Below are 60,948 nucleotides of genomic sequence, written 5' to 3'. Positions count from 1 at the left end.
GTTTACAAAACTTCAAATTTTTCTAAAAACTAAGGAATTTCTTATTCAAGGAATAGATTACCTTAGTCGTATTTGGCACAACTTTTGGGAATTTGGGATCCTCAATGCTCTTCAACTTCGTACTTGTTTGGCTTTATAAATATTTTGATATGAGCGTCACTGATGAGTCTTATGTATTCGAAACGCGCGTCTGGCGTACTAAATTATAATCCTGGTACCTTTGAAATTAAAATTACATAAGGCAATTTCGTATGTAATAATTTATAACTTAGTAGCCCTCATACCGTTAAAAATATTTGGTTTCCACCTTTTTATTTGTTTTTGTTCATATTTGTAGTGTGCGCCTTGACTGTTAATGTTTGACTAGCTATTGTCTGTTTCTTTTATATAATGAGACCCAGTTGAGTGTCGTCTAAGTAGTATCTTCTTTCTCTTTCCGCAACTTCTTCTCAAGGCTACATCTTCATGATTGCATCTAGTGAGAAGGTTTTAGTTATGGCCAAAAGATAAAACCCCATTATGTGAAGTTTGATTTTGGTTACGGATGGCATAATGCATTGATCTGCATTCAGCATGCAAAGTTGTCCAAAGATAGTTGACCTTTATGTCTGATTGTGTGCCCCACAGTGCTTTGGAAAAAATGTATCATCAAAAATGCAAAAAAAAAAAATCAGAATAAGCTTAAAAATCGCAACAGTTTGAAATTAACAATTATATTGACAATGTTGAAAGACACGATATGTTAAAAACATGTTTGTATTATGAAACACAGTTGAAATGTATGTATACATATTTACCTTTTCAGATTGTAGTGTTGCATATGCATCTACTCAATTGGTTAAAGAAAATAGCGACATAGTATTAATCTGCCCATTTCGAGTTGAATTCAAGTCTATTATTTGGCTTGGACCAAAGGAAGAAAAGTTAACATCGTACAGTATTGGAAAAATAATAAACCCCAAAATATCATCATATAGTCGCATACGCTTGGTAGGAAACCATTCAAACGGTGAATTCAATCTGAAAATACTTAATGTTTCATCAAATGATATTGGAACTTACCAATGCCAAAGTGTCCAAAATGGAACTGCTGTGCAAAGAACTTTCTTACTGAAAATATCAGGTAACTATTTTATTATATCAAATATTTCCTGCATCCTATATTGCTGTAAACATTTTGAATTGGTTACCGTTTTTTTTTAAGGAAAACCTTTAGGAATTTGGGTCATCTGTGCTCTTCAACTTCGTACTTGATTTGGCCTTTTAAACTATTTTGGATTCGAGTGTCTCTGATGAGTATGTTGTTGACGAAACGCGCGTCTGGCGTAAATACAAAATGTAATCCTGGTATCTATGATGAGTTTAATTGGTAATAATATAAATGAATTGATAATGCAACGATTCAACGTCTTAAGAAGTGGAAAAGAAACAGAAAATAACATGATTTCAACGCGATTACATATAATGTTCTTTATGTGTTTGTGTAAAAGTTCGTATACAAAAAGTTATAATTTACTGCACATAATGAGTAGAAGGGGGGAAATGAATGAAATGACGAATAGGGTTTTGTGTGTGTGTATAGCCGATCTGGGTCTTAAGTTATAAAAGGGTTGCGACTACAAAGGAATGGTTAAAGTATTTTGAATTTACTATCTGGAATATAGTTTGTTTATTGGCAAAAGCAATACGCTGTCAATGTTCTTCAATTGTTTACATGTTCGTCCTTTTGTTTTTGGTGAATAGTTGTTTTATTTGGTGTTGTATCATTACCTTTTTTTTTTTTTACAGTAGAAATCTTTTACATGTAAAAAAGAAGATGTGGTATGATTGCCAATGAGACAACTATCCACAAAAGACCAAAATGACACAAACATTAACAACTATAGGTCACCGTACGGCCTTCAACAATGAGCAAAGCCCATACCGCATAGTCAGCTATAAAAGGCCCCGATAAGACAATGTAAAACAATTCAAACGAGAAAACTAACGGCCTTATTTATGTTAAAAAATGAACGAAAAACAAATATGTAACACATAAACAAACGACAACCACTGAATTACAGGCTCCTGTACTCGTTATATCATAGGTACAAACAATTGTTCATACATAGTAATATTTCCGCCGTACAATATTTTACCTCAATACCAATGTTAATGTTACGATAAGTTTATACGGTGGATTTACTTACAAAAGGTACAGAGTTTATCGGTTTAAATTTCTTAAGTTTACAACAGTTAAAGCAGCACAACACATGCTGAGAGTTTGTATCTTCGTCAAATGATTCTTTATCACAAATACCTGTTACTCAGAGAAATCAACCTTTAATGTCTAATACAATGACTTAGATTGTCTGCAAGACTCCTCTCATAAGCTTGTAACAGCAACAGCTTGTAGCTTTAAACTGAAATATAATCTGAGCCCTGCTTTACAAATGTCAATAACCTCTACTAGAACGTGCACAAATCTAGTTACGAATTTCTGTTCACATTCAATTAACATGATTATAAATGCTACCGCAAGACAAGGTAAATCTTAAACCGAATATATGACGGACAAATTTGTCCAAATCTTATTGAAACTTTAACCGATTACTGTGAAAATAATTTTCTGGTCGAAAATATGTACCATTTTTACGTTTTCTGTTTCATTTTAAAGAGTATCCGGTTATGATTCAGCCGTCGACTGCTAACTGTAGTGCATCAAATAGTCGACGAGTTACTTTAGTGTGTCAAGTTGATGTCGAAGACACAACTGACTGGCAAAGTGTATGGATTCACACTAGAAACGGCAATTTTATAAAGAATCTTAACGGATTAATAAATGGAAGTAAATCAACACTGCACATTACAGGTTGTGAATACAGAGTACAAGGATACTACACGTGCAAATGGAGGAGAGAATCAAAAGAGTATTCCGCATCGGCCTTCATAACTGTTAATGGTGAGTGATGTTTGTAAACGAGAGTTGAATATTAGCTGAGGAATATTTTCAAAAAATGAAAAACGAAAAAATTTAAAAAACAATAAAAGACAAACAACAGTAAATCGAACACAGCATAGAAACATGACGTCGAAAGGTAATCAGATCCTTCTCCATATGTGGCAACATGAATGCAACAATAACAAAATAAATCTCCCAATTATGTTTTCTCATTCATAAAGTGCCTATGCAGAGATTGATTGATTAATTTTCTGTGTTTAACGCCACTTTTTAGCACCGCTTTTAGGTTATTTCGTTTGTATATGTGGATACAGCCGGAATGTCCGGGGAAAACCTCCGACCTTCGATAGAAAAACTGACAATACTAGTTGATTACGATTAAAGTCAAGTGCACCCGCACGAGCGGGGATCGAACTCACAATCTAAGTGTTGACTGGCTAGTGATTACAGTAGTAACTACTTAAACCCCTTGGTCACCGAGGCCCATACCTCTGCAGAGAGCGACAACTTTTATACTTTCCTGATATGGTAATGTTGCACGGAATATCAATATTGATGACTGGAAATATTTTGCTGTTTACTTAAATCAATGAAAATTTCTGATGATAAAATAAAAAAATATATGATTTTCAATAAGCAAATTAACCAAAGTTATATCTGACTAAATTATCTTCCTTTTTTTTTTTTTTACATTTGTCTGTTTAAAACATTGTATACACTTCGTTTCTTAACAAAAGAATTTCACATTCGATATAATTCCAGGTCCTCCAAGTATAACAGAAACAGAATATTGGAAGGAAGATCAGGACATGTGTATGAAAGTAAACTTCTACTCAGTGCCGAAAGCCAGTAACATTTATTGGTTCAAACACGATAACAAATTAGAAATTTCAAGACGATTCAAAATGTTGTTATCTCCATCAGTGGTTACATTCAACAACTCGGACAAAATCTTCAGGGAAAATGGTTTCACATCGAAGCTATGTATTTTTGACGTAAATCCCATAGATTTTAATTCATATAGATGCCAAGTTGTAAACATGTATGGAAGTGTAGAATTTACATTTTTAGACCATTGGATAGGCAGTATATTTTATCAATATACTAATGAAAGTCCATCAACAAAAATAAACACGATTATACAGGCCAACAATGAGATGGATGACGCCATTACACATGTTGGTATGTTATTATTGGTAAATAATGTATTCAAATAACATTTTTTTCCACATATCTATTTAGGGTAAAGGATTTGTGTTTCCTTATATTAGTCAAAAGAAAGAAAAAAGGAATACATATCTATAAAATATATTAACAAAAAAAACCCTCTTCTGAATCACCACATTACCAAAATGTTATTTTCATGTTTTTCCAATCGGTCGATACATGTGCTATCGGACAAATAGATCCTGTGTAACACATCACATAATAGTCGGAACTACGTAACTGATATAATGTATATCATACCTTTCTAAACAAAATCAGTTGTTAAAATTGCATAAATGAATAAAAAGACATACACTTCAAACTCACCATTCATTTAAACCGGTACAGATTTGTCAATGATTGTTTTCAAGTCATTCAAATTGTAAAACTGAGTTTCTGTTTTTTTACTTTGAAAGGTTTTCCACTAAAATTTGCGCTAATTGGTATCGTTTTGGCAATAGTTTTAATCATATTTGCGATAGCAGCGTTGTGGTTCCACCAACAAAGACACATTCTGAAAGGTGAGTACAATTTAAACAATTATATGAGCAGAGATATATTCAGGCCATAAATGAATGGAATTCACATACATATAACTCATCTCCTATCATTTACATACTATCTGCCCAATCGTTACTTAAAGAAATTGATACTGAAGTCATTTTGTGCACGTTTAATGGTCACTTTTACGTATTAATTAAGCAACATGATGCAGATTTGACACACAAGTCGTGTGATCCGAAAATTTATCGTGTGTGTCCTTAATTATTATTTGATATAGGCTGTTTCATTAATCATACACTGAATGCAAAAGGCATAATAGTTTTTACTTTTTTATATTTTTAAATGGATTCGCATCATGGTGTGGTTTTTGAAAAGGAGAAACATCCCCTGTCGACGCACTCAGTTTTGATCGATTTGGAGTTCATGAAAATCCCTCCGTTTTTTAAACTGATGTATACTGCTGATAAAAAAAAAATGCATGGATTTAAGAGAGATTATTAATCACGATATCCTTAAACAAATACCGTAGCTGCAAATTGAATCTAAAAGTGTAGTTCTGAGTTTGCATAATCTTTTTTGTCGCAGTTTTCACAGTTAAAAATATTGCAGAGATTCATTACATTTGTTAGAAAACTTGGTGTATACTATACCATTCGTAAAATCAAGGTATAATGAAATTAGGAATCAGGTTTTATGTGGCAATGCTATAGCTTTTGACGAATTGTTACATCAATCACTCATTTTACGGTTTTACTGTCAACATAATGCATGTGTACCATTATTGAGCAATATTTGACAGTTCAACTTGGTTTATAAGAACAAAACGCTTTCTTGAATCTATTGAATTTATGTTTTACATTAAGTATTAATGTATATAAAGGCCACAGTAGTATACCGCTGTTCAAAACTCATAAATCCATGGACAAATAACAAAATCGGGGTAACAAACTAAAACCGAGGGAAAAGCATTAAATATAAGAGGAGAACAACGACATAACACTAAAATGTAACACACATAGACAAAATCCAACGAGAATAACAAATATAATATATATATATAACATCAAAACCAAATACATGAATTTGGGATAGACAAGTACCGTGACACGTCTTATCGCAATGTGAATTTACACTCACAAATAAGAGAAAACAAACGACACAACGTTATAATGTAATACACACAGAAACGAACTATAATATAACAATGGCCATATTCCTGACTTGGTACATGGTATTTTTAAAGGAAAAAATGATGGGTTGAACCTGGTTTTGTGGCATGCCAAACCTCGCACTTTTATGGCCATGTGAAATATAACATCAAAATGACAACACAGGACTACAATATAAATAAATTGGAGAACACAATTGACAAAGAATCACACGAACAACAGCCAACAAAAGGCAACAAGTTCAAAATTTTGATACGCCAGAAGTGTATTTTGTCCACACAAGACCTACGTGTGACGCCCAGATACAAAAGTTTGAAAGCCGAAACGAGTACAAAGTTGAACAGCATCGAGGACCAAAAGATCAAAAAGGTTGTGCCAACAACGGCAAGGGTTTTCTGTTAGTTACCAGAAAATCCCTATAATTTAAAATAATTTATACTTTTGCAAACAGTAAATTTTATAAAATGAATATTCAAAAGATGTACATGATAAAACTGAAGTATTAACTAATTACAGGAAACAACTGAAATACATTTACATAACCAGACATTTGAAACACAAAAGTAGACACATCCGAATAAGTTTAAACCTCTACGCCAAGTGACGTCCTATTTGAAACTGAAAAATGACGAAAAAATGACGTCATTTGAATTTGTAAAACAGATAATCAAAAAATGAAAAATGACGTCACATAAGAATGAATAAAATAGAATTAGGATTGATTTAAGATTATATGTTTGAACTAAATACTGATATTGCATTTAATAACAAAGCACATTTTAATACTTATTAATATCAAACTAAAGTAGCAATTAACTATATTATATATATACCAAACTATTTATGACCAACTTTTTACCAACTTATGCTTGGAAAAATCAGAAAACGAGAACACACATAATTATAGATATATTAATTAACACTTATCATTGCATCGTAGTGTTTGCAGAATTTGAAGGACAAGAAAAATTTGAGTGAGCAATCTTGTTATTGAAAAGCATGATATTTTGTTGCTAAAATCTTTATAAATTGCAGAGCTCTTGCATTGCTAAAAAATAAAATCAAACGATTGTATGAAACAACGTATCAATAAAGTACCGAACTACAAGGTGAATTCAAAATGGCGGGAAGTTGATCAAACCTGATAAAACCTGATACTATCAACCAATGGAACGATTGGGAAATAATTGTCCTATTCCTATCTCAATATATTTCAAATCCTTGCAAAATGGAAGTAAATAATAAACCGCATCTAATATTAATTCTTATCTGGCATGTTAATCCTTGTCGTATTTCATTTGATTCTATATCTCATTAACACATCTTCATGGAAAAAGAAGCACATGCTTTACACAATAACGATATTCTCTTATTTCTATATTCTTCTTAACCTTTGACTTATCCTTTATAATCCCCTATATTTTTCTAACTGTTTTAAAACACAATTGATTTCTTTTTTACCTTCTTGTTGTAGCATGCAAATCCTCTATTTCGGATGATATTTTCATACAATTCAGTATTCTCTTTTAGAAATACATTAGATATACTTAATCAGATAACCGTTTTCCCGTCGGAATATAAATATTTCGTCTCGAATCTATAAAACATGTATACAATGGTACTATATTTCCATATATAAAGATGATCTGCTTAAATGTAGGCATTGGAAAAATTAGAGACGAACATCACAAAAATATTGAAACTCAAATAGACAATGTTTCTATCCTCGATGTTTTTAAGTTTTTTTGTACTAGACGCAGAGTATTTAATCTATGAAACATTAAATGAGTATTTTAATATCTTGAATTTGCCGAAAGACTGATTGTGTAATATAGAGATTCACTGTTTTATATCGTTTAACAACAGAGCAATCGATCTCCAATTGAACATGTGAACATATATAACGGCCATTACCATGATTACCATGTTAATATGAACCGTCACTTAATATTCATGAATTTTCAAAATGATAAACAAGTTCATTTGAAGTAGCAATTAGAACTTTTATTAGATTTCAGCACACAAAATATAAAAATGGTTCAACGTGATGAGTAGTAACTTTTCGTTTTAATATAAGAACTGTGTTCTTTTTGTGTCATTATTTAGAATATGTGGTGGTAAATCATTTCTTTGTGTTGTTGAAAATTACGATTTCAATTTGCAATTTATGAAAACCAATTAAATACAATCAAACTGTTTATTAGATAATCCAACACAATTCTTGTTTAATTTCGATTTCTAGATCCAACGTTCACTTCGTTAATGAGCACACAAAACCTGCGCTGAAGAATGATGACATAGCAATTGTTTGTACGAATAAAGTCAGTAATACTCAAATTGAATGCAACAAGAAGGACGATGTTGATACAGTAGTGGAACTGGCAATTGCGTATGGATTTGGAATAACCAGTGAAGCACACGTCTGACAAGATATAGACGAGTCGAAGTTCCTAATTTATACATAAACACAATAGACATACTTTTTTTACATTTATTATTTCACAAATTCAATCGGATATCTGTTAAAATTATTTTGTTTAGAGTTTTTTTTTCTTTAATTTTGCATTGATTTCCATTATAATTTTTTGTTTATTATATCATACATTCTTTTTGTTTTTGTAAAGCAATCTAAAAAAAAAATAAACTGACAAAATGACATGTAGACCTTGTAAGCATACCTTTTCATGTACTTTTTTAACATATCATAAGTGAGACATTCACATGACGACACAAGTATGCAGTGTGTAAAAGACTCAATCACCATGAAAAAAAGGTCAAAGACAGAAAATTTACGCTGTCTCCATCGGCGCTTACACATTTAATAATCTATATCTCGTATACCATGACTGTGACGCATTTGAGACGAAAACCGAGCCATTCGGTCCATGACCTGGATGTGGTTGTAGGCTTCAACATTTAAACACATATACTACCCCAGTAAACAATCCAACGTCGACATTACGTTGTGACAACGTAATACTATCGTTGTGACAACGTAGTAAAATTACGTTGGTACAACGTAATTTTGTGAACTCCAAGGCACGTGCTGACAACCATCCACACAACGTTGGCACAACGTAATTTGTGACGTAATGTATTACCATCATAAAACGTTGTAACAACGTCACAGCACAACTATAAATGTCCCTTGTCCTCATTTAATTGATAGAATCAATGCAATTCCATTGAAGAAGTATGTAAACAGGGTCTTTATTTTTTCTTTTGACCCGTTTTAAGCTGTACATTTTTCTATGTGGGAAAGATGGACAATTGTTTATATGTACTCTATTTCCAAACTGCCAGCTGTATATGAAATTGTCAAAAAGTTGGTTTTTATTAATCTTTGGCAGGTTTCAGTATGAAATGTATAAATGTCTAGTTTTCCCAAAAATAGTTGTTTAAGGTTTATAAAGTCTTAAGTTTTTAACTTTTGCAATACTGAAGTACAAGAATTACACATTTCCATTTAACAAATTTGCAACTTTTCTTTCTTTTAACACATAATACTTTTCAAAAAAAGAAATTTTGTATGATGGCCAATAAGACAACCCTCTATCCTAAAATCAAATATTGATGATGTTAGCAATTATAGGTACATGTACAGCCTTCAACATGACATCTTGGTAAGTGCTTCAAATTCTGAATGTTTAGTGTTTCAGTGGCCTAGAACTCAGATTTCACTATGATGGCGGAAATTCTAGAATGAAGGTTTCACTTTGACGACGGAAAACCATTTTTAATGAATTATTCAGAACTACAACAAACTACCATATTTACCTTAATATTTACTGAAAATGCATTCAGCTGGATTCACTACACGATTACAAGCTAGGAAAATCGGCCCAAAATCTGACTGTCTAATTTATAAATATATATATTCTACACAATTCATACACACTTCTAAAAATATCCCAAATGAAGAAAATACCTGAAATTCAATTCAACTAACTATTGCTTTTTTCCTTTGACCAACTAGAGAGAGTATAAAAAAAAGATGTGGTATGATTGCCAATGAGACAACTGTCCACAAGAGACCAAAACCTATCCAACAGTTTAGACTTCTTTTTTCTTACAATGTACATGTAGCTACATGAACCAATAAAAAAAATAATAGTTTGTTTCTGAATTTTTAATTTTTATTCCAAATTTTAGTCTTGTGTTGGTTGTATACATTGTACATGTCATTTCAAATGTTGGTTTTCTGCCCTCTAATCAGCTGGGCAATTTGCACAATTGTTTCTGCATACACGTAGTTGGTATTGGTAATGTTTTCTACTCTAGCTCAGTCAATATAGTACACTGGATATGTAGGATGGCTTGTTTCGAAGCTAAGACATTTTCACATATATGTGGTTAAATTTTCGGAATACGAAGTGCGATTTTTTTTCACACAACAATTTCTTTGAAAATTTAAAACTTTGAATACATTAAAAAACTCCATAGTTTTTACATATTTATACTATGATCCTCTACTTTCCAGATCAACACAAATGGTAAAGCTCAGTCACTTGTTAAAAATGAAACATACATGTTCAATATCACTACAGAGACAATTTTTGTTTACACACAACTTTTGTGTTCCTCATTTGATGGCGCATTAGTTCCTCATTTGAAGGTGCATTAGGAATATTGACCCAGCTGGTCTTGTGTTGGTTTCAGATCTCTGAAAAAAAAATCATAAATTATAAAATACAAAAAAATAAATTGATCCCAACTTATGAATAACAGCAGTTCTTAAAAATTATCCTGTGTTTACACATAATCAATATTTTTTCTATTGCTGGTCCTATAATAAACTGCAGATTCATAATTATGTTATGTTGTTACTGAGATGTTTGTATCTTTGCCAATTATACACATTTTGATGATGTATGTTAGAAATTTAACACAATTTCAACAGTATATAATTATTCATAACTTATGATTAACCTTCGTTCTTATTTAAAAAATAAATTTGTTGTTAAATTGAACATGTGTTAATGAAATTATGTCTGTTCCAGAAAAAACTATGTCCGCCCCTAAGGGACAGCCCTAAGCCCTTTTAAAAAAAAAAATCCCAGCACCGACAGAATTAAAAATTAATAAGAACAACACTTCCTTTGCATTTTGGTATTTCATACACAACCACCCCCAAATAAAATTTAAGAAAAGAGCTTTCCCTGGGGGAGAGGGGACATAATATTTTCTGGAGCAACCAGTGGTTATTCTACAAATAATAATGAGTCCAAATAATTAATAAAGGGATGGTTTCACAATATTGTCATTTTTCAATTAATTTAGATATGCAAAGGATTCTACCTTAATAAATTTAGCATGTACATCGATACAACAAGACCTCATAGCATATGCCAATGAACGCAATCTATAAAATCAACAAATTATAATTTCATAAATAAAATTAATATAAGAAGAATGTGTCCATGAGCCACAAATGATCTTATCAAACTTAATTTAAAGGACATATCTAGAGAACAGTAAAGCAGATGCTCTCCAAATTCAAACTCTGCGTTTTATGATAATAAGCGTTGTGTATTGGTTGCATAACATGTGGTTTAGGCAAACGTTAGATAACAAAATCCAATTTTGAGTTCAATGTACATGTATGTAAGTACAGTACAAGAGTTAAACTATATCACTCAGTTAAGGAGGACAGAAAAAGAGCTGATCAACTGATGTTACCTTTTTAAAATCTTGGTCCAAATTCTTGAGCTGGTGCATGCTTAACTGTTACATGGTTACTGCAATGATTTCCTCAACCTCAGACACATTTGATCTGTGGATTTATATACAAGACTCTGGAAAAAAAATTAAAAATACGTTCAATTATCTTTTATATTCTTCTGTCTGTTTCATATAAAAAAGAAGATGTGGTATGATTGCCAATGAGATAACTCTTTACAAGAGACCAAAATGACACAGAAATTAACATTTATAGGTAACCGTACTGCCTTCAACAATGAGCAAAGCCCATACCGCATAGCCAGCTATGAAAGGCCCGAAATGACAATGTGAAACAATTCAAACGAGAAAATTCACCGCCTTATTTATATAAAAAAAAATGTTAGTCCAACAAATCTTTAAGAGAACAAAGTGACAAATTTAAATGCATTCCAAAATTCATATGTTTTATGATTGATTACAACATGGTTTCTGGTCACATATTTAGTGATTGTACATGTAGCTCGTCATTGATAAACATGCAGATTTCATATTATAAATTGTACAGCAAAAAAGATGTCCCTATGTACTGTTTTAACACCTGTAAACTGGGTTTTACCCTGAAAACAAGAAAATTTTACCCAACTTTCAAGGCTAGATCCTAGTCTAAATCATTATGACACTTTCAAGACTTGGAAGGCTGTTTTTTTATTTTTTTCTGGGACGCCTTCCTACAACGACCTAATCCTATTACGACAACCGTGATGGCTATCTTAATTTTTTTCTGTGACGCCTATATTTTACAACATCTTTATTGGCACAATTGTCTATTTCCATGTCAGACCCAGTGATACAATGATTGATCGTTTGTTGCTCAACATCCAGTGGTAAATATTTCATGCATGTTAGCGACGACCCCCAGTGATATATGCAGCATCATCATTAATAGGCCGGGTTGGTAATATGCCAAGTTTGAAATGTGCGCAGGGGCGGATGCAGAATTTTCGAAAGGGGGGGGGGGTGCTAACCCAGGGCACCCAGGGCAAAGGGGGTATGCAAAACATATGTCCCGATACAAATGCATTGATCGGCAAAAATAAAGGGGGGTGCGCACCCCCGGAACCCCCCCCCCCTGGATCCGCCACTGGTGCGGAGTTTGTAATGGACCCAAATATCTAAAGTGCTGAGATGTTTAGCTTCACATTTTCTGATATTGATAACATGGATAAGACTTTTATGCTTCAATGATTATCAAAAAATAACAGAGCAGACACTTGTAGCCTTAATATATAGGGATAGTAGCTCTTGTCACAGATAGAAAACAAGTACTTGTGGCTGTGCACCCCTCCCCCTTTTTTTTACTTTCTACAGTTTTTACTTATTTTTAATTGCATATATCTTCAGAAACAACACAAGGTAATCAAGAAATTTGATAAATGGATTCAAATAACACACATCATGGCTAAAATATCTTGTATCAGTGCAATATATTGACAGTATAAGAAAAAGTATCATATTTCAACACGATCACGTATAACCGACTTGAAAGAGGCGCCCAACACGGTAACAGCTGTTTTATTTTCATCAATCAAACTTGTTTTTATCATGGAGAACCTATTTGGTGTAATGTGCAATCATTATTTTACCTTTTTCTTTGTTCTGGAATCTGGATCAACAAGCTAAATTTCCACTGCCAATTCCTCACTGTTTTCAAAAATCAAGCGGCAAAAGTGCGCATGCTCAGACTTTTCATAGGATGCAGCGGTAAAACCCGAGTACTGCTGAACGTTACACTAATCAAGTCGTGAAAAACGATTATGAAATCCAAGTGATAAATGATGACAAAATTTTAATGATATAATAAACAATAAATATTCATATAAAATAAATATATTAGAACATTAAAATTGGATTTGTAATATTTTCTTTGACATCTTGATGCAAATTATGTCTGCGGGAAAAAAGGGGGATTTTTTTTTTAAATCGAAAAAATCGTAAATATATTCTAGTGAAGGTGAATGATTGATATATCCAGGAATACTCATTATGACATACCCCAAAAATTCGTCCCATAAAACCAGATTTTTACAATGTATTCACTACGTTCTTATAATGTCGATACGACGTAACATTTTGTTACGTCGGATTATGACAGTTATAAGCACGTTGTCACAACATAATAAAATGTAACGTCCTGACAAGGTACTAAATTTACGTGAATCCGACGTAATTTCATAACGTCGTCTGTACGTCTGCATCCAACGTTGGATTTTTACGTTCCCACAACGTTGGTACGACGTAAACTCACGACATGACGTTCAGACGACCATTAACCGACGTCGGGAGTACGTCGTGTGTTTACTGGGACTACTTTGTGATATGGTCTCTGCAAGTGTTTGCGAATTAAATCGAGGATTCAGAACCTTCTCCATGTAAATATTCTATATCGACCTACATATCTTATTGGCAATTTCTGCTAAATAAGTTATATAATGTGAAGGATGGAATGATTAACTGGTTCCTTTTTGACATTCTGTTTTTATAATCCCCTTCCCCCTTTTCCCATGTACTGTACTTCACATTTCTATACAGCAAAATAAAATTGCATTTATATTACACAAGTTTTGAATTAAATAAAATTGAGAATGGAAATGGAGTGTCAAAGGGACAACAACCCGACATTAGAACAGACAAGAGCCGAAGGCTATCAATAGGCCTTCAATGCAGCGAGAAATTCCCGCACCCGGAGGAGTATGTCAGCTGGGCCTTCAGAAATATGTTTTTAGTTCAGTGATAATAGACGTCAAACTTATCTCCGAATTATACCCAAGAAACAAAAATTGAAAATCATACAAGACTAACAAAGGCCAGAGGCTCCTGACTTAGGACAAGCGTAAAAATGCGGCGGGGTTAAACATGTTTTTTGAGATCTCAATCCTCCCCTATACCTCTAGCCAATGTAGAAAGACAAATGCACAACAATACGCATAGTAACTTAGTTTGAGAGAAGTCCGAGTCAGATATCAGAGTAGATATCAAAGGAAACTAAACAAGAATAAATATGTTTAATTCCAATGCAAAGACCCTATAAGTGAATCAATGTTAAAGCCAAAATATGCAATATTCAATGACCTGACTACAGTATCGTTACAATACCCTTCTTAATAAGTCTGTTTAAAGGTTTTGTTAGCTTTTGAGGTGAATACTGACACTTTTGTGCTTTGTAAAGAATATTACCATTAAAAATTAGATGTGAAATACCTGAGTGGATAAGATGTCTTCATTTTGAGTTAAATTAACGAATGGTGTCCTTGTACCGATGATAAAATTTAGTAAATGTTTTGATTAGTTTGTGATAACGGAAACCCTGGTGTAATATTTCTTCAGTAATACATGAATTTCTATCGCTAAAATATAGTACGTTGTTACATACACGAGCGAATCGTACGAGTTTTGATATGTAAACACCATAAGATGGTGACAAGGGAACGTCACCATCTAAAAATGGATTATTAACGGTAGGAAATGAAAAATCATCTCTTTTATCATACATTTTTTTTAAGCTTCCCCTTAATGATATAGATATCAAGATCGAGGAAAAGACTGTGGTCATTGTTAGTATCAGCTTTATTATAAGTTAGTTCAACAAGATAAAGTCGTCATTATTGAGAGCCAATATATCATCCAAATAACTAAAAGTATTGTTAAACGTTTGTATCAAATGTTGTTTCGATGGGTCTTTGCTGATTTTAGTAAATCATAACAATCATACAAAAACAGGTCCTCAATAAGTGGTGCATAGTTAGTCCCTATTGGAATTCCGATAACTTGACGATATATGGAATGTCCAAAGCGAAAAAAAATGTTATCTTTTTAAAAATTTAAGGGCAGATATAGTATCAAAGCATTGTCCAATTGACATGATATTTCTTTTGTTTTTTGCTACAAAATGACCTACAAGAGTTTGAACATAAATATTCGCATTCTGACTTTTTAAATGCCAATTTATTTAGATTTTTTCTCAAAAATGATATGAGGCAAAGTGTTATATAGGGTAGAAAAATCAAAACTGTGAACAGATTCAAAATCACCAAAATATTGATCAGTTTAATATAATAGTATTTAACATTCAATATCACTCTGGCTTCCACAAGTTGTCTACATTAAAGAACAATCTTACATCTCGTTTTTCATTTTAGACACTTTTTTTTTGAGAAAATGTGAAATATATTATATGCTTTTTGGGTCTTAAACAGGATATGTTTTGCTTAGATTTTAAATGCCCTGAGCCAAAGAGGATACTCGTCCTAAGCCGGGAATGTCGAATTATTTACTCTGTATAAAACCTGATTAACAAATGAATTATAGAATACTCTGCCTTTATGTTTTTCCTAATACAAGATATATGTTAAAAAATCACCATGCAGAATATAGATCTTCTACATACGCACAGGATTTTGTATTTTTGTGTAAAAATAATTCTACTGAGTATTCAACAATTTTAAATTATAATTCAAGACAGTAATTAAGTATTTGATGTTTAAATCGATTGATTTTGAATGATTATCTTATTGACGGATACACGTTATTTTTCCCCTCTATAAGCCTCGGATGTTCTTTAAGTATTCTGTATAGATTGAGACTACGTCAGATAGTAAGGTTCATTATAATGACGTTGTTGAGGTTCCAATCGGAGTTAAAAACGTCATGCATACCCCAGCAATTTCCTGAATATATACAGACATCTCTGTATTATTATCCAATCACTAAACTCGACAAATAGGTAATCTTTAATATCCTTCAGCAAATTGTTAACAATTCAAAGACTGGATAAGTTATAATGATATACACCTGAACAGATATGGTTAGTTGAATGCTGCTTCTAACAAGTTCCCCTTCTACTTCATTCTTTTTCTTTTTGCTGGTTTACACTCAACTGTTTATCGTTTGCCCAACCTCTCGTAACAATGTAGTTTTTTTTATTACAGCAAATATAAATGTATCGATCGATTTCATTGGCCAATAACTTAAAGACAACAATCATAGTATTGATTTAATTTTATTAATGAACTCATAGGACTACAAAATAGATACCATAACTACTCACTGTTACAATAAAACAAAAACAGCATCTTAACATTGAAATATCCGGTATGTTTATAAAATCCATTGTTTCAGTTTGGTTTATTTCCTGAATTGCTTTAATCACGGATAATTTAAGGTTTGTCTAACAAGTGCCTTTCTTGATTTATGACAGTTTAAAATTTTGAAAAAATACATTTCAACGAGATTCTGATCCGGTGAGTATACCTGACGATAACTATCGAAGTAAACCAAATATGTAAACAAATCAATGTAAGACATTTCTTTAAGAATGGCATGAAGCAAAACCCTTATCGTATAGTTTGTAGACCGAAAATTACTATAACCACCAGGGCCTATAAATCTTCTGCAATATTGTGTATTTTATTCAATTCTCAACCTGGGCATACTATTCATTTACCATGCCTTTATCCTGCTCTCCCTGCCCTCACTGGTGGAATTTGAAATGTTCATGATTGTCAATGACAAAACTATCCAAAGACAAAAAAATGTGAACAAAAGCACGGTTTTCAATTGTTGGCAAAGGCCTGAGCATTATTTGCCACTGTGTGATGAAGTACGAAAAAATAACAGCAACTGCCATATATGGTGCTCTGTTCACTCGGACCAAAGCAATACTCACAAATAGTACAGTCATGCATCAAACAAGGACCAAACAAATACATTGCCAGTGACACTAGCTATAATGTCGTGATAAAGCATTTTCAACATATTTACAACAAAAAAAATATATAAGCGCTTGGTATTTGGTACATATACGTACTTAGTGTTATACATGTATGTCCTTAGCATTTTACACAAAGTCTAATGTTTATTTTTTTGAGTTGATTTTGTATTTTTCTCAGGTTTAGTAATATCATTAGTTTAGTTTAAACATATTTGTTTATAGTGGATTGGGAAACAAGTTCTTACAACTGAAATTATTCCTTTCCACTTTGCGGGTTTAAATTGACATTAAAGTTTAGCATTTCTCTTACCCGATGAAATTCAACACAAAAACACGAAGTGAAATGTACTAAACCGACATACATAACGCACACACAACTTGTTTTAAAGTCAACTTAGCTGGACACATTTTTCCAACAGTCTAAAGATGATCATCTTAGTTCTATAAATTTGGAAAAGGAGATGTTACATCGAGAACTAGACCATAAGTGTTTTACACAGTTTTTACTGTATACATAATTTGTTTTTTATTTTAATTGTTTCTCTCAAATTTTCCGACAACTGTTATTCATTTGGACGGTGTTTAGATTGACATAGTGTATAGAAAAATATCTTAAGTCGAATGGAGAATTTTAGAGGTTTAACTAGCTAATAAAATCAGGTATGATGCCGCTCAAAGTCAGGAATATGACTTGATCCTACCCTGAATATGCACGGCATCTAGTTAACTTTTTTCACCGTTACGCCGTGAAAAGAAAATTAAGAACTTTTATCGAATAAAAAACGAAAGACTTGAATAGTATTTATACAGTTTACACATCATTACTAGAACTGCCAGGAAACAACAGCAACAGAATGCATCGATTCTTATTGTTTTGCATCAAAAAGAGAATACAGGTTTTGAAGTGTTTGTTTCAATTATAATTTTTCAACACAACGACATCGACGTAGCGTTTGTTCATGGCCATGGTTTACGATACATGTGGATTTACTTGGGAGGAATATTTTAACATCCATTATTATGTATATCTCTGAGTCTGCGTATAGATTTATCGATAAATTTACAACTATGTTGTTTACAAAGCAACACATTCGCGTCATATCATAATTTCTAATATTATCTGTAAAAAGATAGCAAGATAAGCTGTACGACACTCCCTAGAAATGTGACATCAACATATCTCTGATTTATAAACAAATTACACGTTAAGTTTCTTTTAAATTCATTATAAGGAAAAATGTATTACACAGTATAATACTGCAGTGCTTGCTGTGCCATTCTCTGAGAAATAGTGTCATTAAGAAGTGTGTAAACAATGACCCATATACCACTTGTGGCGTGAATTATATACAAGGTATTACTAACAGTTAAATTTCCAGTCAAGATAATTACTGATTGCATTTTGTGGTACACTTAAAAAGATAAAAGATTACATTGATTCTAAGGTAAATTTTTTGTTAATGTTTTGACAGAACTTATGCATTTAAAATGTTATTGAGATATTTATAAGAAAAGAAGAGATTATATTAAACTAAATTGAAATAGTGCATTGTAAGTAAACACATGTACCTAAAGTTAAAGAATTTTGAAATAGTTAAATATGTCAGTGACAATAGTACATGTTGATAGACATTTGATTATGAAATATTGGTTTAAAATATAATATATGATAACAACTAACAAAAAGGGGGAACGACATAAAACCATAAAAATCAAATGTTAGAACAAAAGAACAAAATATTTTTTTGAATCAAGTTTAAAAACTGCACCCTGTGATTTCTTTTGTTTTGAAAAGATTTTTGTTAATGCGTGAAATAGTAATCGATTGTTTCTTCTCTAATATTTAACCTTCAAAAACGCAGTAGAATATTTTCCAACGTGTTTATACAGATCAACAATTTCTTTTTTGGGTTGATTTTTACAAATCTATATCATATCAGGATAAAGGACAAGTGATAGGAAAAGTGAATTTTCGATTTGCCAGCTGTTTGTGTTGTTTGTCATTTTCTTAATTCATGTAAAGTTGACATCTTCATGGAACTTTAATTGTCTGTTTAGCAATATAATCAAGGGAAGTTTAATTATCTTGTGACTTTTTTTTTCTAAATAGATATCAAATGTGATTTTTTTTTTGTACCAATTTCTTTTTTTTTTTACTTTTTACCAATTTACCCAAATTTCACAGGAAATAATGTTACTACTGACTTTTCAGATAATAGTCCAATATATTTGATAAAATGACAAAAATATGTTCAGGATATTTATCAGATGTTCTTCGGATGAGTTAAAATATAAATATATTGATACATTCTTTAGAAATGCCCTTTTTTTCTGAATTTTGATACTCAAGCTAGTATTAAACATGTCAAAAAGCGCCTCCCGTTTTTGAAAGTATAAATAGATTCACATCTTTTGTTCTTAGGTTTTTTTTAATCGTTCGGTGGCTATCTCGTGAAAAATGCATGAAGTCTTTAAGTTTCTTACATAATAGGTACTGGCTTTATGCTTCTGTTATTTCAAACACAGTTTTTAAGATATAAACATGTATTCATTAATCTGAGCATAGAACAAACACTTTGCTTCGTGATCTTTCAATGCAAAAGGAAGAAAATTTCATATGATTTGTCAATTTTGTGTATCTGTGGGAATGTGAATTGTATGACATTAGTAACGAATTTTTCTGTAAACTAAGTGTATACATATGAAGTGGTCCATTATGCAATACAACCCATTCAGTTGATTTGTCAATTGCCCAGATAAATGTTTTGGTGTTTCATGTAAACAAACATGTTTAATGCAGAAATCTTTAGATTGCAAATTAATACATATTCGTTTAAAGCCGTGCACCCGACCTATTAAATGTCAAAATGTAGGTCAGGAAAAAGGTAAAAATAAACCAAAACAAAATATTGAAAATCATAGAAAGTTAATAAAGAACATTCATTTAATTATAAAATCTTATAATTAGGTTAACCTGTTATAAAGATATGTTTTTCCCTCGAATCTTTTATACAAACTCACATCAAATCTTAAGAACAGTCAACCTATTTGTTTCAATTTTTTAGATGTGTTATCTACCCTTCTTTATATTCTATTTATAGTACATTATCATAGTATATTTGTACGTCAGAGTAGTACATTAGTCGGGTAGCCATTTTCGTTTCATATTCTGAGACAGAGAACGAAAGTAAAAGTAAGTATTTTGACAATGATATTTGATCGATGTTGAATACACTCGAATCTAGACAGTAGGCTGTAAGCAAACATGCTTACTCATTAGAGACATATAAGGCACTTGATTGAATATTAAAAATAAACTAATTTTAGTAAAACAAATAAAATTTAGTATAAAAACAATCTATTTTCAAATGTGGTTTATTGACTTCTTTTGACTTTGTTTTCACTGGATATTTATTTATCTTCTGACATTTTCCAGACATTTAAGTCTGTGTTTAGAAATATGAAAACCATAAATGCAGAACTGTAGATTTTGGAAGTTAACAATAATTTGTTATAGAAATAAGACCTGCGGTTTAATATTTTAGTTGACATTAGTCCAATCTCAAGTTTTCAATATGCTCAGTTTTATGAAGCAAAAAGTAAAAGAACAAAAATACCGAACTCCGAGAAGTCTTCAAAAATGAAAGTCCTTATTCAAATGGCAAAAATCAAAGACGCAAACACATATAACGAATTAAAAGTAACTGTTAATTTAAATTTTAAACTTGTTGCCTTTTATTAGCTATTATTCGTGTGTTTCTTTGTCAATTACGTTCTCCTATTTATTTATATTGTAGTCCTGTAATGTTGTGTTGTCACTTTAATGTTATATTTCACATGGTCATAAAAGAGGGAGGTTTGGCATGCCACAAAACCAGGTTCAACCAACCATTTTTTCCTTTAAAAATGTCCTGTACGAAGTCAGGAATATGGCCATTGCTTTATTATAGTTCGTTTCTGTGTGTGTTACATTTTAACGTTGTGTTTCCGTTGTGCTGTTTGTTTTCTCTTATTTTTGAGTGTGATTTCACATTACTATAAGACGTCACGGAACTTATCTATCCCAAATTCATGTATTTGGTTTTGATGTTATATTTATTATTCTCATAGGATTGTGTCTAATGCTTAGTTCGTTTCTGTGTGTGTTACATTTCAATGTTGTGTCGTTTTCTCCTCTTATATTTAATGCGTGTCCCTCAGTTTTAGTTTGTTACCCCGATTTTGTTTTTTGTCCATAGTATATATGAGTTTTGAACAGCGGTATACTACTGTTGCCTTAATTTATATTCCTGATTTGGTACAGGATTTTTCGTATAAAATGTATATCAAGTTATTATGCATTGTGTTCAATCATTATTTGTGCGGAAAAACTTACAAAAGAGATAACCTGATAGCTGCCTGTTGTTACCCGAAGTCCAGTGTCAAACATTAATGTATGTTTGCAAATTTGTGTTATTGTGCTATGGTAAATGTTTTGCATTCTTGTCTTTCATTTTGCTAATGTAATCTGTCTATATTCCTTTATGTATTTCTAAATATTAAATTATTTCCTGCATAGTTAAACAAAATTGTACGACAAATTCGATGATTTTATTTTCCCAATGTCGAACTTTCCATTGTTATGTAGCAATGTTCCAGCAGCGCCTGCATTCATTAGGGGTATATATCTCACAGTTGATAGATATTCTAGACTTATTCCTGGGTTCGTACTAACGTGAGCTACAAAACGGCTGCCGCATATGGAGCAGGATATTTTCCCTTTCCAAGCATCTGAAAACCCCCTAATATTTTGCTGGGTTCGTGTTGCTCAGTCTCTAGTTTTCTATGTTGTTTTTCCTGTACTATTGTTAATCAGTTGGTCTTTTTTTCTTTTCGAGCCATGGCGTTGACAGTTTTTTTAGACTTATGAGTTAAAATGTCCCTCTGGTATCTTTCGCTTCTCTTTTAGATAAATGACCGTCAATGTAGTAGTTAGATCTGTAAAGTTATCCAAACTTTAAATTGATGTTACCACATGAGAGATAGTTAAAGTTAGATAGAAAAAAGCAGTATATTGGCCCTTGTGAGGGTAAACTACGTAACCCATTAACAGCTGCCTAATTGGTTTCGTTGTATTCAAAGAGCGTGATCCTTTTTATCTTATCTGATTAGTCACTTGTCTTATGTTTTACCCTGTCCATTTTGATATCATTAGCGATCAAGTAATCAATATTGTGTTTTATTTATTCTTTTCAACATGTGTGGTAGTTTTTTTATTTAACAAAATCTTGACATTGCGTTTGAATCATGAATTATTACATTAAGATTGATTAGAAAAAATAAATAATGATTTATTTTTTAAGAATGGTGAAAGTAGTAGAAAAATCACTTTCGGAACATGGCGACATCATGCCACTAGATGTAGACTCTTTAAGAAGGTAATATAAACTAAAAGTATAACGTAATAAAATAAACTGTGCTACACATACAGTAATATTATTCTAAAAGATGTATATTACAATACATAGATATAAGAAGATGTGGTATGAGCGCCTATTAAATAACTCTATTCGTAAAAGTAAACCATTATAGGTCAAAGTACGAAATTCAAAACGAATCCTTAGCTAACACGAAACAACAAGCTACAAAGGACCAGTAAAATGACTATCATAAGTGTAAAACCATTTAAACAGGAGAACCATTGGTCTAATCTGCATAAAAAAAATTGGTGACGAGAAACACCTATAAACCACATCAATTAAAGACGATCACTGAACATCAGGTTCTTGACATAAGACAGGTGCAAACAAAAGCAGCAGGTTAGAACGTTGTATCTGGCACCAACCTTCACCTTAACCTGAGTCATTGGTGTAACAATACGACATAAAAGAACACACTATAAAGGAGTTATGGAAAAAGGGTTGGCTTTCTTTTTTTTTTTTTTTTTATCGAAGCGTCACTGATGATTATCTCTAATTACTATTATCTTGTGGTTGCGTTCTATTGTATTGTTTATTTGAGTGTTTCTCTGTACTGTATGTTCTTCCATTTATTTGTATTATAGTTCTGTCATGTAATCTTGTCATTTCAATGTTATATTTAACATTGCCATAGAAGCGGGAGGTTTGGGCTAGCCACAAAACCAGGTTCAACCTACCATTTTTTTCATAAAATTTCTTGTACCAAGTCGGCCCAGTAAGACCCCTTTTTGGCCCCAGAATATAGCAGTTTTAAAAAATCGTTAAAATGTAAACTTTTAGTTCTTAATTGGACAGTAAAATGCATCTGCTACATAAATATGGGCTGTTTTTGACACTAAAATGCACGTATATCGGCTTCTAGCACCATTACGTCATGCAAAATTATTGAAATCTTCACAATTTTTACCATTTTAGTTAAATTTTAGACGGTTTTCTTGTAAAACGAAAGTGGCCGCATTCGTGTTCATCCTTAATATTAAAATGTAAGTGGTATTTTATGATAATACGTAACATATATAAAGGTTGAGGATGAACACGGATGCGGCCACTTTCATTTTTGACAAAAACCATCTGAAAAGTGACATTTTTCGGCATATTTGGTAGATTTTTCATATTTGAGCTTGAATCGGAGCGTTTTTAATGATTAAATCAGTTAAAATCGTTCACATAAACTAATTGATTCAAATGAAATAGACACTAAAGTGTTTAAAAAGTGGTCAAAATCTTTCGTTAGATGAACCTGAAATTTGAGGCCGAAATCCGTCCTTACCGGACCTATTCCTTTAATTTATGGTGTCTATTACATGTTTTCTAATTCGTATTTCTAATACGTTTTCCTTTTTATTTGTATTGTAGTCCTGTAATATTATGTTGTCATTTCTATGTTATATTTAACATTGCCATTAAAGTGCGAGGTTTGGCATGCCACAAAACCAGGTTCAATCCACCATTTTTTCCTTTAAAAATGTCCTGTACCAAGTCAGGAATATGGCCATTGTTATATTATAGTTCGTTTCTTTGTGTGTTACAATTTAACGTTGCGTCGTTTGTTTTCTCTTATTTTTGAGTGTAAATTGACATTGCGATAAGACGTGTCACGGTATTTGTCTATCCCAAATTCATGTATTTGGTTTTGATGTTATATTTGTTATTCTCGTGGGATTTTGTCTGATGCTTGGTCCGTTTCTGTGTGTGTTAGTTACATTGTAGTGTTGTGTCGTTGTTCTCCTCTTATATTTATGCGTTTCCCTCAGTTTTAGTTTGTTACCCCGATTTTGTTTTTTGTCCATGGATTAATGAGTTTGAACAGCGGTATACTACTGTTGCCTTTATTCATGAAGTATAAAACAAACAAACAATATTATAGTTTTTCAATGTAATCATTACTGTTTAAAACACTATTGTATATTTTCTTTTTTATGCATCTGTAAGAATTTGAATCGTTTATACCATTAATCAAAATGATTGAATTTCATCTGAAAAAAAATGTGAAAAGAAATATTATCTACAGAACTTTTGTTTGTGTTAACAATATCCGTCATATTCATTTTAGAATTGCATGAATTGTAACAATAATAACTAAAGTTTTGATTAACCTAGTTTCAAATCATCTCTATGCATTCATAAATTTTGGTTTAATTCTCGAAAATATGCCATAATGTTGTAAAAACATAAAAAAAAACGTGTATGAAGCTATGAAACAACACATGTTCGTAAACTTTAATGGCCATTTAGAAAAAAATAAATAAATTCAAGTTATACTTGCCAAACATTTTTTAAACTATTAATTTCTTTAAAATAAATAAAAAACTCGCTTTTTCAGTAAAGAAAATAGCAACATTATAATATATCCAGATACATCAAGCGATAATGAAATATCTCAGTCGAGCGAATTCATGGATTTGAAATGTAAGTATTTTTTTTTTTAAATAGAGGATATTTTTTTTTATGTTAAAACTTATGATTATCTGCTATTTGACACAACTCACCTAAAAACTACACACTAGTAGCCATGCGACTCGGTATTCAGTAAAAAAAAAATGAGTAAAAAAGAGAATAAAAACAAAACAAAAATTACATGAAAGGTTAGGTCAAAAATGTCAAAGGGAACTTTTGTCTAAAGCCATTCAATCGTGCATTTAGTACAGCTTCATTGATAAGACCATGAAATTAAGACAAACCGTAAATAGTGGATGCACAGAAACGCAAATGATACTAAACTGACGCATATTTTACCAGCAGCCATGCATACTCATTGGTAGCAAAGAATATGAATCCGATTTTCATGCGCAAGGTACATGAATGTGCTTCCAGGATAAAAGAGGGACGAAAGATACCAAAAGGGACAGTCAAACTCATAAATCTAAAACAAACTGACAACGCCATGGCTAAAAATAAAAAAGACAAACAGAAAAACAGTAGTACACACGACACAACATAGAAAACTAAAGAATAAACAACACGAACCCCACCAAAAACTAGGGGTGATCTCAGGTGCTCCGGAAGGGTAAGCAGATCCTGCTCCACATGTGGCACCCGTCGTGTTGCTTAAGTGATTACAAATCCGGTAAATAGTCTAATTCGGTAGGTCATATTCATGAAAGGGAAGGGGATTGTAGTTACGACGTAAGGAACATATCCGATATCACTTGTGAAACGGTTATTCCATAACGGTCAACCAACTCGTGATGGCGTCCGTAGAATTTACGAAGGGATGATTTCAACTTCACCATTTGGAACTCTTGGTTTAATAGCTTCCTTGTGAGCAGCAAACCTCTATCAAGAAAATCATGATAGGAAATGCAAGCACGGGAATATCGTATCAATTGGGAGATATATACCCCGTATGCAGGTGCTGCTGGAATGTTGCTACTTAGAAATGGAAAGTTCACAATTGGAAAGCTGAAATCATCTCTTTTGTCGTAAAGTTTTGTTTTCAACCGACCCTCATTGTCAATTTCTAGATGTAAGTCAAGATATGAAGCCGACTTAACTGTATCTGTAGTATCTTTATCTCTAGTTCGATTGGATAGATGAGTTCCACATAGTCACCAAATTTTGAATTGTTTAGTGAAAGAACATCATCTATATAGCGGAAAGTAGAGTTAAATGATATTGCTAACTTCTTATCTTTCTTCCTAAGAAGTTCCTGCATGAAGTCAGCCTCATAATAATAAAGAAACAAGTCGGCGAGTAGAGGGGCACAATAACTTCATCAGGTACACTAAGAGCTTTTTTGTAAACAAAATTCATGGTCCCAAATTGAAAAGAATTGAGATATCAAAAATTCTGTACTTCAGATGTAAAGAAATTTGCAGATAAAACAAATGAACAACGGAATATCACCGAAAATCCAGTTAAAATCAAAATTGATGTAATTCGACAAGAAAGAAAAATTGAAGTACGCAAAGAAATTGAGAAAAGTAATGACAGTATAACAGATCAATTCAAACCGAACAACGACAAGATAATACCGGACAAGAAGCAGAATATAGGTAAACTAATTGAGTAAATAGCGAGTGCAAGGTACCAGTCATAGCCCGATTGAATTTATTTGTCTGTGGTATTTTCCTCAAGGTTTTAGTCTACCCTATTTTTAAGTTTACATGTATACACCATAAAAACTGAAATGTTAAGAAATAGATCGGAAAAAAAAAATACAAACAGATTTACTCGAAATCAAAATTGAAAAAGGAATGTAACAAGTTTGAAAACTTCTCTTTTTAATTTTTTTAAAGAAAATCATGAACACTTGAGTATTAAGCAAAAAATGAATAAACACAGGTATGATGGACAAATTTGTGATTTATTCTTCGACAATTGCTATTAAAATATCAATAAGATAAAGTATCAATAGATATAGTTCTTTTCTTAATCTTTGTAATTTTTCAAAATAACACATGTTAACTTTAAATTGTGCAAATCTTACAAGATATATTTGTTATGATAATAATGTTTATTTACTAAGTATTGATAATTGAATTAAACATTGCCTCTTGTGGGAAATCGTCTTCGATTATTAAGTTTTACTTCCGATGTGAAAAAATGTATTCTCTCTTTTTGCAAGTTGAGACGCTTTCTTAGATTGAGACTATTATAAGGTATTTCATACACTAAAGTATGCAAGCTTGTGTATCGTTTTCAATTATCGGGGATGCTTTGCATTTTTTTAAGAACTTGCAATTTTTTAGGTGCTTTGTATTTTTGTTAAAGAGTTTGCACATTTCCTTTTTGGGTTAATTGTATTGTTTTCGAACTAAATGTATATAAGAGTACGAAATACATGTATATAAGAGTATAAATGGAATTTAAAACTTATGATTACGTTAATACATATTTGAACATGAACATCATAATCATCATTCGAATATGGTTTATGGTGTATTTCCTTTATACCGACTAATCATGAGTCACCCATTCCGTCAGTGTGAGTATAGCCCTTTAAAGTATATGCAAGGATCAATTTAGAATTTGTAAAATCTCACATTTGTCGTCAACGAGTTATGTTACACATAAATGCATCAAATAGACTAATGTTACACTTAGACGAAGTAATTGAAGTATGATTTAACCTAGCTATTTTTATTTCAGAATATTACCATTTAGGTCACATAAATAAGTTCTAGTTTAGATTTAATATTTTTTGGATACTTGGTTCATGAATCATTCTCGTGATAACGCACAGTATAGAATCGACAAATTTGATGTTTCCAGTCAATATTTTGTATTTAAAAAAAAATAATATGCAGATGTTTGATATAGGTTTGCGATCAATTTGAAGGATACGACTAAAAGAATGCTTTGATGGGGCATAGTTAACTTTTCAAATATTTTGAAAATGATAACAAGGGATATGTACATATTGAATACAGGTTGGTGTTCAATAATTTCGATACGAATAAACGAGATGTACTAATTGTGAAAGAGGTAAATAGGAAATAGGAAATATTTTTGATAGTTCTAAGAAAATGTACCAAAGACGTATATACTATTTTGAAAGTTTTGTAAATGAAGTGTCTGTTAGGAAAGTAGTTATATTCATTATCTGAGTAAAATTGTAAGATAAGAAGCTGTGATATGCATATATATTAAAGTTGTGTAAATAATTCGATGTGTAGGCAATGTGTCCTCTTATTTTAACTATCCTTTAATTTTATCTACTTTTTCTGAACTCTAAGTGTATTGCTTTTAAAACATGTTATACCATTACGAGTGAGTATGTGTATATACACATAACTTCATGAACTTTAAACTTTCTTTTTTAATATGTCCTGTACCTAGTTAGGAATATGGCAGTTGTTATCTGATAGTCTGTTTCTATGTAAGTTTGTTTTTGTAGCAGTCCAGTTTACTTTCATTCCGCTATTTAACTTTTTATGGTTGATTTTTTTTTCTTGGTTTTGGTTTGTGACCTATATTTGTTTTTCGTTTACTCGATTTATGACTATTGAACAGCGGTATACTTCTGTTGCCTTTATTTACAAAGTTATACAAATTATTTGTCTTAACATAACATATTTTTTATATCTTTCTTTGTTATTACGTGCTACTGAATCATTTATATAAGAAAACATTCCAAAGATAACTACGCGTGTAGGTAAAATACAAGGTATCAATTGAGGTAAAACCTAAAAAAATAAATATTGTAAAAAATATATAATATGGTGATGGCCAACCATTTGTTTATTACGGTATTCTTCAACATACAAATATTCAAATGTCAGAATAAAGTATGCAAATGTGTGAGCTTCAACAAGAGTTTTATTACTACAACATGTCAAAGAACAGATAAAGCAGATTGCACTGATATTTTTTTAGAAATCACACTTACTCTACATTTCGTCTGTATGCACAAGGCTAATCAACACGTGGTGATAGTGGCATGCACACCAGTAGTTGAATGTTTGGTGATGAGAATATTAGTTCAAATATTATAATGATTATAGTGCGATAGTACAATGGTACAATGCATTTGTTATTCACATGACTTCTATCTCTCATATAAACGCAAATTTGTTTAAAGTTATTTCCTAGAAATTGAGTTTTAATCAACCTATTGTTATCAAATGATAATTAAATTGTACGTTTAATGAACACTGTTGTAATTTTACCAGACAATAAAGCGACAGCACTTTTATGCTGCAGATATGTACATGATCAACGACTTTACAACTATATAAAATGACTAAAAGAAGCAATCAATGCTTATAAGTACATTTTGATGCTCTTGACTTTAACTAAATACCAGTTAAATAAAGATATTTTTTGTTCAGTATGCAGTTTCCTTGTTCTTACGTTGTCACGCAGAGCAATTGGTGTTATATATGTTACATTTTAACTAGAAACAACGCATTATTTTGAAGTGCCTTTTGATAAATAATGTATAAAATATTTTCAATTATTGAAATTATGAAAAAATGTTATTATCAATTTTAGATGTTCAGCAAACTTCTAAAATCGGAGGTATTCCAACAAAGAAACGTCGACGTCGGAAAAAGAAACAAAAAAATGTCGTTCCACACTCAGATAGAAAAGAAGGTAATTAATTAACTAAAACATTTTAAAACTGTAAGAATTATTACCATGGAAATCTGACTTGTCATACCTCCGTAAAATAGCTTAAGCGTAATACAGTTTATTAAAAGAAATATCTAATACATTAAGCTGAGTGTTTTTATCTTTACGAATCACAAAACTTCAGTTGTATTTGAAAATACATTTGTAAGAACAAAACATTAATGATAAAAAGCGACAATGATTTATTTCCAGATGTTTGACCATTCTTTTTGCGTTAACTTAATTTTGTTGTATTTTATCGGTTTCTGTATCTAATAAGTAAGTTACAGTACGCCTCGTTTTTTTTGCATGTAATGCAGTTTATATCAATCAGCTTGAATTGAGGCATTTCTTATTTTCGAGAAATTCATCACATATATAATAAAAATCAACAGTTAAGGTCTGTAACTGGATATTAGTTTAATCCTCAATCCGATCAGTTCCATTACAGTTCTGTAAAATACAATTTATATAATGAATTATACTTACACATTGTTATAAGCTGATCTCTTTCAGAGGCGATAAAGCAGACCAAAAAGTTCAGCGTGTCTACGGGAAAACGACAGAAGTAAGCATAATATAGTTAAAGTTTTCTTATAACTACAATCGACATGAGGTATACAGATAAATATATAGATGAGAGACACCGAAATGGTTATAAAGCTTTTGTGTACTGATTTACGGAAACTACCATGATGTATTGGAATAATGATTATACGTGTTTACAAGATTAATTAGGAGTAAAGGGACACACAAACATAAAATTCAGAAGCCGAGAGGTCTTTGATAAATTGTTGTTTCCTTCACGCAGTGGCGTTTGGCTCATACATGTACATGACGAGAACATTTAAAAATCAATAAAATGGGTAGTTACCGTATCACGTTCGACCAGGATGGAGGGCAAAAAATTGGAATGCACTTGGAAATATTGGTATATTGGAAAGGGACAGAAATTTGACTTTACAACATACAGGCGACACTAACTAAATGTTGCATGCTACTTGGCGTGCAGAGGGTACAAAGAAGACAAAGTAATGACCACATTTGTATACCCTATTCAATCCATTAGGTTCTCAAAGAATGTCTAACACACTTTGCCCCAACTCGAGATAAAAAGAAAGGTAACAGTCTAGATCACTATACAGAAAAATGAAAACATGCTATCTAAGACTATTTATAATATCTGTACACTTAGTCATGTTAGTCCATTGATGTGTACTAATTGATATTTGATTTAATAGATGGAGTTATGTTAGTTCGATTTTTTTTATCTTGTTATGGTTTTGGAAATACGATTTCCGTGGTTTGTTTAAAAGTTGTACGGTTAAACTGTGCTGCCCTAGGTAAGGAAAAGGTTGAAATTGACCGTGTCATATTCTAATTCTTTTATTGTGCTTGTCCTAAGTCATGAGACAGAGGTTATCGTTGATAACGGACTTCATCAATTCTTTTTATTAGGAATTGTTTCACATTTAGTCATAGCAGGGTATTTTGTTGTATCATTTGATATCTTGAGTAAGGTGTGTGTGATAATTTAAAGCGTTCTATACGACATATGTTTTTCTCACGATCATTACTTTTGGTTGCTTAATTCCTCATCATATGGTCTAATGTGAAGTGGTGTTTGCTTTATAATCGTATTTCACTGCATGCCTTTCCTTGTATAAGATCGAAGATCATCGCTTAACCAATTAGACATAGTCGGTGATAAGGATTTTCACCAAAGCTGTTCGGTACAAAGTCGCGTTTGTAACCAAAGGATTTATATTTAAATTATAATAGACATTTTATGTAGATTTAGATTAAAATGATTTTCAAACATGATGTGTCAGTTTCATGTGAAACACCCATCAACGCAATTTCAAACCCTCTTGCTAACCAAAGTGCAACATTTGGACAAATGTTCGTGGTCTTCTATAAAGCCTTTCTGTGATACCGGCAAAATATCAGAAAAACAATACAATTTAAAAAAAAACAATTGAATCACATGATACATACATTGTATGTTGTGTACAAGGTAACATTTTGTACAAATTATATTTTGTACAAAATAATCGTACAAATTGTAATTTGTATTTTGACTTTGTACGAATTGTAATTTGTACAAACAATGATTGTACAAATTACAATTTGTACAAAATTTGACTAAAATTTACTTATAACTTGTACCATAATTTGTAGTATTCATATGCTTTTTTTAGATCCAGAAAGAAACCTGTATTGTCTCTTTTCTACGTAGTGTTTCATTTGTTATTCTCACTTATGGCTTGTGATGGCACACACCAACTGTCAGAAGGTATGTTAGTGTAAATGTACTATGAAAAAGGTTCACAGGAGTGAAATCAACTATGGAAGTCATAGGGAAAAATTTACATAAAATATTCACCTTTGTTGTCTCATTCTTAATTTTAGAATTAAGTATTGGATCTTTGACCGTCAGTTAATTCTAGCTTTTGTAAAAGATATATGAAAAGTATTCATGTATAATTCAGCAATGACAGAATTGTTAATTCCGTAAAATGAAAACAAAACCATTAGACAATAATAGCCTGGAATAAATTACCTGAATGGACAATGAAAGCACCAAATATAGAAGCTTTCAAGACCCTGATTACGTTATTTGGCTTTATTCATTTTTTAAAAAACTTTTTTGGATTCGAGCGTCACTGATGAGTCTTTTGTAGACGAAACACGCGTCTGGCGTATATACAAAAGTTAGTCCTGGTATCTATGATGAGTTTATATTCAAAGACAAAGGGTACAGAGCATAATAAAATACTAAAAACAAAATCAAAACGTTACGCAATTTTTTTTTAGTAAAAAGCTAGGGTGAGCGCACGTGATCCGAAATGAATAGCAGTTCAGGTTCCGTTAATGAAATAACCTGAAGCTAAAAAACCTGTGAAAACTGATATCGTGTTTTCTTCCGTACTAATCTTGAAATATTGTTTTGCAGTCAAGTGGAAGATTGCGAACGAAATCATTATATTCGGAAATACTGTGTTATTACATTGCAAAATAAATGTCGGAAGTTTCTGCAATGGCACATCCACTCGAAGATGGACAAAAGGAAAAAGACAAACCAATTTAGTACTGAATGGGACTCCCTCAGATTCGAAAAAGTACAAAGAGACAGTTGATAAAGACTGCTATGGTGCTACCCTTTATATTTATAGCTTTAACGAGAAGGATATTGATGCATACACATGCGCTCATGATTTCGATGAATATACTGACACCATTAAACTTCATGAAATCAAATACAGAAGTAAGATTTAATGCATTTATACTGTTACAACACGTGCTATAGAGTGAAAGAATCCTAGCAGAAAAAACACAACGTTATCTTCTTTTCAATCTTAATCAAATCAAATCTGATGAATTAGAACAAACGGGAAAATTTATTCCAAACCCTTATTATGCTAAAACATTCATTACTAATGGGAAATTGAAGTAATGTTCCGTATAAAGCGACTTCATTTGAAAGTATTAGGCTTTTTGGTTTGCAGATCATGCAGTGTTACAATTCAATCTCGGTGGCGCTATAACTTCCTGTAGTTATGCGTGAGAAGCATATAGTAATGCATCGACAGTACTTTTGGGTAATTCAAAATGTTATTGTACTCAAATTAATAAGGTACAATACAACAATGATTACATATCACTTCGAAGATTGACATTTATCTTACAAAACAAACTAGATGATTTAACAACAACATTATATTTACTTCTATATTAAAAAAATCAATTCAGAAACAAAGAAAAATGTAACACTCTATGAGCTGTTGATTATAATATGATTTTGATTATAAGTGACATGATTACTACTATTCTATTGGATTTATTAAGGATCAATTTCCCTCTCATACCGAAGCCACGGTGGGTATGGTTGTCCTGCGAGAGAACGTACTGTGCTGGTGATTTGGTCCTGTCAGGTGCTGGTGGGTCCTGATTCTGTGCTGGTGGGTTTGTTTACATTGTATCAGAACGGCAATAAAACGACTGTTTTGTTGCTTAATTTTTCTCTGATGCGTCATAAGTACTATGCAAAGTATATTACAACAATATTATATTGCAAAAGTCGTACAAGTTCGTTAAACGGAATTGTCCTGACGCTGTGCTGGTGATAAGAAAAACGGTCCTGGTACTGTGCTCCAATGTCCTGGTTCTGTGCCTTTATATTTTAGTTAAAAGAAGCATATATTCAAGATCATTGATGCTGCATTGTTATTGACTAATTAACTGTGGTCTGCTTTCTTGAAATTGACATTGTTGTGAATCTGTTTACTGTTATTATGAGAGAAAAAATACACCTATTTTTTAAATTAACTGTAATTTTATTTATTGGCCTGTTGATGGAACCCTTCTTGCCCCTTTTAAGATAAGAAAATATGTTAACGATTTTCGGGATTACGATCATTTTGCAAGATTACCAAAATACGTTGTAATTTATACAATACTTATATAATGCAGATGATGTGGTATGTTTGTTGTCAATGGAAAAATTTCCATAAGAAACAAAAGAAAGTATGTGTTAACAACCATACGTCATCGTACGACCTTCAACAATAACCGATAAAATAAAAATGTAAAAGGTTTTGCATAAAAATGGAGAGCAAAAATATAGAAAAAAGGACTTACTGAGCGTTTGAATCATATGTCTTTAGCAGCTTTAAACACATTTGTTTGTGAACAATTGAGTGCTGACTATAAGAATGACAATAGTATTGCGGGTTTGCTTGTTTTGCGGTTTTTTTTCGGGGGGGGGGGATGGGGGATGAGTTAATGCGAGGTTACAGTGAAAGTTTTAAGCTTGGAATAGTTTCCCGTAAGATTTAAAAGTTGTATTTTAAAAGAAAAATGTATCTTATAGCTATTAAGAATCACTTGCTGTATCTGTAAGATATTTTCAACATTTTTTTTTTGTCTGAAGGGTTATCAGGTATTTTTATTCGAAAACCTAGTACACACTAACAAAACTAAGATTTCTTAGCTTTTTCATTTCAAAATTCCAAAATAGCTTGTTAGCTAAACCGTGAGGTCATTGTTAGGTAAGGTAAAGTACCCTCCTTTCGAAGTAGCTTGGTCCTACAGACAGAAAGATGTGTCATTTGTCGGACTAGTCTACTCTTAAAGTAGGGTAGTTTACATAACTTACAATGACTTTTCTGTTCAGCAAGCAACATAACCAAAGTAATCCCTTTGTCTACACACTCATTGAAATTGGCTGTAATATTGCAAAAGTTCAAGCGATTGGGGCAAACTTACCGAGTAAAAAAAATCAAAATGTCTATCTACCTTGCACATTTTAGAAAATTCAGATCAGATAACGAAACTGGGTCCAGCAACATTTATAAGCAATTTAAGATTTTGACCCTCACAGTTTCCATTCACCACAAATATTCTCGTTACAACGAATCATTTAAATACAAAAATACGAGTTGCAGCCTTTGGTTATCTATTTTAAAATAATTGTATACGGATAAAGTTATGAAAGGCAGCAGGGTCATCTGGGTGAGGAGTCCGTGTCATCTGAAATAAATGCTAAGCATATATCTAGATAGCGACAGATAACCATGACATTAAAAAACTCTCTTCTTTTCGATTTTTTTCGAACAAATTGACACATAAAATGAATTATATAGTATTGTGGAATTTTTAACTAGTGTTCAATTCATTGGTTACACCTTTTACTAAAATAACAATCCTGTCAAGTATGAGCTGGGTAAAATATTTCAGAAAAGAAGATGGAAATGTGAAAGTTTCAGTGCGTCAGGTACAACAGCATACGAACAGCTTACATGCCTTGTCAGGGTGGAAGCTAAAAAGTCCACGAAAATTTGATTTAAAACCTTTATTCGTTCCAACAAAGTTAATGATATTTTGTTGAGGATTTAACCATCTACGACAAGATTTTTTTTTAGAATTTACAGCTCTTCTATAAATACATGCAAAGCAAACCTTGATTATATTGCTTGCTATGATTGTTTGGATGGTTGTAAACGACAGGTAAGTAGTTTGTTTACTATATACTAGAATTTGTTTGGACAATAAACATTAACTTCAATTCCTGTCAGTTTGTATTTGTCCAATCAAATCCCAGTATGTATTGAATCTCCGCCTACCTATTGTTTGAAAATATCCTTGGAGCAAACATAGCAAGCAAGTCAATCAAAGTTATTTTTTGCATGCTTTTAAAGAAGAGTTTTACTATATAATGCAAAGAAGCGTTTAAGTCTTTCGCCAAAAAATACTATCAATTTCTTTTTGTCCTATGTAAACTTCCGTACCATTTCCTTCCATTCATGATCATTAAATTGAACTGTAAAATATTTCTTGGTACCTTCTTAATTCCTTTATAAGTCTTATGTAAACATAATTATGACAATAACTATTGTGAACACAAGATTCACTGCACACTTTTAATTAAAGTTCTGCTTAATCAAACATTAAAATGTGAACTTAAGTTTTGAGACTTTTTAAATCGACACGATTGGGATTTTTGCATATGAGAACATGGTTTATCTATAAGTTGAAAATGCGGCTTTGAACTAGCTTTCAGTACCTGTGAGCATTTGTTGTTCAATAATGTGTGTCTTTGTGTTATTATTTTTGTGATAAATTGTAGTGTTGCTACACCACTGTAACAATGAAGGAGAAAATGGGAAAATGGGGGGGGGGGGGGGTTGAGTAAGTGTGGAGGTGTATGCGGAGCGCTAACAAACATGTCTATGCAGCATGGGCTTTGATCATTGTTGAAGCATCAATGTAAGGGGCATTTAATATCTTAATAAAACTATTCTTATTTTAGATACTATATATTGTTATCTGATATTGGACGAAAGATGTTGCCCTTTTATGTAATTGTGTAATACAAGTAACGAACATTTGAAAACACATATTAAACAGTCAAATGGATGCACAAGAGCTAAAATAGGAGTCATAGATCCTATTGACAATAATTATCTGCCCAATTTTATTGATTTTGTAACATTTGTTTCAAATATGAGCAACTTCTTATCCAAAATCACCAGCACCGTATCAGGACCCACCAGCACAATGACAGGACCCACCAGCACAGTATCAGGACATGAATAAATTGAAAAAATGCTAAATTTTAATAAATTGCAATGTTTTTTCACAAAATAGTTTTGTCGTGTGGATTGCGGTATAGAAAGCGGACTCTATGAGCATTTTTGTTTTATTTTTTCAGTTCGAGATTTTCTGAAAATGAGCATTTTTGTGTTACGCTTACTGAAACAGTTTAGAGGGTCAACTTTTTAATGGTTTACATATAAACCCATAAGAAACAAAATTGAAAAATCTCAACTGTTTTCTTCTATTTTTTATGAGTGAAAACGTCAAAAATCATCATTTTCGTCTTTGTTTTTTCATTGATCACCAGCACCCGTCAGGACCGAATCACCAGCACAGAACATTCTCTCGCAGGACAACCATACCCACCGTGGAAGCTAGGACACGGATTTCTTTCTCTCTCTGTTTCCAATGTTTTAGTCTGCGATCGTAATGATAATTTCAAATCATTTAAAATTTTAACGTAGAAGCAATTCTGTTTTTATCCCCCCTCCAAAAAAAAAAAACCCCAAAAAATGGAATAAGATAATACATCGTATTATACAAAGAATAGAATATTCTGAAGTGAACATTTCTAATATTTCTTCGTTTGCTTCAAGTTACCTTTTTTTTAACTTCACTCTTAATTAAGGTTACCCAGATGTTAGAGAAATCAAGACAGAATTACAATGTAACAATCAGAAATTACTGTGGACGTTTGATCTTCTAGACATTTATCCTATTGCTACCTGTACCTTTCACACAGAGGTTTGTATCTCTTTTTCCGTCTTATTCTGCTTATAAAGTTCACATTTAAATTTTTTTTTATTCGATGGAGTATGCAGTAAATGATCATACCTTCTATAGATTAAGATATGATGATGAACGATCGATTCTGTATGGAATACTTACAATGATAAAACGTTAGATGAAATGGCTTGATTGACCGGAATGGTCCGAAACATGAAAACAACTAATATGATAAGAAAAAACAGCAGGATACATATCTAAGAGTACCTAACAAGTTATTGAAATTAATGTTGATAATAGTATTCTCGACGAATGGAGTAGTAGTATTAATAAGTTTACATGCAACAGGTTTGGTGAAGGGATGTCCTTAACTGAACCAATGTTTGAGCTATACTATTGCAAACAATAAAGTTTAGTGTCGAAGAATGTAATACAAATACAAAAAATACAGATAATATCATAACAAAAAGAAAAAGAGTTTATTTGTAAGTGTCCTATCAAAAAATCCAAAAATGTCTAAACATGATGCCAATATGTCACAAATTTATTTATCAGATTATTAAAAAGCAAGCATGAAACAAAGTTTCAGTTCACATATAAAAACAGTGCATTTTCTCTTGGGCAATTGTTGGTTTGCATTGCAGCACTCACCACACTAAATGTGACCTATCGAATTAGACTATTTACCAGATTTGTTATAACATGAGCAACACGACGGGTGCCACATGTGGAGCAGGATCTACTTACCCTTCCGGAGCACCTGATATCACCCCTGGTTTTTGGTGGGGTTCGTGTTGCTTATTCTTTAGTTTTCGATGTTGTGCCATGTATACTATTGTTGTCTGTTTGTCTTTTTCATATTTAGCCATGGCGTTGTCAGTTTATTTTCGATTGAGTTTGACTGTCCCTCTTGTATCTTTCGTCCCTTTTTTAATCAGTAGGATGATTTACTACTTGTGGAGTAAACAAAGAGACCAACCGACATTTAACTAGAAACAAACAAGAATTGGATTTTTAATCCAACCTCATAATCCTGATCATTGAAGATGAACTATCGTAGATTCATTAGTATTTGTTGGATACCAATTTTCGTAGGTTTTGTAGGTACAGATGAAATACAAAGGAGTAAGTTCAGTAAGACTCATTTTTGGCCCCAAAATACAGCAGTTTTACAAAATTGTTAAAATGTAAAATTTTAGTTATTTAATGGACAGTAGAATGCTTCTGCTACATAAATATGGGTGTTTTGACAATACAATGCACATATATCGGGTACTAGCACCAATAAGTCATGCCAAATTACTGAAATCTTCATAATTCTAGCATTTTAGTTAAATTTTAGACGGTTTTGGCCGCTTTCGTGTTCATCCTAAATATTGAAACGTAAGTTGTATTTGATGATAATACATAACATATATAAAGGTTGAGGATAAACACGGATGCGGCCACTTTCATTTTTGACAAAAACCATCTGAAAAGTGACATTTTTCGGCATATTTGGTAGATTTGTCATATTTAAGCTTGAATCGGAACGTTTTTAATGACTAAATTAGTTAAAATCTTTCACATAAATTAATTGAATCAAATGAAATAGTCACTTAAGTGTTTAAAAAGTGGTCAAAATCTTTTGTCAGATGAATCTGAAATTTGAGGCCAAAATCGGTCCTTACCGGACCTACTCCTTTGAATGTTCAATGAAATACAAATTGCTATCAGGTTATATACTGACTTTTGCAAAACCATTTAACTCACATATCCACGAAAAGGCAAGTTTTTAGCAAGCTAGGAAAATGAGCAACCACGAAGATAATTAATCTACAGTATCTGAACCACTCTGTAACCAATGTTTTTTATTTGTGTAATCTTCTAAGATATCTAATATACAGGATGAAAATGGTACACTAGAAGGTAGAACACACAATTCGTCTGGAAGTCTCTTTTCAAGCGAATACAGACTAAACTGTACTCTGCAAGACGGCAATTGCAAAGGTGTTATACACGTACTCTGCTATATAGACGACAAAATTATAGACATAAATAATCGTACCTACGATTGTTGTAAAGGTGAGCAACCTTTTTTTAATTATTGATTTTCATAAAAAAATATTACACCAAAAATGTTGTTTATGTTTAAACGATGGAAATTTACCTTTTTAGTAACCTTTTATTCTAACGTTCTATGAAATAAGTTCAATGTGAAGTTTACATGATACTAGTTTACAAATCCTTACATGTGTTGCTCGGTCCCAGGTTTCCAATGTTGAGTTTTGTAGACTGTTGTTGGCCTTTCGCCATTTTTTTGGTTATTGCCTTTTTAGTTTGTCTTCGATATATGAGTTTGAATATCGCTTTTTATGAAAGTATTGTTGGTGGATAAAAACTGTGTACTCCTGAGTATATTATCAATTTAACGAAATAAAAATACTCATGCATTTACTCAGGTACAGTAACTGTTGCAATTGTTTTTTTTAATTTTTGATGGCATGAACACCTCTAATAAATCAAACATAAGCGTAGAGTGTAATTGGAAAACCAACAATAATTTTTGGACTGGATGGTTAATTTGATACAAACGAATCATACAAATATATACCTCATAATATAGTATACTACTATTTCTACATTGGCTAGAGGTATAGGGGAGGGTTGAGATCTCACAGACATGTTTAACCCCGCCGCATTTTTGCGCCTGTCCCAAGTCAGGAGCCTCTGGCCTTTGTTATTCTTGTATTATTTTAATTTTAGTTTCTTGTGTACAATTTGGAAATTAGTATGGCGTTCATTATCACTGAACTAGTATATATTTGTTTAGGGGCCAGCTGAAGGACGCCTCCGGGTGCGGGAATTTCTCGCTACATTGAAGACCTGTTTGTGACCTTCTGCTGTTGTTTTTTTTTCTATGGTCGGGTTGTTGTCTCTTTGGCACATTCCCCTTTTCTATTCTCAATTTTACTTTCAATCCATCATGCAACAAAAGTGACCATCATGTCGAGGTAAGTTGAATCACTGTTGCATCAAACTGGTAACCTCTTTCTGTCTATACTATAGGTATATCATCATTAACACTTTATTTTTATCAACTTTGTAAAGAACTTTTTAAGAGAACCTGATATGAGCTTTAGTCAGGAATCTGATGTTCATAAGTTGCCGTTTGTTGATGTGGTTCATAAGCGTTTCTCGTTTTTTTAAATGGATTAGACCATTAGTTTTCCCGTTTGAACGGTTTTCCATTAGTCATTGTTTGGGCCCTTTATAGCTTGTTATGTGGTGTGAGCCAATGCTCCATGCTTGAAGACCGTACTTTGACCTATACTAGTTTACTTTTATGGATGAATGGAGAGTTGTGTCATTGTCACTCTTACCACATATTCTTATATCTATCTAATCCGAAAATAATGAAACTTCATGTACGAAACATCTTTCTTTATACATACAAAGATAAAATAATGATATAAGTTTTGCATATAAGCACTATCTCTTTGCATAAGGATATATGTTGCGATTTCTAGATTTTAAACGAAATGCAGAAAAGGATGATGTCACTTCCAGTATTATCCCGGTAGTCCTGGTAACTACATGTACCTGTATTGTAGTAGCATTTGTTGTAGTTGGAATACGGTGGTTCTTAAAGGGAAAAGGTATTAATACAATGCAACATTTTAAAAATTATATTGTATTGTATATAGAAATAACATTTATAGGAATTTAATTAAGTCATTTTGTTTTAATGCTGTAGATGGAAGAAAGCAACTTTTATTGGATATTCAAATAGTGTTGAATTTGCTAAAACATCTAACAAATTCACCGACCGGACGTCGAAGGAAATAAAAACATACATGTACTTTATTTTTTTCACAAAAAAGAATATTTACATATCTTAGAGTATTTTTCAGTTGCTGACAGCTTATTCAAAGTCAATAAGAACTCATGTATCTAAGACTGAAATTTCTATCAATACACATTCAATGTATAACTAATTTAGTGTTTAAAAAACATGATCTTGTGCAATGCCAAACTAAAGGAACCAACAGATTGAACAATAACACGAATAATACTTAGTATGGTTTAATTTATATTGAACACATTTAAAATATCTATACAAAAAAACATTCAAAGAATGATCTAATTGTACCGATGAATTTGTGTCATTAACATTTAAGAATAAGTTAATTTAAAGAGTAAATAATTTATACCCGAATAAAATCGAGATTTTCCGGTTTGGTAAATAGCATCACTGTAAAAATCAATTAGCTTTCCATTTGAAATAATTTGTTTATGGCTACAACAAAAATTAATTAAAAGAATTTATTAAAGGTATTAAGTATTTTGTTGAAACTAAATCCTGATTCAATGTACCAGTAGTACACATTTAACACTCATCGAAATCCGTAATGCCACAATAACGGGCATAGCGTATACAAGTAATGTGTAGACAGCTGGTTTTCTCCAAAACTTTGCTTATGTATTGATGATATTTTGAAAAGGTAACAATGATTAAGATAACCAACTCATAGTAAAAAATGCAATCTTTGAAGACAAGCATAGCATTACAAACTATATGAGATTTTCTGTTATGATTCCCTTCCAAACTTTCATACACGTATACCTTTATAAACAATATGTGCGTGAACTTTAACAAACACACATTTCTGTTCCGAATCAAATGAAATCGCCATTAATATTACACAGACATTGGGAGAACATTTTGACTGTTACACGTTACAATAGAATTTTTTTTTCTAACATCTACCTTTGATATTATCGGATCATATATAATTATGTAATATTGTTCTTTCAGTTATTCGCCAAAAAATATTACGGAATAACAATGAGGCTTTAGTTATGGAAACTGAGCATAAGGTAACTAATTGTATTTGATACAGCAATCTAGAAAGGACAAAAGATGTCGAAACTTTTGTAAATTGTTTTTATAAAATATTGATAATTATTCATACTATTTACGCAATTGTCACAACAAAATCCGTCTTTTGAAGGCACAAATTATTTATTGATAATAAGCTCCACTAGTGCTGTCTACATAAGAGAATTGTTTAAATGCCTGGTGCATGTGTGAATTATACAGGGTTTCAGAGGGCGCAGATGTAATTCCAAAATCTGAAATTCAACTGTGTTCTCTATTTGACAATTATAGACACTTGATACGTAAAAGTAATAAACACATCCGTTTTTTCAAGTTTATTATCTTTCTTTTTCATTTTTTATTGGTCTTCCTGTAGTTCCAACTACATGCATACGTACATTATAATAAGACATACATGTAAGTGAATGCCATGATATGTATGGTATTGTCATAATTGTTGTTATGCGAATAAGAAATAGTAAAGATTAACAGGTGTACGATGTGAATACATAGTATTTGATACATCTAAAGAATATATTGGAGTTCATTAAATATATAATCATATTCAAGTAAATCAAATAACTTCCATAAATCCCCCTCCAAAAATCTGTCTATAATTGTCAAATAGAGAACACAGTTGAATTTCAGATTTTGGAATTACATCTGCGCCCTCTGAAACCCTGTATAATTCACACATGCACCAGGCATTTAAACAATTCTCTTATGTAGACAGCACTAGTGTAGTTCCAACTACATGCATACGTACATTATAATAAGACATACATGTAAGTGAATGCCATGATATGTATGGTATTGTCATAATTGTTGTTATGCGAATAAGAAATAGTAAAGATTAACAGGTGTACGATGTGAATACATAGTATTTGATACATCTAAAGAATATATTGGAGTTCATTAAATATATAATCATATTCAAGTAAATCAAATAACTTCCATAAATCCCCCTCCAAAAATCTGTCGACAAATGGCTCGTGTTTGTCTTTAAAAATATATGAATATTCTACAATTTCCAGACGTCTTTTTCAAAAATTTAAGAAAAGCTTGGACATATATTACCATTCTTTCTAAATGAGTGATCTTAACATAATTATTGTAATATTTTGCCTGTAGAGTACAATAATTTATATATATATATGTATAGCACAAGTTGGTGTCGAACACACTATAGTTTGAACAGTCATTTGATATACACACACCCGTACAAGATTAATAAATTTGGAATTGACAATCTTTCTGCCGAAATAAGTATTTTATTTGTGATTTGTATAAATTGGCCGGTGCCAACCTCCACTGATAATTTCAATTTGCAGAGTACATCGCTAGTCTAGTAGCAGATGTTTTCGAACTTGGTTGCTTTTACTTCGATGATGATATATTTGATGATATTTTTGATTTTCAGTTGCTGGACCAAAACAATTCTGAACAAGTGATCAATAAAAAAGTCGATCCTGTTAATGGCTCAGATGAGTCACTTAAGGTGCAAATAGATTCACAGAACGTTGATTATGGTACCACAGAGTAAGGGGAAGTAGTGCGTTCAGTCCAGCGATTTATTGCATACGTAACAGTTTCAGGGGAGGTAATGACGTTACTAACGTAAAATGTTTTTTGTCAAGATGACAAACGACGACACATATGGAAAAGATTTACTTTCGACTGATATAATTATTAACTTAAAAATAAGTGCATTAATCCTTCTTTTTAAAATGACATATGGTTTGAAGATGAATATATTCCGGAGATATTATTTAATTTGAAATTAGGTAAATTTACAGCAATAAATGCTGGGTAAAATCCGCTTGTGTTTATTTGTTAAACGAAAACGTCAGAGATGTCTGTTCAAAGGATATAAATGTCCAAGAAACTGAAGTTTTGATTAAATTTCTAAAATATTTAGCCCATTTATCTCTACAATTATCACATGAAGGTATATTTTCTAGATAGTTTTTTTCATCATGTACATGAATTCAGTTCTGATATTCAGAAAACTTGTGTCACAGACGTTTGTAAATAAAAGTTCATTCTTCCAGTTTTATGTTTTGTAAGGTGACTCATTAGTATTATAACTATGCTCAATTTGTGACAGTGATTGCATGTCATATTTGTATTTTCTTTATTTAAATGATAAAAGCTTGAAATAATTGTTTAAGACCAAAAATAATAATATTAGGACACAAACAAAATAAGTGAAAACTCATTACAAACAGTGTTATTTTTTGTTTGCAATATCATGAATACGATACAATGAACGGGGAAACTATATGCTATGAAACTAAGAAAGCACACATTCGAGCATTTTGGTTGGACGAAAAAGTTGTAAGTATGTACTTTAAAATGATTTTTTTTATTTCCTACGGCAATTGCATCGGCTGATTGTACATATCGTTATTACAGTTATTTAGAGTGTCCGTTAAGGTGGTATGAGAGTCTCAACTGAAAAGTATAAATTTCATTCATACTTTTCCAAAATGTAGTATATGTTGTGATAATAAAAATATAATAGAAATGATAGGTCACCGGACATTTTGTCAATGTACAGGTTGTGACAAAATAATACATTGTGTATGGATTGTAAAGGATAAACATCATTATATGAAGAAGCTAAAATTAATGATAGAATTGTAAAATAAAATACAGGAAGATAGATTTTAGTAAATGCTTTGAGAAAATCAAAAGAAAAGATAGGTTCCCCGTGCGTTTTTTTCCGGCTAAAATATAGAAAAGCAAAATTTCATGTAAATTCCTTCAGAAATGCACAATTTCAGAAACATCTCCCCTTACAATTTAAAAACTTTAAAAATCAAGAAAAAATTAGCTACGCTTGTTAAAATACCAATATTTATAAGTTAAAATCTTTGAAAATTTATTCTTTTAAATGTAAATTCTGATTGGTTATCTACATTACTCGTCAAATTTTGCAAATTTTGAAATCTATTCCTAAGGTTCTCTTAATTTACAATCCAAGATGGCGAAATACACCCATACTACCTTAATTATTCTTTATTTATAAGTTATTTCTGTATAGCATTTTAAAGTGCACGAAGAGTCATGCATAAGGACAAATAAAAAAAAATACTGATTTTCCATTGATCGAGAAGTGGTGAGTATGTTTTGATTATCAGTTTAACAACTTTTTAAAATTGTGTATCATACGCATACACGTCATGTTTGTTCGTTTGTAAGTGTACTGCAAGTCTTTGTTTTGCTATTGTATATTAAGAAACAACCACGGCTTCAGTCTACTTTTTGTCAATTTTTCCATGTTTTAAATTGTTTTATAATAACTCTCGTTGCTCTCTGTATAAATGTAGTAAACACATATTTTAATGATTTAATGTATCCTCGAATCTTTGAAATGAATTTATGTTTTATTTTTTACTCTCGCTTACAGTTCTACTATTATCATAATAATTACTATTAAGATTGTACTTGACGTTGTGTTTGTTTTCCATGACATATTGAACGTATTAGGGCATAATGTTGTTTTACTTATGCGCGCAGCTTTGGATTACCTCTGCGCGCATCGATTTTACAGGTAACACAGGTAGAAATAGAGTTAATTAAAAAAAAGAAATTGTAAATTCATATTTCAATAGCTATTGCACTAAAATATATTTACAAAGTGATTGTGATAATAGTTATCAAAACTATCAGGATTATAATAATGATACATTTAGTACGTCAGACGCACGTTTCGTCTACATAAGACTTATCAGTGGCGCTCATAAATCCCACAGTTGATAGTTTATCAAATAACATTAACGGTCCCAAATTTTCTTGCACCAGATGCTCATCCGACAATACATGTCTCTTCAGTGATGCTCGTGGCCAAAAATAGCTTTTTTGCGAATATTCAGATTGAATATTATTCTGTGTCCTTCATGTCTTTTTAAATAGTGTTCGCTTTTGTATAGAAGCTAATACAGTTTGGAAATTTGGCCAATCAAATAGCATGGACCTTCGTTTATCACAAACTTAGGGGGCTCTGGGTCGATGTCAATAGTGGAAAATCATAGTGTACGATGGATGGAACACTTAAGTCAGAGAATTCTTATAAATAAGTGTCGTAAAGAATTAGAAAAGCAGGATAAAATTAGCAAACATTGAACGGCCATTCTAAATGATAATTTGAATTTTACATATGAATCCAATTTATAAGACTTGAGAGGCAGATGATTATTGCGGCTGCATTGAGGTTGTAAAGAAAAATTAACTGAAAGGTCTATAAAATTAGTATTTACCTGAATTTACCTATAAAAGAAATGCGCTCAAATGAAATCGATAGTTGCGTACATACGTAATGATTTTTAAGCGCAAATTTAAGAACGTTATAGGCTCCGTTCTATAATTTTTGGTGTTTTTTATATTTTTATCCGTTTCAGAACTTACCTTTTTCTACTGTTTGGTTATCGAACCTTTTTGACAACTTGTAACATTTTGTATTGGCTCTGAACATTTGTTACTTTTTTTTGTGTACAATATGACTTTCTGAATTCATATCATGTTTCATCCATGTCTTTGCTTTTAAAATATATGCTTTTGTTTTATTTTTTCATGCGTTACAAACTGTTTTCATATCTACGTTACATAACTTATTTAATTTGTGATTAAGGTTTTTATTTATGTACAAATTTATGGAATAAATGAATAATAACCCCAATACCAAAATGTTCTACATCATATCCTTCATCTATAAGGGGTATGAGTCTAGCACCATTTACAAACAAGATGTATTCTTAATTGAGAGATTAGTTAAATTGTTTGAAAGGGAGATCAGGAATGATAAGCGCAATGTTTTTTTTTTGTATAGACAAAAGTCCAATATCATATAACTACTGTTACATCAATGATATAAACATGTAAAATTGTCAAAATATTTAGTTTATATAGATTTCGAAATAGCATATGACATAATTAAAAGAGTAATGTTGTTTCAAAAGCCTAAAAATGAAGTTTATATACTGTCTCTAAGATCTATATTCTTATGTATAATATATTCAAATGGTGTTTATAAGGTTTTGTTTTATCATCTATTATTTTTAATATATAACAATAATTTATATGGCTGATAATATTAATGCTTTGAATATTAGTTTTAACATGGACGAATAAAATTTAGATATAATGTTATATGACGTTGATGTTATGTGATGGCTAAGAATAAAGAAAATTTGCTTAAAATGCATATGTTGGATGTGCTTAGTAAATAGTAGTGTCTTAATCATGAGCTGACAGATTATATTAATAAATCTAAGATCATGCATTTAAGAAATCTATCTGTGTACAGACTAATTCTAGTTTTCTTATTCAGGTGGAAATGTTATATAATGCGTAAAAATTATTAATATTAGGCTTGGTGCTGACCAATTTGTTTTAGATTACAGTTGATGGCCAACACAGTAGCAACATACGACAGTAGAGCATTAGGTTTGGTCACTGAAAAGAAATAAATATCATGTAGCTTTCCAGCACAAAAAAAATCAAAGCTGTACGATTATATGGTATAGTCAGTTGTTAGTTATAGTGCAGGTATTTGGAGATCGAGAATCTTAAAAGACCAAGTGAGCTTTTCTCATCACTTAATATCCGTCGTCCGTCGTCATCATTAACTATTATAAAAATATTAAATCTACTGGGCCAAACTTGCCCCGAATCAATATAGGGATATCTTGATAAAACATGTTTCATATGAACTCGCCTGTCTATCAAAATTGCTAAAATGACAAAAAAAAAATGTAATATAGAGGCAAAATGCAAGTTTTGTCTTTTATTTTAAAAATTGTTATAAAAAGTCAGGAATCTGATGTACAGTAGTTTTTCGTAGATGTTTCTCGTTAGTCGTTTTTATATAGATTATACCGTTTGTTTTCCCGTTTGAATGGTTTTACATTTCTAATATTTGGGGCCCTTTATAGCTTACTGTTCGGTGTGAGACAAGGCTCCGTGTTGAAGGCCGTACCTTTACTTATAATAGTTGTCTTTTATTAATTGTTATTTGGATGGAGAGTTGTATCATTGGCACTCATACCACATCTTCCTATATCTATAAATAGAGTAAATCCGACATGAGCATAAATGTCAAGAATGTTGAGGTCCATAAGCGCCAAAACTCATACTCCTAATGGATATAATTTTAAATTATATATTATGAAAAGAATTGCCTATTATCGTGAAAACTTTAATAGGTAGAGAGAAATTTAAAAAAGCAAGTATGATCGACAAATCAGTCGATGTCAATCATGCTAATTATAGTTACTGCCTTTTGGGGAGGAGTTTTACCATTTCTTTGCTCTTTTGCCTTATGTTTGAAAATAAAAACAAGTTGGAGAAAATCGTTCGACAACTCCCATTTGTAGTTATTACCCTTTAATGATGATTTTCCGCCGATTTTGTTGGCGTTTTTCCCCTTTTATGATAACAATAATAATATATAAATAGACACTTTAAATCATAGAAATGATAAGCAATGCAAGATCTACTAACACAACAAATATTGCCGATATAGTTAGCAAACTGTCACACTTTACAAGTGATTGTCCTTAAATTAGGATTTTCTAACCCTCTTTTGTGTTTTAACATAAACAAAAGCATGTAGAGAGAAACTAAATAATCAGCAAAACACGATTAACATCGATTTTAGTAATTAACTATATTCTAGTTTACAGTGTTGGAGAGTGTCATTTGTTGAAAATACACATAGACCAAGGTAAGCGACACAGGTTCCTTCGAAAATTCGTGCTTCTAGTTAGAGACCTATATATAGTGCGTCTTAAAAGTCTCTCGTACCTCTTTTTAAGATGGTTTTCATTGTAAATGTTTTCTTTTATGTACCAAGTCAAGAAAGTGGCAGTTGTTATCTTATAGTTCGTTTCTGTGTGTGTTGCATTGTCATTTTGATTTTTTTGTTGCACTCCAGTGTTTCTGTTGTTTCGTTGTTTTCTTCTTTTAGTTGATGTGTTTATCTCAGTTTTAGTTTGCAACCCGGATTTGTTTTCCCTTAATCGCATTATTATTTTCGAATACCGGTATAATACTGTTGCCTTTATTAATGTGTTATTCTGTGAATCTTACTTGTTTGAAGTTGTGAGACTAAATCTAATCTAATGTTGAATCATGAATCATGCTGTTTTGTAACTGAGACAAATGAAAATATCACCTGGTATATAACGTGGGTAAAATTTCATACACTAGAAAACTGGAATAATTCTTCTTGAAAACAAGTATATTTTCATAAATCTGTGATATGCACAATTATATCGATATAAGTGAAAATGTGCACTTTGTAAATCTATCAAATTGCAAATTGGCCAAATAATTGTTTTCTACAGTTGCATTTGTTTTCCTCTTTATTATTAGTTCCCTGGTTTAGGAATATAACGAATTTGAATAATTACAAAGAAACTCAAAATTTTAAAACGGCAAAACTGAATCTTACAGATTTCGTGACCTAGACTGGGCAAATTTTACTTTTATCACTTGATTTTCCTTGTATATATTAAATGTAGAATTATCACCTTTTCAATGCATAAATATAGAGAGAGTGTGTAAAGTTTAACTGATGTTCTGAAACATGATTTACATATGAACGTTTACAGTATGTATTTCTACATTTGTATGCTGTTTTGGAATAAAAATTTCATGCTTACATGTACATTTGTTATTGTTTTTTCCTTCTTGGTAAGACAAACTGTTCCTGAAAATATGCTTGGGTATGTTGTTTAATTACAACTATAAATGACCAAAATACCACTTCATAAGTAAACAAATCTACCTAGAATATACTGAATAGAAAACGAAATAGATTAACCCTGGACACTATAGAGGTGAAATATAATGCGGTCCGGGGGAAAATAAGAACATTTATTATACTTTAAACTCGATCGAATATTATTGATTAAAGCGTGCTACCCAAAGCCATATTTCAAGCTTACGTTAGGAAATCATCAATTGGATTTCATTATTTTATCAGTTGAGAAGATAATTAATACCAATTTTTGTTTGGTTTCGGGAGCGTTTCGACATGCATACAAAGCTGTAGGTAAAATATATTAACGAACACTCTCCAAATTTTCTACCAAAGCTAACTGATTTAGATGAGACACAAATAACTGAGTGAATTGAAAAACTAAATCAAGCATAAATCTAAGCTTCTTTGTCTGATAGCAGATTGACACTACTTTGACAGTAACTCATTGAATACTGAAGGATGATATCCTGGTAGAAAGTATGGTGATTGCTATGTAAAACAATCATTTTGATATAGAAGTGGATACTTTTCCGATTACCAAATATAAATTCGAAACAGCTTAAGCCCAAATGTGAACAATGTCTTATCAGAGAATTCGATTTATAGGTAAATGTTGCAACCTAGAGGAATATGATGGACATGTAGTTGTGTAATGATTGAAAGTTTAATGTTAAATCGACCTCGAACAACATTCTAAATTATGGTGAAGCATCTTATTTCAGAAGTAAATGTAGAGAAAATTACCGTATCTATGATATGTAAGGTCAATGTGGAAGATCAGCAGCTGTATTATCAGCACATTAGTTATAAAAGAGGGACGAAAGATACCAAAGGGACAGTCAAACTCATAAATCTAAAATAAACTGACAACGCCATGGCTAAAAATGAAAAAGAAAAACACAAAAACAATAGTACACATGACACAACATAGAAAACTAAAGAATAAACAACACGAACCCCACCAAAACTAGGGGTGATCTCAGGTGCTCCGGAAGGGTAAGCAGATCCTGCTCCACATGTGGCATCCGTCGTGTGGCTAATGTGATTACAAATCAGGTAAATAGTCTAATTCGGTAGGTCACATTCATGAAAGGGAAAGGGATTGTAGTTACGACGTAAGGAACATATCCGATATCATTTGTGAAACGGTTATTCCATAACGGTCAACCAACTCGTGATGGCGTATATAACATATAACATACTTAGCTACGAATTACGAACACCCTGCAACCCGTGGTTTTCATAGTACTTACTCATCAGTGGCGCTCGATTCAAAACAATTAAAATAATAATTACAACCAATAAAGAAGTTAATGAGCAAATTTAACTCGAAAATCCAAAATGATTTGTCATATTCGCCTTATATTAGGATCTGTCTTCTTCTATCCTTATTAGTTATTTCAAATTCTAGATGTACAGCTATTTCTCATATAATAAAAACCCGAAGATATTAATATCCAAACCAACTGCGAACAACGCTCATACCGCATCTTTAAAAAGGCCCAAAATAACAGATGTAAAATAATTCCTTTGGGAAAACTAACTTTATGTACAAAAGAATAAACGAAACACAAAATGCAACACATCAACAAACGACAACCACTGATTAACAAGCTCCTAATCTGGGTCAGGCACAACCAGAATTAAGGTTTAAAAAATAACAGGTTCAATTCATGCATACATGACTGATTCGTTCAATAATATGTAAATACATATTTCTATATTTAATTTTCGTATCAAATAAAATTGAGAAAGGAAATGGTGAATATGTCAAAGCGACAACCACCCGACCATAGAGCAAACAACAGCCGAAGGCTACTTAGAACTTAATCACAACAGGACACAAGTCTTACTTAATTGACTGAAGCTGACTGTTGATTAAATTTATAGACTATGATAATAAGGTCAAAAGAAATCGTACAGTTCTCATCAGTTCTTGATAGGCATACAGATGATTTTGAGGCGATAGAGGAATTGATCTACAAAACCTTATTAAGAAAATACTCGATATTGGTTCTCATTGCGATAAAATAGATCTTTTCCACCTCATATTTAATCAAAAGACGTGTAGTCGAATGTGCTCCTGATATGATATTAACAAAACAAAATGCCATTAAAAAGTTAAGGATCTGTTAATAATTCCCCGAACTGCCACATCCAAATACTTATGTCACTGCGCAAAACATGTATAGTATTACAATTAAAACAAATGTCACCATTAATGCAAAATATCAGTTTTTATCATTTGAAATTACATAATATATATTTACACATATATATAATATACACGTATATAAGGTCATTGGATTTGGTCAACGATATCATGATTGATAAAAGATATAAAAATAAACGAGCAAAATGGAATGAAATGAAATTGTATTTTCAGATATTACAACATAACAAATGGCCTTCATCAGTGTCAATTCTTTTGCAAATGTGACCAAACAATGAGGTCTTTGTGTGTATATAGAGCTCACTCACTCACAAATGCATCTTTTACTTTATCCAACACACAAACCGATACTATGTAGACGTGCGTGAATACACCTCTGATACTTTAGTTGAGATGACATCCCAAAAGTGGCCAATGCATTACCATTTGATTTGGTGTCTACCATATAATTCCGAATATGGCAAGTGCATTTGCCAGGCTTTCGTTTTAATTTGATTTCATGCATATAAATATCTACGTAGCGTTTTAATAAATAAAGGGCATGATAAAAGAACTCATACATTTATATCACTTATAGCAAACAGAACAACTGATATAGAAACGTCATAAGTGTTCACTTTCGACATGTTTTCATGGTCTGGATGTTTACATACTAATACAATAGTGATTTGATTTGTATGTTCATTACGATTGTGATATTTCGACGAAGTGTTGAATCGCCTTGCAGGTACATACATAACGGTAGATGCGTACACTGTTGATGTACCCGATTATGAAGTTCATGAAATTCCCTCAGTATTTGTTTGGTTTCTTCATTTATCTTCATTTGTCTCTTCTTAACCGAGTAGCGAGATATGAACAGCAGTTAACTAGAGTAATTATTTGACAAGCAGGTATTCTTATGGTCGTTGTCTCATTGAATCTCACAAATAAAGGTACAGCAGTCAACATTATGATATAAAAATAATTACTATAAAAACAACCGACTATATCAACACAATATATCTAAACGTGTCAATGGGTTCATTCTATTCTATGTCAAATATTATTCTTAAGCTACAGTAATTTATAACGGGTATTTTGCACCTGGTACAAACAAGTAAAATCACAAAAATACTGAACTCCGAAAAAAAATCAATCGGAAAGTTCCTTATCAAATGGCGAAAATAAAGAGTTCAAACATATAAAACGAATGGATAACAACTGTCATTTTCCTGACTATGTAAAGGCATTTTCATTTGTAGAAAATGGTGGATTAAACCTGTTTTAATAATTAGCTAAACATCGCACTTGTATGCCAGTGAAAAAACGTATGCAGCAGGTCTACAAGAAAAAACGCATGAAATAGAAACTACACAAGTAGTTCGGGTACCATATGACAAAAAAGTTGACCTCTTCTATGTGTAGCTTTCTCTTCACACAGGAGTCATTTATGTGTTTGACTGTCCCTCTGGTATCTTTCGTCCCTCCTTTGTCAACGGTCGTTGGTTTCTTAACACCAAAGAGTCTTATAGTTACACCAAAAAATATAAAATGAGTGAGTATTAAGTTGACTTAGGAAGACAATTTTTTTTCAAAGACTTTACAACATGTACACAACTTACAAACCTGCTCGTGCATTTTTCATTGTTATTCAACGCAAATTTATTTTCTAAGATACCTGGGACGATCTCATTTCACAAAAGATTTCTATTGTCTACTTATTGTACCTCGAACTTATTTACCCGATGTAGGTCTTTAAGTTGAGGTTCAACTCAATAAAAGTTAATCGGGCATGACTAATTAGATACGCCCTCTTAAAATCAGGGGGTCCGAAATAGGATTGGGAAAAACACCCAGCAAAATACCTTAATTTACCATTTTCAAGAATTTGTTTGATTGAAAGTGCTTTTGGTTGCTTAAATATCTTCGATCAGTTATCAGGTGGTATTTTGTGGAAAAAAATAACCTGTCCCGAACCAGGAGATGTTGGCTGCAATAGGGAATTAATTTATAAAAAAAGTCCATATCTCATTTACTTATAATGGCCGTTATTGTTTGTAAATTCATTACGTTTTGTATATGACATTCGTCTATCGTGGAGAAAAACAAGAGGCTCTCAAGAGCCTGAAGCGCTCACCTTAAATTTTTTGCTTAAATCTTCCATGAATGATTATTTTGAGTTTTCAATTTATATAAATGGTTCTTCGATTCTGTCATATCTTCTTCAAAAGCAAAAACAAGAGTGGACACACTGAAATGTCTCGTTTGTCTCGTGTTCATAATATAATTTATGATGAAAGTATAAAAAAACATTGTATACCCCAAGCATTACATTATTGCTGTTTACAGTTTATCTACATCTATAATAATATTCAAGATAGTAACCAAAAACAGCAAAATTTCCTTGAAATTACCAATTCAGGGGCGGCAACCCAACAACGGGTTGTCCGATTCATCTGAAATTTTCAGGGCAGATAAATCTTGACCTGATAAACAATTTTACCCCGATGTCAGATTTGCTCTAAATGCTTTGGTGTGTGAGTTATAAGCTAAAAACTGCATTTTACCCCTATGTTCTATTTTTAGCCATGGCGGCCATCTTGGTTGGTAAGCCGGGTCACCGGACACAATTTTTAAACTAGATACCCTAATAATGATTTTGGCCATGTTTGGTTAAATTTGGCTCAGTAGTTTCAGAGGAGAAGATTTTTGTAAAAGATAACTAAGATTTACGGAAAATGGTTAAAAATTTAATATAAAGGGCCTTAACTCCTAAAGGGGTCAACTGACCATTTCGGTCATGTTGACTTATTTGTAAATTTTACTTTGCTGAACATTTTTGCTGTTTACAGTTTATCTCTATCTATAATAATATTCATGATAATAACCAAAAACAGCAAAATTTCCTTAAAATTACCAATTCAGGGGCAGCAACCTAACAACGGGTTGTCTGATACATCTGAAAATTTCAGGGCAGATAGATCTTGACCTGATAAACAATTTTACCTCGTCAGATTTGCTCTAAATTTGGTTTTTGAGTTATAAGCTAAAAACTTCATTTTACCCCTATGTTCTATTTTTAGCCATGGCGGCCATGTTTTTTTTATGAAATGGGAATTAAAACACAAACTTTATTCTAGATACCCTAGGAATCAATCAGATGAAGTTTAGTTTGAATTGGTTCAGTAGTTTCAGAGGAGAAGATCTTTGAAATAGTTTACGACGACGACGACGACGGACGGACGACGACGACGGACGGACGGACGGACGACGACGGACGCCAAGTGATGGCAAAAGCTCACATTTCCTTTTGGAAAAGTGAGCTAAAAAGGAAGGAGGGCTTTATAACTTTACGAGTTCGATCATTGTTGTTCAAATCTTTTCTATTACGGCATACTTTTTACCTCTAGCGAACGCTCTGCCTTATTGTCAAAAGTGCAACTCTAAATTTTTTAACATTTGCTTCAATTTGATCCACTTTGAATCCCGTCGTGAATATGCATGACATATTTGCCACTGGACACAAAGGAGCAATAAATTAATCAGCCTCATTTAGTGATGTATAATCATTTGTCCTCAGTTGGTTATAGTGTCAAACAGTTTTCCAATTTTTATATATTTCATTTTTATTTACATTTGAATTTTTATGCGTAAATCTTAGCATTTCTTCCATCATTTTTCTCTTTGCATTTAATCTTTTTTTTTTTAATATTAAAAAAAACGTTGTCGTAGTACACATCAGGGGTTATATTGTATAATTTCAAGCAAAACTAACAGGGGAGGGACTACATCAGAAAAACAATCTTCATTGAGTGGCAATAACTCATATATTGAAGCATACAATGACGGCTCCCTCGTCTAGGTGACAACATTTGCTGTTTGAAGTTTATTTATATCTCAGACTGGTATAATAGTTGTCATAAAAGGGGAAAAAATGATAAAAAAAGGTTGACAACAATTTATAAAAAAGATTTAACTTATTTTGAGCGTTTCATTTTTTTTATAATTTGTCTTGCTGATCGGTTTTGTTATATTTGTTTTCATCTACAGTAACTATTGTTCTAGCAAAAGTCACAAAAATGTTGTTAAAATCAGCCATGCGACTTATATTTATTTAAAAAGATTAAGCTGACTTTTCTTGTAATGTTGTTTACATATTTCAATCATTCAACTCGTGTGTAGATCGTCTTTCAATCTAATGTTTTTTAAGGTAAAGATAGCGTGGAATTCTCACTGCACCAGGCATCTGATATACATTCCTATTATATTTTGATCGGACAAAGCTGCGTATTTATATAACCAATAAGCCAAACGAACGCACCCATTTAGCAAGCTAGGGTATACTGTGGAACGGAAGAGGTCTAGAGATGTAAATATTTCTATACCCAAGCAAATCTTGGTTTTGAAGAAAAGGAGATAAAGGTATACATTAATGCGACAGCAACCCAAAGACACAGATAAATAAAAATATTTAGAGTCAACATTCGGTCTTTTTTTATAGAACATTCCGTATACAGAATAATAAGCTCAAAACTGACACATGACTAAATAATAGTTATACGGAGTTAATTCAATATTTTCCGTCAAATATTATATATCCGAAAAGGCACATTTGATTTACTATTATAATATTTACCGTGAAAGATAATAATCCCAACAATCACAAGTGTTTGAAAAAATTCACCTGCCATTTTTTAAGTTTGATTGGTGAAAATTTAAGAAGTTTTAATATATACTAGCAAAAGAAAAACACTTCACTGTATAATAAAACGGTAAAATAAATAATGATAATAGATGACGACCAGCGGCGAATAAAATTAATATTCAGAACTATTACGTGAAATATAATAAGAGCATTAACCCCGTTTTTTACTAGACTGACAAGCTGAGTCTTTTTTTTATCGTGTAAGTTCACAAGATATTAGTTCGCAGGAAGAAAAGTCACCTGACCAGGACACATTTCCGACGCTGAGCCGGCCAGTCTGTGCTCTTAGTACTTTATGATGCCACGTGTTAAGCGTTGAAATAGAATACCAATTTAATTAACGTCTTTGTTTGACCCGAACGCCCCAACACGAGACCGACCAGGAGAGCGGTATAGTGATCGGTAGTACAGAATATCATACCAAAAACTAAAGTACAATACACAATACAGTTTCACAGAATTCTCACAGTTACTAAAGCGAGCTAAATTAAAGTATCTAACCTAAATTGGATGCGTAAAATGATATTGTAAACTACACGTAAACATGGATGATCGACTTCAGGGTAGATTTTATGAATCAAATTAAAAACTCTTGCACCTATTGTACGACCTACCTATTGTATTTGAAATTTATGTGTTATAGTCATTAATAGGCATGAAATATTTGCTACTGGACTTAAAGCAAACAACAATCAATCAATTTGATTAATATCTCTATTACAGTACTAGTACTTGGCACACAAAGACAAGCTCTTGTAAAATGCTATAATTTTCATTTAAATTTTTATGTTGTTTTCTTTTCTTTTTTTTTTGGGGGGGGGGGGGGGGGGTCTCTTCAGTTTATCACATAAATGACTGCTTATTCAAAAGTTTTAGATATTTTTTTACTATTGTTCTTATCTAATGTTTAAATACGATTTATGACATATGGTTTTTTTTTTTGTCAGGCAAGGATAAAACTAAGAAAGATAAAAGTTTTTTTCAAGTGTTTTTGCTTCATTTAGACACGAAAAGGGAATAACGGACGACTAAATTAAAGTGTTTGTTTTCATATAATATATTGAACTTGCGAATATATCATGAATCTTGATGTATAGGAAACTTACCAAATCAGAAACAAAAGGAACATTTGCCGGATGAATATTGAGAAGGACCTTATGCATCTAGGACTGTCCGATTAAAAGTTCTTAAACAAGCTGTGTAAAAAGCTAATTGTTGGAAGAGTTTACTTACTGTTTTCTAAGGTTTGATCTTTACGATTCTATTTCATGATTACTGACAGATCAAAAACATCAAGTATATATAGCATGAAGTTGTTGGGCATAATATTCATTGGTCAGTTATAAATGAGGTCTGTACGGGGGTTTTGATTGCTGATTTATTAAATAAGAAATCGTTATTTTGAAAAGTTGGCTAAAAAATAATAATTTACATCCCTAATTTTGTAAAACTTTCATTTGGTGTTTTTTAGATGCTAATTTTTTTTATCATGAATAAATAATTATATGATCTAATGCCATTAAATTGGTCCGTTTTCATTTCAATTTGGTAACTGTATATATCAGTCTGAGTACTGTTTAACTATCATTTAAGTTTAACATATTTAGACTCGTCCAGTTCAGGGGAATTAGGTTTCTGCAAGTGCTTTTTATGTACTTTTCATATATTTTTGACGGTTTGTAAGTCAGTAAAAGTTCAATTATTAAGTTAATATTGACATTAAAAGACCTCCTCACAAAAAGGGCTGTTCAAATCCCCTCGCCCTTCGGGCTCGGGGATCTGAACACCCCTTTTTGTTCGGAGGCCTTTTAATATCAATATTAACTTATCATTGAACTTTTACTATTACTAAATACTATATTTATACATGCATGACTGAAACAAAACTGAATATTCAACAGCTACATTGACACTACTTTTATCATATCTATATTAAATATTATCTTTGTGTATATTTGGTATAATTTGATTCCTATAAAATGAGTCACATATTCAACTGTATTTTCATAAGTAGACTGAAAACAGCAGACATAAAAGAAACATTGCACAGATCTATTTTTAGAAAAGTAATAATGAACGGTTATTTTTAGAATATTTGACACCAATGATACAACAAATTGAATGAATTGGTGTTCTACTTCTGGTCTATTGACAATAATTATATCACAATTGTAGTCTTTGTATCAGTTCTAAACGAACAAATTCCCTTACATTAGTACGGAGTCATTTTTATCTATTCGATGTTATTGATGATGTTTAAACTGATAAAAAAATATACAACACTATCCACTCAACATCATTCATATAACACCTTGACATGTTCAAGGTCGTACTGTTTAAAAATGTCACGTTATCAGTCTAAATATATATGTAGTTAGGTCAGGTAATTTTTTGAAAACGCCGGCTTCCGAGAAAAGATAATTTTCTGAAAATCAATGTTTCCAACGATTTGAGATAACATTTAAATTATAGATTGTATTTCACCTTATACGTTTTAAATGTTATAATGTAGTACTGTTTGTGAGCTTAACCATTAGTGACTCAGTATGCATATTTGATTTTAAACTTTCTGCGCTCAATTTAATCATATATTGTGATCTGAGTAACAATTTCAAGTGAAAAAGAAATCATGTACTGTTTTAAGTAATTTTATTTTATTTGGTACTTGTGTTTTTCTTTCTTTACAGCCACATTTCTTATCCCTATTGAAATGGATTCGTTAAACAACAGCAAGGATTTTGAAACCATACAAGGACGACCATTTTTAAACAGTAGACAAACAGTGACAACTTTAGAAAATGAAGTGAACGATTTAATTTCTGAACATCATAAGCTTTCAAAATTAAAAGATAAGACGTTATATCTGTATGAAGTTCAAATGAAGAATATAAAACAAAAAACAGAAGTGTTTAGGAAGAAAACAATGGAAGAGCTGGATTGGTATTTATCGAAAATAAAAGACAGATGCAGTGAAAGCGTCCATGTGTTAGAGGAAAGTGTTGCCAGTACTTGGTGTTCTCGACTAAAATATATGGAAGAGGAATTAGGACAATTGCAAAAGGAAATTGAGCACATAAAACAAAACGAAGGTGAAGTAAACCTTGAGCGTATTGAATTAAGAATCAAGTTGAAGTGCAAGGCATTGTCAGAAATGGCTGACCTTTTCAAACATCAGTTTGGTCACAGGATGCCTTTAACACCAAACTTCGAAAGTTTCTTTATGCGGCTGTCGTCTGCACTGACGGATTTGACATTTGATCAGGATTTTTTACTTAATAAGGATGACAGATCTACTGAATCGGTTAATGGAATATTTCTTAAATCATTTAAAAAAATCATTGCGACGGATATACAGCGACAATTCCAAACCACGGATTTACGTGGTTGCACAACGTTATCGGGAAAGTTAGTGTTCTCTGATTATGGAAGCCATCATCTACTTATTTATTCAAGAGATGGACATTTTCATAGAATGATAAAATTAAAAGGGAAACCGTTTTGTGTAACGTCAGTAGAAAATGGAAAAGTTGCTATTACCTTTCATGATTTAAAATGTGTTGAAATTTACGACTTAGAAACTGATTCTGTTTGTCAAGTGATTGATCTTGAAAACAATTGTGCAGGCATATCGTATTCAAAGGGAATTCTGGTTGTACGCGTTGAAGACATTGGCTATCAAATGTTTGATATTTGTTCCGGAAAACTTGTTCGGGAAGTTAGAATAGATGGAAAAAATATGCCGTACGTTTCTTACATTGATGAAAGGTTATACTATACAAATTGGAATACTGGAAAAGTCATTTGCTCTGATTTGAACGGAAAACTATGTTGGGAATTTAAAAACGAAATACTTCAGACTCCAAACGGGATAG

The 60,948-nt window shown here is 31.8% G+C and overlaps 2 protein-coding genes and 2 long non-coding RNA genes across 7 annotated transcripts; 3 read left to right on the top strand and 1 right to left on the bottom strand.

The window, feature by feature from the left end:
- Positions 1 to 812: 812 nt before the first annotated feature.
- LOC143074636 (uncharacterized) lies at positions 813 to 8,587 on the top strand. Its single transcript, XR_012977982.1, has 5 exons — positions 813 to 1,123; positions 2,657 to 2,941; positions 3,704 to 4,123; positions 4,564 to 4,668; positions 8,063 to 8,587. It is a non-coding gene; the product is annotated as an uncharacterized LOC143074636 (long non-coding RNA).
- Positions 8,588 to 9,934: 1,347 nt separating this feature from the next.
- LOC143076228 (uncharacterized) lies at positions 9,935 to 13,250 on the bottom strand. Of its 2 annotated transcripts, XR_012978571.1 has the most exons (3): positions 13,125 to 13,250; positions 11,500 to 11,615; positions 9,935 to 10,483 (listed from the first exon to the last, which is right to left on the bottom strand). It is a non-coding gene; the product is annotated as an uncharacterized LOC143076228 (long non-coding RNA). The 2 variants fall into 2 exon arrangements; XR_012978570.1 differs by lacking the exon at positions 13,125 to 13,250 and having other exon boundaries at positions 11,500 to 11,941.
- Positions 13,251 to 20,382: 7,132 nt separating this feature from the next.
- On the top strand, positions 20,383 to 29,753 carry LOC143074101 (uncharacterized). Its single transcript, XM_076249649.1, has 5 exons — positions 20,383 to 20,441; positions 22,591 to 22,665; positions 25,031 to 25,116; positions 26,508 to 26,702; positions 29,644 to 29,753. The coding sequence occupies exons 2-5, from the start codon at positions 22,592 to 22,594 to the stop codon at positions 29,751 to 29,753; spliced, it is 465 nt and encodes a 154-aa protein (XP_076105764.1). The 5' UTR covers positions 20,383 to 20,441; position 22,591.
- Positions 29,754 to 31,969: 2,216 nt separating this feature from the next.
- On the top strand, positions 31,970 to 50,116 carry LOC143076227 (uncharacterized). Of its 3 annotated transcripts, XR_012978569.1 has the most exons (8): positions 31,970 to 32,059; positions 32,720 to 33,031; positions 37,490 to 37,605; positions 39,474 to 39,651; positions 41,097 to 41,225; positions 42,386 to 42,447; positions 43,869 to 47,780; positions 47,897 to 50,116. XR_012978569.1 is itself a non-coding variant. In XM_076251944.1 (7 exons), the coding sequence occupies exons 1-7, from the start codon at positions 32,026 to 32,028 to the stop codon at positions 43,989 to 43,991; spliced, it is 954 nt and encodes a 317-aa protein (XP_076108059.1). In that variant the 5' UTR covers positions 31,970 to 32,025; the 3' UTR covers positions 43,992 to 50,116. The 3 variants fall into 3 exon arrangements, 2 of the variants coding, with proteins under 2 accessions (XP_076108059.1, XP_076108060.1); XM_076251944.1 differs by having other exon boundaries at positions 43,869 to 50,116; XM_076251945.1 differs by lacking the exon at positions 32,720 to 33,031 and having other exon boundaries at positions 31,971 to 32,059; positions 43,869 to 50,116.
- The last annotated feature ends 10,832 nt before the right edge of the window (positions 50,117 to 60,948 follow it).

The sequence above is a fragment of the Mytilus galloprovincialis genome, chromosome 5 (assembly GCF_965363235.1).
Source record: "Mytilus galloprovincialis chromosome 5, xbMytGall1.hap1.1, whole genome shotgun sequence".
Taxonomy (NCBI): Eukaryota; Metazoa; Mollusca; class Bivalvia; order Mytilida; family Mytilidae; genus Mytilus; species Mytilus galloprovincialis.
Note: the sequence above shows the minus strand (reverse complement) of the source record. Positions and strands in the feature narration are given on the sequence as shown.

Bases quoted from the DNA above. Each gene is read 5' to 3' on its own strand.
- LOC143076227 (XM_076251944.1), top strand. From the start codon at position 32,026: ATGGCTTGTGATGGCACACACCAACTGTCAGAAG. The intron at 41,226-42,385 runs GTATTAATACAA...TTGTTCTTTCAG, and splicing joins GTGGTTCTTAAAGGGAAAAG to TTATTCGCCAAAAAATATTA. The intron at 42,448-43,868 runs GTAACTAATTGT...TTTGATTTTCAG, and splicing joins TTATGGAAACTGAGCATAAG to TTGCTGGACCAAAACAATTC.
- LOC143074101 (XM_076249649.1), top strand. From the start codon at position 22,592: ATGGTGAAAGTAGTAGAAAAATCACTTTCGGAACATGGCGACATCATG. The intron at 25,117-26,507 runs GTAAGTATTTTT...TCTGTACTTCAG, and splicing joins CGAATTCATGGATTTGAAAT to ATGTAAAGAAATTTGCAGAT. The intron at 26,703-29,643 runs GTAAACTAATTG...TATCAATTTTAG, and splicing joins GGACAAGAAGCAGAATATAG to ATGTTCAGCAAACTTCTAAA.